The sequence below is a fragment of the Neovison vison genome, chromosome 1, assembly GCF_020171115.1.
Source record: "Neovison vison isolate M4711 chromosome 1, ASM_NN_V1, whole genome shotgun sequence".
Lineage (NCBI taxonomy): Eukaryota > Metazoa > Chordata > Mammalia > Carnivora > Mustelidae > Neogale > Neogale vison.
Window position 1 is genome coordinate 4282153 of NC_058091.1, and position 72089 is coordinate 4354241.

Sequence of the window (72089 nt, forward strand, 5' to 3'; positions counted from 1 at the left end):
TATTTGTCTATAAGAAATTCATTTAAAATAGAAAGACATACATAAATTAAAAGTAATAAAATAGAAACAGATATATCATCCAAATCTTAAGCAAAAGAAAAATTTGAGCGACTCTATTAGTATCAGACAATATAAAAGTCAGAACAAGTAATAGTACCAAGGATGAAGAGAGACATCCCGTAATGGTATAGAGAAAATCCATCAACTAGACATAAAAATCCTAACTCTGAATGCAGCAAATAATAAAGATTCAAGAAAAAGCTGGTGGCATTAAAGAGAGAAATAGGAAAATCTGCAATTATAGATGAAGAATTCAGTTCTTTCTCAGCACCTGAGAGAGGGATGAAGGAATGGGAATACTACATGTGCTATAGAAGTTAAAAGAAAGGTAAAAAACTGTTGTGAACAATTTTTATTTTTTTGCCAATGAATCTGATAATTTTGATTAAATGAATAGAATCCTTGAAAAATACAAATTGTCAAACAATATTCAGAAAGAAATAGAACACTCTCAGGATGCCTGGGTGCCACAGTCAGTTAAGCATCCAGCTCTTGATCTCAGCTTCAGTCTTGATCTCAGGGTCATAAATTCAAGCTCTGGGTTGGCCTTCACACTGGTCATGGAGCCTAGTTTAAAAAAAAAAAAAAAGGAAAAAGAAAAAGAAATAAAACACTTGTCTATTTTGTACAGAAAATTGACTTCTTAGTTATTACCTTTCTGACAAGGATCTTGACAAAAATGACTTCACTGAAATATTTTACTGACTGTTTAAGGAATAATACAAATTCTACACAAAAACTCTTCCAAAAAATGTCTTATGCATTTTATGGGGAGTTCATTACTCATGCGTTACAACAAAACAAGATGAAATGCTTGCCAAAAAAAGAGAAGTATCGATTAATATGCTTCATGAACTTTAAAAAAAAATTTTTTTTTTTTTGAGGAATGTCCATGCTGTTTTCCAGAGTGGTTGCACCAGCTTGCATTCCCACCAACAGTGTAGGTTGGAACTAGAGCGTATCATGCTTAGCCAAATAAGTCAATTGGAGAAAGACAACTATCATATGATCTCCCTGATATGAGGAAGTGGAAATGCAACATGGGGAGTTAAGGGCGTAGGAGAAGAATAAATGAAACAAGATGGGATTGGGAGGGAGACAAATCATAAGTGACTCTTAATCTCACAAAACAAACTGAGGGTTCCTGGGGGGAGGGGGGTTCGGAGAAGTGGGGTGGGGTTATGGACACTGGGAGGGGGGTGTGCTTTGGTGAGTGCTGTGGGGTGTGTGGACCTGGCAATTCACAGACCTGTACCCCTGGGGATAAAAATATATGTTTATAAAAAATTAAAAATTAAAAAAAATAATAATAATAATAAATTTTTTTTAAAAAATTAGTAATGAACATAAATGTAAAAGAAACAAATTGTATTTTCTCAACACAGTAAGTTTAATATTAAATTAAGAAACGACTTTGCATATATAGGGAATTTTTTTCATAAACAATTTCATAAATTACATATATAATTTAATGTTTGTATTTAAAAAGTAAGAACATGAAGTACATAACCTAAACAGCCAATTAAAACATTAAAAAATAGAATTAATTAAATACATTTGAATTAAGAACGAAAAAATAGAAAATAAAAATAGAGGAGAAAATATAAAAAAAAATTTTGTTGCAGGTAAAAATTAGCTTTAATATCCAATATTTATCAAGATTGATTTTTTTAAAAAATAGAAAACAAAAATAATGTAACAATTTTTAAGGAGATGTAATTACAAAAATGAGGTATTTTTCTTTTAAAAGCAAGTGAGTAGCATAAAAAATTGATAATAAATTTAAAATTGGACCAATTCAGTTATATATTCTAAAAAGTAAAACAATAAAACTGATATATGAGACAAATAAAGTCAACTCAAACTATAATCATTAAATAAATTAAATTATTATGCAACAGCTCGCCCATTGAAGATACAAACACTAAACCTTGTTTCATAGGTGAGTTCCAATTAATTTCATGAAAAATAAAATTCTAATATTATCCAAATTCCCTGAGAATAGGGGAAAGAACATATTTCTTAAATAATTTAAAGAAGCTATGATAGTTTTAGTACTATAATTGGTCGAAAGGCTGTTAAAAATACTATTACACACAAATTTCATTTTCATGCATAGTTGAGCTTTGAACAACATGTGTTTGATTTGCATGGGTCCACCTAGATACAGGTTGCTTTTCAATAAATATGATATAGCACCATAAATGTATTTTCTTTCCTGTGATTATCTTAACATTTTCTTTTTTCTAGTTTATTTAATTGTGAGAACATGGTATATAATACATGTAACATACAAAATGGTGAATCAACTGTTCTATGTTAATAGTAAGGCATCTGGAGGCGCCTGGGTGGCTCAGTGGGTTCAAGCCTCTGCCTTCAGCTCAGGTCATGATCCCAGGATCCTGGGATCGGCCCCCGCATCGGGCTCTCTGCATGGCAGGGAGCCTGCTTCCCTTCCTCTCTCTCTGCCTGCCTTTCTGCCTACTTGTGATATCTGTCAAATGAATAAATAAAATCTTTAAAAAAAATAGTTTTTTTTTAGGCATCTGGTTAACAGTAGACTGTAAGTAGTTAAACTTTTGGGAAGTCAAACTTATTTGTGAATTTTTTTTTTGATAAATATACACAGTACTGTAAACATGTTTTATTTCTTATGATTTCTTAACATTTCTTTACTCTAGCTTACTTTATTAATAGAATATACTATATAATACACATGCAAAAGATATGTTTCTTGACTGATTTTTGGTTTTAGTAGGGCTTCTGGTCAACAGTAGGCTATGAATAATTAAGTATATATACATATATTATATGTATAAAGTACTACATATAGTACTATATATTTATTTATATTTATATATTTTATTAAAAATTTAATATATTTTTAATTTTAATATATTGTATAAATATATACTTATATTATATAAAATGTGTTTTATAAAAACATAAAATATATAAAAATAAAAATGTATCTATATATTTACAAATAAATATTTTTTAAAAAATTTTTAATAAAAATATATATTTGATGAGCAAGTTGAATTTATTCTAGGGATGCAAACTGTTCTAACATTTTACAATATTCTAACTAAATTCCCCATTTACAAGATTAGAAAGGGGAAAAATCACATGATAATACAAATGAATTTAAAAAGTAATAAATAAAAAGTCATTCATTTATTATCAAATCTCTTAAGTAACTAATGATACTTTTTAAAGATTTGTTTATTTATTTTAGAGAGAGAGCATGACAGAGGGGAAGGGCAGGGGAGGGGGAAAGAAGAAAGCAGCAGACTCCCCACTGAGCATGGAGATCGAGGATGTGGGGCTTCATCTCAGGACCCTGAGACTATGATCAAGAGGCTGACACTCAGCGGAGTGAGCCACCCAGGCTCCCCACTAAGGAATTTTTTTAAACCACGTAAAGTGTGTGCACAAAAATGTGGTAGCATATTACTTATTTTATTGTTATGTCATAGAAACACCACTTTAAAAAATTATATACAAGGCGCCCTGTCGGCAGGAAGTCTGCTTCTCTTTCTCTCTCTCTGCTCCTCCTCCCTGCTCGTTCTCTTTCTCTCCCTCAAATAATAAATAAATAACTTTAAAGAATAAAAATTGAAAAATAAAATAACAAATTAGAAATAGGATCAGGATTCTTACTATTCCCCTTTAGGATTAACAATATGTCAAAGGTTTAAATAACTGGAGAGAAACTAAAAAATAAAATGAAAATTATAGAAACTGAGGAAAAGAAATGCAATTGCCATTATGTGTAGATAATATGATTGTCTAGTTTTCACACACACACACACAAAACCCAAGTACTTTGAACTTAAATTTTTAGATCTAATAAAGGAATTTAGCAAAGTCACTCAATATGAGATCAATATTAAAATCCAAGTATATCACTATACTCAACAATATATACTTTTAAAAATAATTCTGATTTAAAAACAAATACTGTGTGTAGTGACAATAAAAATAACAGGTACCTAGAAATAAATCTAAAAATGTATACATTTCTTTGAAGAAAAAAAAGTATAAAACTTCTTAAAATATTTTATTTATTTGACAAAAAGATAGAGAGAGAGTGAAAGAGTGAACACAAGCAGGGGGAGAGGGAGAGGAAGAAGCAGTCTTCCCTCTGAGCAATGAGCCCGAAGTAGGGTTCAACCCCAGGACCTTGGGATCAGCAGAACCCTGGGATCATGATCTGAGCCAAAGGCAAACAATTAACAACTGAGCCACCCAGTGCCCCAGTATAAAACTTTTTTTAAAGACAAAGAAGTAGCCATCTATAAATAGACATAACATATCATGTAAACAAAATCTTAATATTGTAAAACTGTCAATTTTCTGCAATGTATAGATGTGATGCAGTTCCAAAGATAACCCCCCCAAAATTTTGAATTAAATTTATTATCATACTGAAAACATAATTTAAGGGAAAAATATAGCCAAAGATTCTGTGGAAAAAGAAGACAATTATATGACTTAAATGTCAAATATCTAGGTTTACTGTAAAAGTATAGGAAGTATCCCAATATGGTATTGGCACAAGTATGGAAGAGCTCAGAAATTGGCTGATGCATGGATGGAAAACATGTATGACTAAAATACTATGACAAATCAGTGGTAAAGGGTTAGACTATTTAACAAATGATACTGGTAATATTATCAATATGGAAGGAAGTAAAAGTGTATTGATGTATTAGGTTGCATAAAAATTAATTCTATGTATATTAATAATATGAGGGTAAAAATTAGCTTTAAAACAAAAATAGAGAATTATGCCCTTATGACATCCAAGTAGGGAAAAAGTACTTTAACAAGGTAAGGAATGCAACAGAACACAACCAGTAACGGTGAAGTTTGAGTATGTCAATATTCTTTTTTAAAGATTTTATTTATTTATTTGACAGACAGAGATCACAAGCAGGCAGAGGCAGGCAGAGACAGAGGAGGAAGCAGGTTCCCTACTGAGCAGAGAGCCCGATGTGGGGCCTGATTCCAGGACCCTGAGATCGTGACCTGAGCAGAAGGCAGAGGCTTTAACCCACTGAGCCACCCAGGCACCCTTGAGTACATCAATATTAACAATATATATATTCATCAAGAGACACCTCAAGAAAATGCAAAACTAAGACACAAACTGGATGAAGATATCTACAGTACATAAAATAGAAAATGGATACTATCCAAAATAGGTAAAGAATTATTTTTAAAAGATACCAATAAGAGATAACCAAATGAATTCAAGGGTATACTGACAAGAATGTTTATAGTAGCATTGATTGCAGTGACAAATGAGTAGAAACTACACAAATACTGAGCGGAAGGCTAACTTTTGTTCTTTTTATAAACTAAATTAGTATACTACACTGAAAATTGACAAACAAATGGTGCTTGGTTGTTTTTTTTTTTTTTTAAATTTTATTTATTTATTTGACAGACAGAAGTGACAAGTAGGCAGAGAGGCAGGCAGAGAGAGAGAGAGAGGGAAACAGGCTCCCCGCCGAGCAGAGAACCGGACATGGGGCTCGATCCCAGGACCCTGGGATCATGACCTGACCTGAAGGCAGAGGCTTTAATCCACTGAGCCACCCAGGTGCCCTGGTGCTTGTTTTTTAACATGGATGAATCTCACACCTCTAGTTTTGATAGAAAATTATGAGTCAAAAGACTATCTATGCTTCATCTTTATATAATTGAAACATTAAAAACAATGCTTCATATTCCTCAAGATTGTATATACATATAGTAAAAATATATATAGTATTATGCATAATAAAATAAAACAAATATGAAAATATATAATATTTTAGGTCACCTGGGTGGCTCAGTCATTAAGCATCTGCCTTCAGCTAGGGTCATGATCCTGGAGTGTCGTGATTGGTCCCACATTGAGCTCCCTGCTCAGCAAGGAGCCTGCTTCTCCCTCTGACCCTCATCCTGCTTGTGCTTTCTCTTTCTCTTTCAAATAAATAAAATCTTAAATATATATATATAATATTTTATATAATAGTAATAAATATAATTTAAAAATAATAAGATCTAGATTTAAAGTACTGGTTCACCCAAATAAAGGAGAAAGATTCAACTCTGGGAAAATACATAGGTGTTTTCAACCGTATTGGTAATGTTCTATTACTTAATTTACACAGTAACTATATCAAGGTCATTTTCTTGTTTTTCTGTACATCATTGTACATTTTAACTATTTGATAATAAATTACAAATACAAAACCCAATTATTTAATTATAGCTTCTTCATATTCAAAAGAAATTTTGCCAAAGGAAAGCGAACTACTCATTTCCAGAAGGCTGAACATTTCTGGTAGCATGGAAATCTCATCCTCTAGCCTCTCAGAAGTTTTATTTAATGTACAAGACATTTAAACATTCATTTGCCATTTTAACTTCATAATTATAAAATCACCATATAGAAGTCAGGCAGTTGTATTTATATTATACAAAGTTGAGTAAAAGTTCTTAAATAAACTGCAGAGCAATTAAAATTCCATTAAAAAAAAAAGAAAGTTCAAAGGTTATTTCTTAGTGGTTCACAGCAGGTGCCTGGACCCCTTGGAATCCTTCCATGTTGATTGTAATTGGTGCCTTAAATATGTTTTCAATCTTCCAAAAAGACAAAAAGAGAATGCAAATATTTCAGCATTAAGATTGCACAGACTAATTAAAATTTCTTTTTTTTTGTTTTGTTTAGTACTATATCAATTCAGTAAGAGTAACTCATGATGTTCATGCTAATTAGCAACTTTAATTGGAAATTATAAATGTCTCTTTGACAATGAACAATTATTTTATAAATGCAGTCTGTTTAGTAATCAGCATATTTTATACCATAAGGTCCAGGAGAGAATATTAATTAAAAGTTTGCTTGATGATATCAGTTTTGAGAGTCACTGAACCATCAATCATCATCTACAACTCTTAATTCAGTAACTATCAAAACAATTAGGAAAATATTAGCAGCTTTCCCTAGGAACAACTTGAGAGGACTTGTTTCAGAATTTTCCTGCCTTTTCTTAGGAACACCATATAAGACAAGGAGAGAAAGCAAGAAGAGCAAACCAGAAAAGGCATGTTCAATCAAATTAGGGAAAAGAGAAAACAGAAGTTACAAATGATGTGAAAGTGCCATCATCGAAAGCAACAAAGATTATCTGACCAATTATCAGACCACAAGGAAAACCCAAGATACTGGAACAGAGAAGAGCAGAGAAGAACTGGAAGAAGAAAGGGGACCTAACATTAGAAGGTGGCAGATGTTTCTAGAAAATGTACACCTTCAAATTAAGGGAGCTCTGCCTTCATGTTCAAGTGCTCTGAGTTGGGCTGAGATGGAACAAAAGCTGAATATTTGGGGAAAGGCATGAGAGTGTTCAGAGCCCCACAGATGATAGCTCAAAAGGTGAACACAAACACAACTTAGGCACATAACCTTGGAAGGCAGGAACTGCTTGGTGACAGTGGCCAGTGAAAGAGGATGCACGCAGGGCAGGTTCTGAAAGATAAGGTAGACAAAGATACACAGGGTTTCCACGTTTTTAGAGATACTAGTTCATCTCTATAACAGTGAGGGGGGACAGCATTTGAACTACAAAATCTATAAGGACAACCAGCCCTTCCCCTGCCTACTAACATATCTACCTATTATTTATCCTAAAATAAACAACAAAAGTTTAAGCCTGACATCCATACAAAGATAAAGGAAAGCATGCTTAAGAGAAGTAAATCTTTCCTATAAATGTGGAGTCAATAAACTTTTCTATAAAGGACCATGAAGTAAAAATTGGAACAGAAAGAATAAAAGAAATTAAAGGAATTAGTGAGAATATCACTAGAGGAGGTACACAATCACAGAGGAAAACCAATGAAACAGAATACCAAAGAAAATAACAGGAAAACCAAAGAAAAACAATGAAACAGAATAGATACATAGCAGGATTAATAAGGCACAGGAAAGTGGCAGAAAAAAAATTACCACAAATTCCATAGTATACTATATTATATATCATTCATGTATTTTATACTGTATGTGTAGACATAGGTAGTATATGTAGTATATGTACATATACATATGTAGTATATTATAATGTATTATACATTATATATTATATAATACTACAAGCATACCTTGTTTCATTGTGCTTTGCTTTATTGCACTTACAGACATTGCATTTTTTTTTTCAGATTAGTTTGTGGCAATCCTGTGTTGAACAAGTCAGTTGGTGCCATTTTTCCAACAACATTTGTTTACTATGTGTGTCTATGCCATATTTTGGTGATTCTCATAATATTTCAAACTTTTTAATTATTATTCTATTTGTTGTAATGATCTGTGATCAGTGATTATGACTCACTAAAATCTCAGATGATGGTTAACAATTTTTTAGCAATAAAATATTTTTTGTTATATGTTTAAGTAAGATGCACATTTTTTAGATAAAGTACTAATTGCACACTTTAATAGGCTACAACATAGCATAAACATAACTCATGTGCTGGGAAACTATAAAATTCATTTTACTCACTTTATTGTAATATTCACTTTATTGTAGTGGTCTAGAATTGACCCTGCAATGTCTTCAATATATGTCCATATAGTAAAGAATATGATATATTATTAAAATATACTAGAATAATAGTATACTAGCATATATTTGTAAAGTCATTTAGACTTTGACAATAAAGAATGAAACTTGCATGCAGTCAAATAATCTAGTCACTTATAAGAGAAAGCCAGTCTGGCATCAAAATACTTCAAAACAACATTCAATGATGGATAAAAATGCACCATTTTCTACAAGATACCCAACCAAAATTTACTTCTAGAATAAAGACTATGAACAGACACTTCTGAATATTATAAATCAAGTAGACTCTGGGGTTTTGCCTAAAATGTAAAAAGGAAGAAAGAATATTGCACCCACACCTACAAAAAGAGAAAGCTGTGTAATCTACAGAACTGTAAGTTTTCTTCAACCTGTCATAAATGTGAGGTCACAAGACACCCACCAAGGTTTAAGGGAGTAGCTGTCTCCAAGCAGATAGCTCCTTTGTGGAAGCAAATGGAATGCAAGAGACCAAACAAGCAGATAGCAATAACTCTGCTAAAATGTCAAACTGCTCAAAGAGTAAGAGTGGGATGAAGTGAAAGTCTAGAACTCTTATGAGCCATAGATCCAAAGGAGGTTGATATTCAACTGTAGGCTTTTCTCTATGGACCCACCATGTGCCCATGAGAAAGAGTGGGAACAGGGTGAAAGAAAGAATAATCCATGTTTTTGTAGTTCTGGAGGATGGTTGTTACAGATTGTACTGTTGCACAAAATTCAAGTGTTGAAATCCTAATCCCCAATGTGATGGTATCAGATGGGACTTCTGGGAAGCAGTTAGGCCATGTGGATAAAGACTTCATGAATGGGAATAATGACCTTATAAAAAGAGAGGTGAGAAAGTTTCTTTCTCTGTCTCTGTCATGTGAAGACACAATGAGAAGATGGCAATCTGTAACCCAGGAGGAGTGTCCTCATGAAACACTGTATCTGCCGATGCCTGATCATGAACTTTCCAGCCTTCAGAGCCATGAGACATACATGTCTCTTGTTTATGCCCCAGTCTATGGTAATTTGTTACGGTAGCCCAAGCTAACTAAGACAAGGATTACAGGGCTACTGCAGGAGAGGCATGAAATTTCTTCCCTAGGAACAAAAGCTTCTGCTTCAGGGATAATGGTGGCAAGACCCATCAACCTGGGGGTGCACATACATGAAAACCCATAGTAAATGGTGGCAGGGTAAAAGCAAATGTCCTCTACCCCTGAGGAGGTGCAAAAATCATCCTAGCAACTAGAGATCTCCCACCATTGGTAGGGGGAAGCAAGCTTACTTACAAAGCTGTATACCTGAAGCCCAAGGACATAGGACCTTAGACAGAAGCTGAACCAGGAAAACATAATCCCCCTGCCCCACTGCCAAGACTATTAAGCACCAAGCTGTCAGGAATTTCTATAGGCGAATGAGGGGAAGGAGGAAGGAACTAGACCCTCTCTGAGGTGTCAGGGCAAAGGTAAAACCTAAAGCTGTGGTTGGAGAGGAAGACTGAGGCAAGACCCTGCAGAAAATTATCCAGAATCTAAGCACAGCCTTCAAGAGAAATTACATAAATTGAAAACTAGTGGGAAAAAAAACAAGAGTATGTATATGTGTGTCTGGTTGGGTCGTTAGGTAAAGCATCCATAAACTGGAATCACATCAAAGGGTGTCATTTATGGTCATTACAATCCCAGACACAGAAAAATATTGAATGGACCAGAAGAAATATTTGTAGAGACAATAGCTGAGAATTTTTCCAAATATAATGAAATTAAAAAACCACAAATACAAGAAATTTAGATAACATCAAGCCAGATAAGCATAAAACAAGAAAGGAAACCATCTGAACATTTCATATTCAAATAGTGTTTGCCAAAGTTAAAAACAGAGAGGACTAAAAATAAGAACTGAACAAATTTTCCATCATACATCGCACAAGTCAGGAAAAATGGTATGGTATCTTTAAAGTCCTAGAAGAAGAAAAAAAAAAAGATTGTCAATCGAGAATTCTATACCCAGCCAGCACATTTCAAAAGTAAAGGACAAGTAACGATTTTTTCAGACAAGCAAAACCAGAAAGAATTCATAAATTGAACTTTCATACAAGACACATTAAACAAATTCTTGAGGCAGAAGGAATATAACATTGGCATAAATTTGATCTATAAGAAAAAAGACATGATTCCCAGGAACAATTAAATGAAAGTACATATAAAAGACTCTCCTTATCTTGAATAGCAATGAAAAATTATTGACTATCCAAAACAAAATTTGGACCAATTGAGTTGCTAGTTAATAACATGAATGATAGTAAAATCAGGAGAAAAAAAGATGAGAGGGAGAAATAGTAACCCTGCCATTATAAGGTGTTTATATGACCTGTGATAATCTGAATATAGAATGTGGTTAACTAAACCTTCATAATTGTAACCATAAGGTAAACAATAAAATATCAACAACAGATTTTCAAACATCTATAAAAATAAGCCAATAGTGGAGAAGAAATTGATTATTTAAAGAAAATCCCTGGGTCTTTTTTGTTTTGTTTTGTTTTCAGTCAGAAAACATCCTACTTGGGGCATCTGGGTGACTCAATGGGTTAAGCCTCAGCCTTGGGCTCAGGTCATGATCTCAGGATCCTGAAATTGAGTCCCGCATCAGGCTCTCTGCTCAGCTTCCCCCTCCCACCGCCCTGCCGCCTGCTGCTCTGCCTGCTTGTGATCTCTCTCTCTGTCAAACACATAAAATCTTGAAAGAAAGAAAGACAGAAAGAAAGAATCCTACTTGATAAAATGACAAAAAAGGGAACACAAGTACACACAAGAGCAGAGTTTATCTCCTGAGATGGCCCTGGAAGCAGCAAATAGCAATCCTCAATAGCTTATAAGACCAGCTTTCACCCCATGTTGAGACTTCTCACAAAGACTGCAAGCTCTTGCTTGACTATTAATGTGTATTCTCAACACCATGAATAGTTTCCGGCTCATAGAATATACCTGATAAATTAATGAGGGGCAACACTCCAAAATTTAAGGTTTACAGGCTTTTCTCCTCCTTCCACTGCATGACATGTTCCTTCCTATCCCTCACATTTTATTATATGCTTTGCATGTTTTCTCCAGATTGGTGAATCATCAGTTATAGCTTGGTTCATTGAGTCATACTGTGTCATTACTCATTATTAAATATTTCCAAGACAGAGGTTACTAATGCAGATAAGATTTGATTTATTTGTCCAAGAAAAAAAGAGGATAATCAACTAAACATCCATTCAGAGGATTCATAGCACTAAAAAACAATAAAAAAGTGAAGTGTTTAACTTTTGCATTAGAAACTATAATAGCAGCATTGAAAATATCCATCCCTGAAGGTGATTTATTGAATAAACATTTACATGCAAATTCTATATCATTATTTACTCCAATAGAGTAGCTAGATTTGTATAAGAATCATTTTGGGAATCTTATTATAGGAAAAAATATATCGGTGTTACTGCATCTCAGAAACATAACTCTTGCCAGGAATGCACATTAATCAGAATTCCCATAAGTTTCTAAGCATTAGAAAAATATTTCCCAGACTTTGCTTGGCTGTATCAAGAATTTTTGAGGGGAGAAGTGAAGCTGTGGAAGATTCTCCTTAAAGAGCATGGGTTAGGCTAATCAAGACCGGTGAACAGATCTGGGGGCAACGTGAAGGACTTTGGGGAGGCTGGAGTCCACTGAATGCTTTTTTAGTTGGGGCATTTTGTACACTGGTTAGTACAGTAGTTAGAACTCCTTTGTTGAAACAAATAGAAAGCCGTTGAAGTTAATTCAAGCCCACACAGGGATTTCGCTGTGACATTACTGCTCTGTCTTTCAGAAACCAAGGAAGAATGCAGCAAGATTCAGAGAAATGTTGGATCCGGGACCACAAGGCATCAGTGTCCCCCCCTCCCCTCTCCTCCATGCTCTCTGCAGTTGTTCCATCTCCTAACACTGTTCTCTTCTGCATGGCCATTCACAGCCTGGAAGGATTTTTATTCCAGCAGAGTCCCAGGAAAAGACTCCCTTAGGGGCAACTGCAGGTAGTCAAATTGGAGCATAACTACCTCTGCTTTGACTGGGTGCCTCCTCTCAGAAGACCTGCCATAGGGAAGGGAGGGGTCGACATGCTGAGTCCCATTTTGCACAGTGGCTTCCAGGCCTACCATGGTAAATGAAAGGGACATTTAGGGGAGGGGGTTCTCCATTAACAATGTCTTTTAACATACAGTGGCCTTCCTCACTGGTGAACCTGGTGCAGTCTGTGTCCTGTGGTGCAGAGAACCAGATTGACGATACCTGTGGAAAGAATGCAGGGGAAGGGGGAGAGCTGGCAGAGAGAAGACAAAGGAACACCCAGAACAACTTCCCTGTTCTCTATTCCCCTAAGGAAAGCATACAAGTAAACATTCCTAGAGAGGATACTATCTGGAGGTCTAAACTGCGTATTCATTTTTAAAACTTTGGTCCATGTGTTTGTAATATGACACCATGATGGGAATCAGACAGACCCAAATACAGATTCTGAATTCCCCAGGAGCAAGTTCTATGAACAAGGACAAGGTTCAACCTCTGTCAGCTTCAGTGTCTGACCTGAAAAATGGGGGCCATCGAAGACAAAAGATACCATCTGGTTAAAGGTCTCTACCCCAAGCGGGCTCTGGAACATGCTGCCAGGCAGAGTACTCTCTTTGGGACTGGATTACCAAGTGAGGAAGACAGTGGCTTTTCTCTGTATATTTTTGTTCCCTACTAATTATGGTTTGGAAAATTGCTCAAAATTACATGACTCCTAATTATATTAGCAACTGAACCTTGACGATTATGCCCATAACTGAATGACCCTTTTCTGATGACCTGTTATGTGGAAAAGTAAATTGTGTGAACAAGCATAAAAGAATCAAGGCATCTACAATTACTATATTCATCTATGCTAACAAATAGCGATGTTTCAACAGCTAGGAAGTGCACTTATGTCCTCAAAGCTCAGTACACTCTATTCTTGCTGGTATGCCTTTTTGGGGGGGAAGGCAGGGGATAATAGTTTTAGAAGCTTACTTATTACATTTTTAATAACTTGTAGGGTAAGGGCATGGGTGCTTGTAAGTAGTATTGTGTTCCCAGGAGCAAGGGGAATAGGAAAAAAGCTGGAGAGTGATTTGCTTTTACTTTATTTGATGCAAATAATGTTTGTTTTTGTTTTTCTAAGATTTGATTAAATAGGGGTTTCTCCAAACACAGAAAGATATTCTAGCTCCTAACACGAAAGCAAAATTTTCTATACTGAGAAAACAATCGAAAAGATATCTGTATCAATAGTTAATGTTACCCATCTCAAAGTGGGAAAAAATTCCATTGCCCTAGAAACCGCATTTCATTGATAGGAAGAAAGTGATTGGAAGGTTTTATGCGAAGAGTTCAAGGACAGTTTGGGCTGACCCAGGGCTGCGAGGCCACCAGCTCAGGAGACATTATCATATCAATGACGTGCAAATGACTCACTGGAGAAAGACAAAGGTCTTAGAATCTGAATTAGAACAGCTTTTCTTCAGTTCGGAGGCCAGAAGGTCATTGGAGATGGGAGGTTTAGTTGGACAGTTTTCGCCCAGATTCCAAAACAGATCTGGAAGGGTTCTAAACTAAGAATATGGTAAATGCTTTCCCCTGCTTTGGCTCGGAGATCCCATCCCCTAACCATACGCATACATTTTTGCCGGTTTGCAGTGACAACTTGGGATCTTCTCACATCAATCCTTTAAAATAAAGACAAAAATAAAATAAAATAAAAACCAGATAGTTTATTTGTATGCATTTCACTAGTTGCTCAAAAAATAATGACCAAAGAGAGCACTGACTTATAATCAGAGGCTTTTGAAAGGTCTGGATTGACACTTGATTTCTATGGGTTTCTAAAATTAGGGAGAAGAATCCAATATTCATTAGCTTCTGTCTCATTTTTTTTCAAAAATTTTGGATGAATGTTTAGTATAGATGAACGCAAGGTAGACCCAAGTATTAATATATTAATATACTACATTAATATAATATATATAATAAATATAATATAATAATTATTGTGTTCCCCAAATAAATCCGATCTTCGATAGCTCTTGTATCTCAAGGACTATATCAGAGATGCTCCCTTACATCTGTCAGTATATTGACTAAACCTGCCTTTTGGAGGGGGGAGGCTCTTGACATGTTTCCTTATAAGAATGCAGTCCATAACAGTCACTACTCTAGGGCCCAAGTCTCAAGGACAGACTGTTGGGTAAACCATGGGATTTCTGCCTGTTTTTGAAGTGAAATTTCAGGGGAACACTGCTCTGTAGGTGTCACTTCTGACTGTGTCCAACCACAATAGCAAAACTGAACCCTTGCAACAAGAACTCTGTGGCCATTCGTGAAAAAGTTTGTCAACCCCTGCACAGCACAGATGAATTATTTTTAGAAGATTTTGTTTATTCATTTGACAGATAGAGACACAGTGAGAGAAGCAACAGAAGCAAGGGGAGTGGGAGAGGGAGGAGCAGGCTTCCTGCTGAGCAGGGAGTGGGATATAGGGCTTGATCCCAGGACCCTGAGATCCTGGGCTAAAGGCAGATGCTTAATGACTGAGCCACCCAGATGCCCCCAGAGATGGATTTTTTAAAAAGCTGTTTTACATTGCCTGTCTTTATAATATTACTAGAATCTTCATTTAGCATTTGAACACTCATTGCATCCCAAATTATGTCCTTGAACTGTACGTCTGATGGCTATCTGTTGAGAAAAATGACATAAAAATATCCTATTAATTGCTTTCCCCTCCCTAAAGCCTCAGCACATTGTATCACAACTGAATGAGTGACCATAGTACTGGCATCTTTTTACTTTTTAATTATACTCAATTAATTGCAATGATGTCTAATCTAGACCTAAAAAAGCTCAAGATGCTATCAAGTGAGTGAAAAATATAGTTTTCCTTACTTCTTTTTTTCCTTGGCACCTTCTGTGAATAAGTGTGTTTAAGTTTAATTGGTTTAATTACGGTGAACAAAATCTATAAGGAATATGGTAAATGCAATTAAAATTTAATCAGCTTATGTAGAACAGATAGAATCCAGTTTCCTTCAGCCAAATAAGCTCAAAATAATACCGTTGACCCACTCAGGACATGAAAGGGTTTCCATATAATGTGGGCGATTATACCCTCAGTTTAATGTGCATAAATGAGAAAATAGGAAATAGCATGCTGATTAAATCATTCAATTCAACTAGCCCGTGCAGCTCAGGGAAATCATTATAAATGGAACTGGCTATTGAATAATGACATATATTTGGCACTCTAAGGGGATTTACATTTTTTCAACTTATTGCAGGCTTTGTTGAAAGTCATTAACTTATCTATGGAGCAAGCAATTTTAAACATGTGACTTTCCAAAGGATTAAATTAAGATTTCACCTGTATATTTACTTACATACTAATAATTATAAAGACTCAAATTATATTTCGATTTTGCCAACAAGTTGTATTTGGTCATTTTTAAAATTTTATATTGTCTAAGTCAATGGAACATTTATCTAAAGTTCAAAATATAAACTTTGAAAGCATAATCATAAATTTCACACCATTTTCCACTACATTGATTGATTTTAAAAGCAGAGGTCCCTTTAAGGCAGGAATCAGAGTCATTGGGATATAATTATGCTTTGGCCTTGACCAAATTGTGGGTGATAATTAAGATGATAATTATTTTACTTATTTTTCTCTTTATTGGGTTTTAAAACTAACTGATAAAAGTAATATAGGAGTTGAAATCATTAAGCCCAGAAAGAGATCAGTAGTTTGATTGCTTTTTACCACTAATGCCATCACCGTGATGTGACCATTGAAAACAGTCTGATTTATTTCTTCCAAAGCATTGTCTAAAACAGTACTTCTCAAAGAGATTCCCAGAGTCCTGGGGTTTCCAGAAGCCTTCTCAATGGTACAGAGTTAAGACCTCTTTAGGACACTATGGAGATGCTAGTTGCTTTTTTATGCTGACTGTATCAGTGATGCAAAAGCAAGAAGCTTCTGATGGCTTCCTGTGAATTGAGGCGGTGGCACCAAATGGAACCAAAGTCACTGTACTTTTCATGGCAGTTATGGTGGGAAAAGAAGCCAGTTTCATTCACAAATATCCTTGCTGGAGCAGTAAAAGTTATTAGTTTTATTAAAATGCAACTCTTAATGACATGTCTTCTTAAGTGCTCTGCTTGATGAAATGAAACAATGCTGGAAGTGCTTTTGGTACATGAGTCCGTAGGAAGGCTGTCTGACCCCTTCACTTCATCTGCAAACTGAGTCATTTGCTTTTTTCATTTAACATCATTTTTATGCGGAAGACTGACAGACAAGCTATGACTATTCAAACATGAGTGTTTGACAGACATTTTGTCAAAAAATGAAACTGTTTACATACAGGAAAACAACTGACAGCCTTGGTTGCTAACAATAAAATTCCAGGTTTTCTGAAAAATTCCAAATTTTGGAAAAATTATACCCAACATAGTGATCTCAACAGCTTACTAATATTTACGACTTTTCTGATGAGACTGTTGGTGATAGGAATGCGTCTGAACTCTTCTACGCTGTATAATAAAATTGGCAACTTATATGAGAGCTCTCTGACTTAGCAAACCACTAATTTCCGAATTCCATTGCATGATGCTGCAAAATTACACACAGGTAAGGCATCCTTCAAAAATATAAGTGAGACCAACAGATCTTAATGTAACAGAGGATGATAAAAACCATTAATGTGAGAAGGTGACTTAGGGAAAGGCCAAAGAAAAACATATGTCATAAAAACTTTTTTGTGTGAGAAGGATTTTAACTAGAAATTTCTTTAATAGATATACAGCTATTTAAATAATCTACTTCTTCTTAAGTGAGGCTGGGTAATGCATGTACTCTAAGGAATTTGCCCAATTCACCCAAATTTTCAAATTTATTGGCATAAAGTATTTACAGTATTTTCTTATTATTTCTTTGATATTTTTAGAATCTGTTTATATGACCTCTCCCCTTCCTGATATTTGGCAACTTGTATTTTCTCTCTTTATATCTCCTGATCTCTCCAGCTAGAAGTTTATCAATTTTATTGATTTTCTCAAAGAACCACCTTTGGGTTTCATTGATTTTCTCTATCTTTTCTCTGTTTTATGTTTTACTTATTGTAGTTCTTATCTTTATTATTTCCTTTCCTCTCTGTGTTAAGTTTAATCTCCTCTCGTTTTGTAACTTATAAAAGTAAAAGCTGAAGTTATCGATTTGAAACTTTCATTTTTTCTAATACAGGAATTAAGTGCTATGAATTTTAACATAAGGCCTGCTTTAACTGGAATGTTACACATATTATATACTGTTTTATTTTATTTTAAATTCAAAATATTTTTTAATTTCATAAATATTTGTCTTTGATCATGGATCAGTTAGTATTTTTTTTAGTTTCTAAATATTTGATGATTTTTTGAGAGATCATTGTTTTTGATTTTTAATTTTTCTATTATGTTCAGAAAAAATATTCTGTATCACTTAAAACCTTTTACATGTATTAAGACACGCTTTATGGCTCAAAATATCATCTCTCTTGGCAAATAGGTGTTGAAAAATATGCTATTCTCCCCTCTTTGAGTGGAGTTCTATAAGTGTTAATTAGGTTGATAGCATTATTCAGTTCTGCATTTTTTATTTTCTGTCTACTTGTTCTATCAAGGTATAGTGGACTTCTGAATATAATTGTTGATTTGAGGATTTATCATATTGTTTTCCATGCATTTTGGAGCTCTGTTATTGCATGCAGAAATGTTTGGAATTAGTATTTCCTTTAAATGAATTGAATCCTTTCTCACTATCAAATGACTTTTTTTTTTATCATTGATAGTATTCTGTTCTTAAATCTACTTTTTCTGATGCTAATGTCACCTCTCAAACTTTTATTACATAAATGATAGTATCAACATGATGTATATTTTTCCTTATTTCACATTTGAATTGCTTGTGGCCTCATTTTTAAAGTATTATAAGCAGAATATAATTGGGGATTACTTTTTTGTTGAATCTGATAATCTCTGCCTTTAATATGGGACCTAGATCATTTGAACTTAATGTGATTATTGATACACTGGGCTATAATCATGCTATTTGTTTTTATCTGTTACATTTTATTTTATTTCATTTTGGTTTCTTTTCTGTCTTATTTTTTACTAAGTGGCTATTTTTATGATTCTATGGTATTCCTGTTGTTGGCTTATTAGTTATAGCTTTTTATTTCTTAATGTAATGGTTGCTTCAAAGTTTAACATATAATATTAAGATACTGAATTCTGCTTTCAGTGGAATATACTGTATTCCATATACTATAAGAACTTACAACAGTATATTTTTATTTTTCTTTCCCCAACATGTATACTATTTCCTTCATATATCTTACTTACATGTATGTTATAAACCTGTCCATATACTGTTACTATTTCTAATTAAACTCTCCATTATATTTTTAAATGATTTCAATGATAAAAAGAAATGTATATAGTTGTTCCTTTAGTTGATATTTTAGGTATTGCTGATTACTTTTTCTAGATGTATATTTCCACACAGTGCGTCATTTAAATTCTGCCTGAAGGACTTTTTTGTTTTTAACATTTCTCTTTTCTTTTCTTCTTTCTTTCTTTCTTTCTTTCTTTTTCTTCTTCAGTAGGGAAGGGTAGAGAGAAAGAATCTGAGGCAGTTCCATGCCAGTGTGGAACCCGAGATGGGACTTGATCTCACAACCCTGAAATCATGATCTGAGCCAATTTCAAGAGTCAGATGCTTAACTGACTGAACCATCCAGGTACCGCTAATGCTTCTTACAGTGTGGTTCTATCAGCAGGGAAATTTTTCACCTTTCGTATGTCTAAAAATATATATTTTTTTCACACTGACTTTTGAAGGTATTTACAGGGTCCATGAATTTTAGGTTGACAGTTTTTCAGTTATTCTTTCAGTTTAAAAAAAAAAAAAAAATGTTGCTCCACTCTCTTCTTAATTGCATTGTTTCTAGAAGGAAATCTGCTGTCATCCTTATCTTTGTTCCTCTGTGTTCCTCTGTGTGTAATGTTTCATTTCTCTTGGGCTGCTTTTCTTTCTCCCTGTGGCTGCTTTTAAGATTTTTTTTTTTTTTTTTTTTTTTTTTTTTTTTAGCATTTTGACTATGTGCCTTAGTTGAATGTTAATATTTTTTTCACATGGGCTTTGTTTAGCTTCTTGGATCTGTGGTTTTATATTTTTATCAAATTTGGAAATTTTTTTCACTGTTCATTCTTCAGATACTTTCTCTGTTCCATTTTCTTTTTTTGGAGAGTCAAATTACACCTACAGTGTTCTGTTCAAAGCTGCTGCATAGCTCACTAATGCTGTATACATTTAAAAAAAAAAACTTGTTTTTTTGTGTGTGTGTTTTACTTGGATTAACTTTTATTCTTATCACTCAAATGTAGTAATTCTTTTTTTTACAATTCCTAACCTGTTAATCCTATCCAGTGGATTTTTCATCTCATGCACAGTTTTATTTCTAGACCTGCAATTTTGATTTATTAATATTGGTCATACCTCTACCTAACTTTTTAAACATATGAAATATAATTCTGAGAACTGTTGGCTCCTTTCAGATTTTGCTTTTAAGACATTTTTGGTGGGATCAAAGCAAAGTTTAGTGTAGCTAATCATTTCCTTCTACTAACACAAGACCTTAGTTCTCTACTCAATCCCTATACATAGTGAGTTTCCATGGCTGGTGTATCAACATTATTCCTACTCTTGTATGAGTACTAAATACCATTCCGTCTTTCTTTTAGAATTATTTTTTCTCAGACTTTGAGCACTTTTCATAAACATGTGTGGATTTCTTGAATATTCAAGGGAGAGTCCTCTGAAGATCTTTGGAGTTTTCTCTCTGCACAGCACTTTTCACTCTGCTACTCTGACTTGAGAACTCTTGCCTTCTTCATCTTCTTGGACACTCAGCTGTGTCTCCTTTAGTGGGGAATTCACTTGGTTCTCCCTGAGTTCTCTCCTGGTGTCATGCCCTTGAAAGTGTCTCAAGGCAGTAATCTGGGGACAATTACAGAGTTTTCTGGAGTAAAATTTTAATTTTGTTGACTACATAGTATGCCTGGTCCCAGTCTGAATGGATGATAGGATTTCAGGGATAGTTTCAAATCAATTCCCTCCACTATTTTCACTTTTTTTTTTCTTAATTCCAAACCCATAACCACCCATATGATGAACTTGATGTGAGTAGTGAGGGTGGGCAAGTAGATCAGTTGAAGTCCTTTTACTAGGGAGAAATTTGAACCTTATCTCTTTGACTGGGCTTTTTATCACACCATTTTAATTCCAAGTGGCCCATAAGAAACTCTGGATTCTCCACATAAATTTTTAAAACCCTAAATTTATTCAGCAGATGGAAAAGAAGGAATTCTTCATCAATTCCGCTGGTTTTTTGTTTGCTGAGGAAGTCTATTAATGACTAAGAAAGTATTTTTTTTTTAAGGATTTGACAGAAGTATCTAAGAAAATTCCCAGAAAATGAAAGGAAAATAACAACAGCACCAAGCAATTAGTTGTGTGGCTGTTCAAAGCCATTCTCTTTTAATTGTTGGAAGGAAGAGAGAAGTGTTGTCCTGTTTTTACATTTCCTTATAGTGACTATAAAGTATAATCATTCCTTAAGTAATACATAAGAGAAAAGCACAGAAATAATCAACATTTATTTCACATTTGATATTTAACTGAATAAAGAATTTCTATAAAAACCATGATGTCATCCAATTTTCTAGACGCAATTTCGATACAGTAAGAAATGAAAAACTCTTGCCCTTTGCTAAATGGATAGAGAAAGCTAAACTTTCCCTGGTTGTTAGGATTGTAAAATCACTGGAGAGATTATCCAGGCTGGTGGTGCAATTGCTTTTCCTAGAGAGAACTTTCAGAATAGACCAGTCACCCAAGTACTCAGAACAATGAAGGTTCAGGTGCAGCCACACCTGCAGAGAAGCCTGCTTACAAGAAGTCTAAAGAGCGCATCCTTAAAGGGGCAGCAGTTGGTCTTTGATATTGGTTTGAGCTTTCCTACCACTGGGGAGTGTGACAACAAAAAAGGAAAATCCATTTGAATAATTCCGGACAAGCTTGTAAGTCTACAGCTGATCAACAGAGGAGGAGTTGAACTTTTGATTGCAAACTAGAGCAAACATAGAGCACAGCCAGTCTCTGGGAAAGGGTAATTTAGTGTAGACAGACCCACTTGCAGAACCAAAAGACCTTGGTAACAGCCCTTGCAGGGATATTTTCAACAGGGCCCCCTAAACAAAGCAAAGGAACAACTCACCAATGACAGTGTATGAGCGGAGGACTCAATTCTGTCCTTTCAAGTACAGCAGCTGTTTACCGCATTGAAAAACTGCACAGGGAGCTTGGGATGGGGTATAGCTTGAGTGGCTCAATGGAACAGCATGATTTTCACTTAGGAGATAAAGCACATAGAGTGCAAAGGAAACAGCTCGGTGACCCAGAGGAGCTGCCAATGTTTCCTTAAGGAGGCAGCAAACAGAAAAAACAAAAAGCCACAGATCTTAATTACTTTAGAAAATAAAATACGAATGTTAGCCTCCTAGAATTAGGGTGCAGACTGTGCATGTGGACAAGTTCACTGGCATTACTTACCCTCTGCAGTAGGAATCGTTACTGAGAGATGCAAAACACGTGCAGAGCAGGCTTGCGGGGACCTGGTCTAAGCTGACTTGAATCTCAAGGTGAGGGATTTTCCCCGAGACTGATGTTTCATGTCGGACTGTGCCGGGTGCTTTCGGATAGAAAAGGCATTTTATTTATTTATTTATTTATTATTTTTAAAGATTTTATTTATTTATTTGACAGACAGAGATCACAAGCAGGCAGAGAGGGAGGCAGGGAGAGACAGGGAAGCAGGTTCCCTGCTGAGCAGAGAGCCCGATGCAGGGCTCTATCCCAGGACCCTGAGATCATTACCTGAGCCAAAGGCAGAAGACTTCAACCCACTGAGCCACTCAGGTGCCCCAGAAAAGGCATTTAGAGATAAAACAACATTGTACCGGTATGAGATGTTTAGCTGAGCAAAACATTCTTTGTCAAATGTTTGCAACTTGAATTCAATGACTGGTTTGAAACTTTAGAGTTTGAAGGTTGGTATTCATTGTATGATAAGTACAACCATAAACTTGGTATTTGGGGGCAAGAAGAAAGCCAAAAACACTATTTGTTTCAAAGATTTCATTTTATGGGTGAAGAAATCAAAACACTGCATGTTTCACAATGTAACACAACAGTAAGACACACACTAGGTGCCCAGTGAATGTTTTTGTTATTCAAAATATACTACCCCCCCATGAGGTTAAGGGGAGAGAAACAAGTATAAGTAAGTACATCTTAACTGAGATACGTCTATTAGGGAACTTTGGAATTGTTATTTTTTGTGCGGGCTCGTTATTTCATCCATTTTGATCCCAGCTGGTCCATGGAGAAGTCTCAGTTCCTCATACCAAACCTCCACCGTCCTAGGGGAGTTGCCAGAAATAACATGCTCTGAAATCCTCATTCTGTGTTCTAATAATGTTCTAGGACGAGGTTTGGAAAACTTTCTGAACGGAACCTGGAAGGAGTAATTTTAGGTACTGGTGGGCCAGAGCCACGTACTTGACTCTGCCATTACAACACAAAAGGAGACACGAAAGATACATCAACAATGGAGCGTAGCTGTGCTTCAATACAACTTTATTTACAGACAATGAATCTTGAACTTTGTATCATTTCCACGTGTAATGAATTATTCTTCTTTTGGGTTTATTTTTTTCAACCATTTACAAATGTAAAAACCATTCTTAGCTTTTCGGCTTTACAAAATCGATGACGTCAGGATTGGTCCAAGGGTGTAGTTTCTGGACTCCTATTCTAGCAGTTAGTGATTGTCATGTTTGTAAGAAAACAAGGAAGGTCATGATTCAGAAACAGGTTAGCATGGGCTTCCAGAAAACACCTGAGGGAACTGGAAATGGGTGTGAATCCCTGGCAGGTTGCTAGAACTCAAAGAGATCATCTGAGATTAAAGGAGTCCTGGACTCCTTTGAAAGAATTTTCATGTCCAGCAAATGAGGTGGCCAATATTGCCATAACACCACAGAGGCCAACTCCCAGAGGGCTTTCCCTAAGGTGCTCAACAACTGTTTCCAAAATGCATCTGACATTAATGAGTGGAGGGGCAAGAACAGAGGAAAGAGCTAGCTAATTAAATTTTCCTTGTCTCCTCCATGTCAAGGTGGGGAGGAGCACAATGTGCGATTGAGAACAGAGGGTGAATGGGAGAGGAAAGCCTGTTTGTAAAAAGGTCAGGTGTGGGGGGCAGAGAGATGTCCACATCGATTCTCAGGTCAGGAGTGTGGAGGCAGGTTGGGAGAACGTCACAGGGGAACCGAAACGAACTGCAGTAATGCCTCGAGAGATAAGATGCATTTACATGCAATTAAAGGGAGAGATTAATTAGTACAAGCTCTTAATATTTAAGAGCCGCAGCTCTGTTCTAGTTAGAAATTTCATGACTCACCATATTAGAGATGGGGGTGTGGGGGAGACAGGTGGTATAAAGTGCTGAATTCTATTTCCTCAACTCAATTTTCTTCCTAACTTAAAAATTTCTCAAATGCTGCACTACCTAATAGGACTTTTAACCATCTTTGGTTTTGTCAGAAAACGTTCTCCTTTTCTCCTTTTTAACTAGATGACAGGGACCAATTAAATTAATGAGCCTCACAAAAGTATTTCCCTCGGCAAATGGAAGGCTGTATTAATGTTTGCACAGTGCAGATTTTGAGCTGTAAGCTTCTATGTTAAATGTGTATGTTGCATAAGATACCTCCATGTGTAATAGACTTCTACCAGATTATAAGTATGTACATATGTATGCATGAGTGTGTATATTCAGAATCAGATTGAGTTTTTTGTTGCTACCTGTAATGTCAACGTATATGAGACCATGGATTATGAAAATATGAGAAACATGAATCATGTCTGCAGATGAATCACATCATTTAGTCAAATGTCTCCTTTTCATTTAATAGTCTCTGGATGATTATTTTCTCTACAATTAGTTATTTAACAGTGACAAGTAAAATTTCCCAAATGATTGTAGAAATCTAAAAGATGCTAAAAACATGTCTGTTCATATTGCTTGAATACTTTAATACTTTGATAGTGTCTAATTAAATGGTTATTATAATTTCTCTAATATTGTATTTAGACATACTGCTGATTGGAGAATAAAGTCAGAGTAAAATAGCAAAGGCTCAAAAATCTTCATCTTTACTTTGGGTAAAAAAGAAAATAAATCTATGCCCCATTTTGCATGATGACTTACCACCTGTGAGCAGCACACGTGATATGTCTTTAGGGGACAGCTGAATGTCAGCAATTCTTTAACTAAGCTCTTTAATGGTATTTTTGAAACGTGTGGATTTTTCTTTTTTAAAACATCTTATTTATTTATGAGTAGGGAGATGGGCAGAGGGAGAAGAAGAGAGAGACACAGAGTCTCCACGGAGCTGGGACCCAGAGATCAGGACCTGACACAAAGGGAGACACTCAACCAACTGAACCACCTACGTTCCCTGAAAAGTGTGGATTTTTCTTAAATTAGGTAAGGTGGTTAAATGCTCCTACCACTTGGAAGAAAACATTAACATAAACATTCTTCAGTTTCTTTCAACATATGCTGATCTTACCGTATGCCTATACCTGAAAACAATACCTTTCATATTGTTTAGTTTTATTTAGTATTTTTTAACACCATTAGTATTCACGTATGAAATTAACTAAACCTTATATATTTAAAAGGATCTTTTCTTCCTTCAGAGATAGAATTATTCAGTTATAGATGTCTTTATAATAATGATATTCATTGATAAAAGTAGCAGCAACTAAATTCAAAAAAGATTTTTTCTTTAATATTGAATCTTTGAATTTAAGGATCTATAAAAGGCTAATAATCTAATGGAGTGACAATAAACCAATATTTCAAAGATTACCTTACTTTTTAATTTGTCATGAATGCAAAAATTGACCAAGGACAGACAAAGAAAACATGAGGCCACTTTCAATATTCTAATGAAATCCAATTTAGATGAACTGATTATTGAAATGGAATATATAAATTGTAGAGTTGTGTTATATTTCTATTAGACCTGGTGGTTTTATTTCTAAGAATACTTTCTAGGTTTCATAGCAACAACTTAATCTACCTGATTTGCCAGATATGAGTTTATTTGGAAACTATTTTTAGAATAAGGAAAACTGTCTTTTACTTACAAAGCAACTAAGAATTGATACATAAGTTGTTGTCACTAAAAGTGACTTTATTCATATTGGTGCTTGGAATATGCCAACATTGAACTTCTGCCATTTACATATTCAACCCACTATGCTCTGGAACAAAGTTACTAAAGTTACAAAAGCGAGTGATTTCTCTGTTGGCTATTACTGCACTTCCAAGAACATGACATAGTTCCAAGATAAGTCAGCTTAGACAACATTTACTGAATGTATATAGGCTATGCGTGCTCAAAATAAATACATTTAGAATCCTACTTTTAGTGCAGAGACAATAAGGTGATTTAGAATTGACCTTCCATCATTAATACCCAGAAACTGCAAAATTAGAAACAACTATAATCAGACATTAAAAAAAAAAAAAAAAAAAAAGACAGGTAACTCTGACTGTGATTCCTGAGGGAAAAGAAGGAAATAAGGTAAGTCCTCCCATAATTCAGGCTTTCTGCCACAAAAACAATTTCTAAAATGCAGCAGAGGTAAAAGGGCCCCAAACAGGGCCAAACAGTCTTATAAATTTGAGGACACAGAAACTGGAGTTGGAAGAGACTGAGGAGTCTAGAATTTATGAGGCAAATGTCAGAAAAGAAGGGATTATGCAGAGGAAGGTATCTAGTAATCTGTAGAATGGCTCAGTTGAATCTTTGAATAATAATCTGTGCAAGCCCAGGATGCAGCCTCAGAGAGGCAGACAAGAACAACTTTGAAGCAAAGAGTGTTAGAGTCAGAGAGCTGTCAGAGCAGGGCTGAGGTGAGGTGATGTGATGTTAGTCATCATGAGACTTCCCTTTCCTGATTCAAAAATGTATATGAAATGCAAAATATCAGTAATATATCAGATGAAGAAGGAAATAAAAAATGGAAACTTGAAATAAAACAAGTAATCTGGTTTCATGAGACAGAATTTTCTTGATGCATGGAAGAAAAGTAGATGTATATAAGAGGACATCCAGAAACAACCCATATTCTTGAATTTTGATGGAGGTTAAACTTGAGTGCAATCTAGAAGGCATGGCTTTTCAACAAGCTTTTCTGGAACGCTTATACAGCCATATGGAGCACATGAATCTTAATGTCTACCTCACATCAAACCCCAAAATTAACTCCAGAATGGTTGTACATTTAAATGTGAAAAGGAAAGTGTTAAAGCTCTCAAATGTTCTCCTAGAATGGGAATATATTTATATGAGTGTGAGGAATAGGCAAATTTTTAAAAATAGGACAGAAATATTCCTAGCACGAAAGGGAAAAAGTGGATAACAGACTGTATTAAAATTAAGAATGACTGTTCATCGAAGATTTCCATAGGAGAGTAAAATAGTAAGACACAAAGTGTGAGAAGACATCGGCAGGGCATATACCCAACAAAGAATTGGGACCCAGACTATATAAAGACTCTTATCCTTCAATAAGAAAAAGTGAGCCAACCCAACAGCAAAAAAAATATGCAAAATACTTAAACACATTTCATAAAAGGGAGTAGCATATAATAGGAATTAGCCTTATTAGTCACTGGGATAATAAAAATAAAAACACATGAGATAACAATTTAACAACAACAGAATTGTTAAATAGAAAAAGGCAATTATCTAGGGTGTGGAACAGCTAAAACCATCAGAGTATGATGGCAGGGACAGAAATACTGTCACTGATTCAGATCACTGTTCAGCAATATTTACCAAAGTGGCAATCACTTACCATGTTACCATCAATTCTACTTTGATGGTGTATGTCCCCCCACCGCCACCCCCACAAATGGGTCTGTGTTCATTGTGCTCATAAAACACAGTTGTTATCACAAAACATCAGAAATATTCAAGTGTCCATCAACTATAGAGTTTATAAATAAGTATGATACAATCATACAATAAAATGTTTAGTCTGGGTCTTGATTCTGATATTTAACAATGCTTTGAACATGGGAAATTTATTTACATCTTTAAACATTAATTCCTTATTTGTAGAATAGGCACAATATACATCTGGCTGGATTGTTGAGATTTATGAAGAAATTTATATGTGTAAGATACCTGGAAAATAGCACACCTGGAGAATAACACTATCATCATCCTCCCTCCCCCACACTGCCTGTAACATTTCTAATTTTGTTGACTGGAGCCAACTTATTGTCTCCTTTCTTTTGCTTACTTTCTGTTTAATCTAGCGCAAGATCATAGTTTTCATTTTAAATTCAACACGTAGAATCTCTTCTACTAATGTGCACATGATTTGTTGTGTTCAAGTTCTTTCTGTTTCAGCCTCGCTAGATCATCCACACTTCAAATATCCTTCTCATTTTTCCCCCTGCAGAGCTCTTCTGTTATTTGCTACCCTTTCTTCTGTTCAGAAATAAAGCAAATCTCCATTGCAGCACCTATTTCCTTATTCTTCAACATTTTATTAATAACTCTGATGCCAGTGAGTAGGAGGGGAAGATGCTAAATTAACATTTCAGAAGACTGAAATCCTGTCTTCAAAATATGCATCAGAAAAGACACAGGAGAGATTTCCTCACATTAACCCTCCCACTCCTCCTCCTTCAGTGTTGCTCATGCTAACTTGTTAATAATAGCCGTGTCTGAAAAACAATCTGAGGGGTTTGAAGGGGCGGGGGGGGGGGGTGGGAGGTTGGGGTACCAGGTGGTGGGTATTATAGAGGGCACAGCTTGCATGGAGCACTGGGTGTGGTGAAAAAATAATGAATACTGTTTTTCTGAAAATAAATAAATTGGAAAAAAAAGTACATATAAATAAAAAAAATGCTAAGTCATTAAAAAAAAAAAAATATATATATATATATATATAAAATAGCCGTGTCTGGAGAAACCTATTAGCAGTTTAACAGTTTGGTGGGGAGTCTCTCTTACGCCTGGAGAAACGGGATGGTAAAGAAGGAACTGACATCTTGCCACAACATTTTACAGTTGAGGGAATTTCTTTTATTTATTTGGGAGGGAGTAATTTCTTTTTTAAATGAGAAGAATGGTTTTCAAAAAATATACACATATGCATAAATTTTACTGATTGATTTTCTTAGAATTTGACCTTGTATATAAGGAAAAGTAATAACTTACACGAATTTGGCAAAATTGCTGTTATTGTTCTCACCCTTCACTGAGCCTCCAAAGAGCCCGCCACCCGGAGCAGCCCCCACACGGAGAGCATCATACAGCTAGGGTAGGTAGGAGAGGTCATGCTTATTGGCCGTGACTTTCTTTTTTATGACCTTCCCTGCCACCTTTTATAGATTTGTGTAATAAATATACAATAAATGGCACAAATTTGAGTGAACAATTTGATGAGTTTTCATGTGTCTACACTTGTGAAACCATCACAGATAAAATACCAAACACTATCATCACCACCAACAGTTTCCTCTCACCCACTTGTGATCCTTCCCACCCATCCCCCATTCTCCACACCCACAGGATCGCTGATCCACTAGCTGTCCTACAGAGCGGCTTGCATTTTTCAGAGGGTTATATAAAAATGAGTCGTACAGAATGCACTATTCTTATTAACCTTTGTTCTTTCACTCAGCGTAATTATTTGTTACCTCTATGCTCATGTGTAAACCAATAGTTGATTTTTTTTACGTTGCTGAGTACTTATTCTATTATGTAGACTTACCAAAATTTCTTATCCATTTACCCATGTGGGGACATTTGTGCTGTTTCTATGTTTGGCTACTATGAATAAAGGTAGGAGGAGCCTTCCTGTCCACATCTTTATGGACATATGCTCTCATACCCAATCTTGGGTAAAAATTTAAGGTAACGTTGTTGAATTGCATGATTAGTATATGGTTAGCTGTTTTAGAAATTACCAAATTGTCACAAAAGGGCTGTATCCATTTTTATTCTACCAGCAATATATGAGGGGGCTAATTGTTCCACATCTTTTTTAACACTTGTTATGGTCTTGTAGTCTTAGCCATTTTAGTGGTTATATAATTATATCTAATTATTTTAACTTGTATTTACACAAAGCAGTGATACTGAGAAACTTCAGATGCTGACATGTCAACCACATATATTCTTTTATACAGTGTCTATTCAAAATTTTACCAATTTTTCTTTCTTATTGGCTAACTATATGGATTTTTTTCTAAAAAATGAATATAATGGCATTGAAAACAGTATGATAAATATAAATACGGCTTCAAGTGACACGATAGTACCTTATAATCAGAAATCACAGACTATAAGTATGACCTCATTTAAAAGTCAAAGGACTACAGAAAATTTCATTGAATAATCTTTGATATGGTCAAATTTTCAATGAAGAAAAAAGGATGTCAAGTGAATTAGCAAAGCAATTAGCTTACTTTTTCATATTTATTCTTTCAGAATAAATAGTGAGTTGTTCTCACTAACTCAGCTTTCTGGTCCAATTCTGATCCCTGCCCTCTACTTCCTTAGGGTTCCTGCCACATGTAGGCTTTTCCATTTCATAAATTTTATTGTATTGTTAGTGCCTCTTTTAATTATCTTATCAACTTACATTACTTCTCAAAACTGAAAACAAAACAAAAAAGCCAGCATTGATACATTACTAATACCTAAACTTGAAATTTCCATTGAATTTTTAAAAAATATTTTATTTAATTTATTTGACAGAGATTATAAGTAAGCAGAGAGGCAGGCAGAGAGAGAGAGGGAGGAGGAAACAAGCTCTCCGCTGAGCAGAGAGCCCAACGTGGGGCTCGATCCCAGGACCCTGGGATCATGACCTGAGCCGAAGGCAGAGGCTTTAACCCACTGAGCCACCCAGGTGCCCCAAGAGATTTCCATTGAATTTTAACAGCTTTCCCACTATTGTCCTTCTTCTCTATGTCAGTATTGAGTCAGGACATCACATGGAATTAAACATCATTTTTCCTTAGTTTCTTCCGGTCATAGTAGTTTCTCACTGTTTCCTTTTCTTTCATGACCTGGACAATCTGGAGGAGTTTTCCCCAGGTATTCTGTAAATTGCCCATCAGTCATTAGTTTGCCTAGTGTTCCCCTTGACTGGAGTTATAAGTTTTAGGGAAACCACCATTGAAGTACTCTTCTAATTCTATCCTATCAGGGGTTCATGATACCAACTGGTAGTGAGAACACTGTCATTTAAGGGAATAGGCAATCCAGATTTCTCCTTTACAAAAGGATACTCCTTTACAAAAAATACTCTGTTATTTTAAAATGAATTGTTAAGTACAGCTCACATTCAAAATATGGCACCTACATGGACCAGTTGATGAAGTGTCTGATGTTTGGTTTCAGCTCAGGCCATGATCTCAGGACCCTGAAATCAAGACCCTCATCAGGCTCTATGTTCAGCATGGAGTCTGCTTCAGATTCTCTCTCCCTCTCAAATAAATAAATATCTCTTGAAAAAAGAAAAGAGGATTTTGCCCTTTTTTAAAAGTTGTTGTTTTTTTTTTTTTTTTTGGTCAGGGAGAGAGTGAGAACAAGTACAAGCAGGGGGAGCAGCAGGCAGAGGGAGAAGCAGGCTTGCCGCTGAGCAAAGAGCCTACTGCCAGACTCAATCCCAGGACCTTGGGGTCATGACCTGAGCTCAAGGAAGATCTTTAAAACACTGAACCACCCAGACATCCCAGATCTTGCTTATTTTTAGAAAAACATTATTCATTATTTTTTCACCACACCCAGTGCTCCATGCAAGCTGTGCCCTCTATAATACCCACCACCTGGTACCCCCAACCTCCCACCCCCCTGCCACTTCAAACCCCTCAGACTGTTTTTCAGAGTCCATAGTCTCTCATGGTTCACCTCCCCTTCCAATTTACCCAAATTCCCTACTCCTCTCTAACGCCCCTTGTCCTCTATGCTATTTGTTATGCTCCACAAATGAGTGAAACCATATGATAATTGACTCTCTCTGCTTGACTTATTTCACTCAGCATCATCTCTTCCAGTTCCGTCCATGGTGCTACAAAAGTTGGGTATTCGTCCTTTCTGATGGAGGCATAATACTCCATAGTGTATATGGACCACATCTTCCTTATCCATTCATCCATTGAAGGGCATCTTGGTTCTTTCCATAGTTTGGCGACTGTGGCCATTGCTGCTATAAACATTGGGGTACAGATGGCAGATCTTGATTATTTTTAAATTAGGTTGTATAATAGTGTTTTTTGATGTATAACAAATGGCCACACATTTAGTGGATTTAAACAATGTAATTTATTACCTTAGGGCTTTGTGATGTATAACGAATGGCCACTGCTGGAGCAGGAGGTTCCTGACAGTCTGGAGCAAAGCAGACAGTCATGTTGTAAATGGTCATGGAGGGACCACAGAGTTAGGGTGTAAAGGAAGCCTCGAGGTGCTCAGAGAATCCTTGAACAGCAGCCAGCAAGAACATGGGGACGTCTGTCTTACAACCACAGTTCTGAATTCTGCCAACAGCCTGAATGGTCTTGAAAGAAGCACTGCGCCCCAGGTAAGACCACAGCACTGAAGACACCTTGCATAGGACTGAAGCAAGGTGTCTGCTTTGCTCCAGACTGTCAGGAACCTCCTGCTCCAGCATAAGAGAACACTCATGATAATCTTGCTTTTGGATTTGGAGTTGACTCTAAGTCAACTCTTGGTGAGGAAAAATAAGCAAGGGCCTTGTTCATATGCTGTTTACAGTTTAGGGAAGACACAAATATTAAGCAAGGTATCAGATAGATATGATAACTAAATACAAACCCATCAAAATTACCTATGCATTTGCCTTTTGATACAATGATTTCAGGAATGTATCCCAAAGATATACTGGCAACAGCCTGAACTTTCACCTTCCATTTTTTCCAGTTGAACCAATATTCTAGCAGGTATTAATTATAAAACCTGGAGCTCCCAAAAATTGTTCATTGGATGGACTAGAGGGTAATTAGAGTAGCCAGATACTGGACATCATATCAGGATTTTACTTACTACCTTTAGTATATGCTAAGCATGCCACTGTGTCTACTTTTGTTTATTTCAACAGTATCCTTTATGTAAATAATTATTTTATTTTTTCCTTCTGGCTTTTGCTATCATGACAACAAAAATGCTGTAGTAAATATCTTTGTGCATATGTCATTTGATATTTTTGCCAGAGACTCTCTAAGGGAAATTATTTAATGATTTGCCATTAAGTACGATGTTAACAGTAAGTTTTTCATATATGATGTTTATCGAATAGAAGGAGTTCTAGTTTTTTTGTAATTTGTTGACAGTTTTTACCAAGAATTAATGCTAAATTTTATCGAGTGTTTTATGCATCTATTATGAAACATAGCTCTAAATGATTATTATAAAAATTTTAATGTGATCTCAAAACTTGATAAAGACCTAGTTAAAATTTTTTATAATAAAATTATAGTCATATAAAAATATTCCTGTCTTTAATAAAATACACACTGACATATTTAGGAGTAAAGAAATGCAATGTATGTAAATCTTTAATTTCATTCAGTAGTCTTAATTTTAAAGTAATATTAGTACTGTTATTTTAAAATCATAACTTTATGATAAAACAAATACTCAATTTGCTAACATTAGTAAAAACAAAGATTATCCAGGTAATATTAAAATTAGAGCAGTAAGCAAGATTCTTATAGATGCAAACACTAATATGAAATCATCATGAATTGGTTGTTGTTAAAATGTATACTGAAAGGCCTAAGAATAATGACAACCTAATAAACGCTTTTTAACACTTAGAGATCATGGTCTCCAAGTGACATTTTCCATTAGAACAAATGAGGTGTGTTCAGAGGAATGTCTGATTTCTTGTCAGAGGCAAATACAAGATGAGCTTGGACATCATATTCTTTCAAAAACAAAAAGGCGATGAATTATTAATGGGCTTATGTCAAGAAACAAAGGGAGAAAACATAGAAACTCTGACTCCAAGTGTCCAGAGCTGACACAATATGGACATTAAAAATACCCCCATTGCAGGTTGTGAAGGCAATAGATTATTTAAAAAAAAAAAAAGGAAAGAATTAAGCATTTAACTTGTTCTTTTCAGTATCAAGTATAAATAGTATAAACTGTTTATGGATAACCACATTGTATGTAAGGGCAAAGTTTTCCTTTTATGGAAAAATTGTAAGTAATAAACACAGAAAGATAAATAGTTTTAGAAGTTACAATTTTGCCATTTCTATTGGCAAAATATCCCCAGGCAGATACTTCACTGAATAGGAAAACAATTAGCTAGATTTAGCATTAGGAACTGTGAAATGAAGAAGTCAAATGGACATCACCACCTCTGAGTGAATCAACCAGATATCTACACCAGATATAGATTTGTTGAGACTCAGTAGGAAGTACCCCTGAAGTAGGTTTGCCTAAGTATTTGAAATACATTTTGAAAAATACCACAAGAAACAATTGGTCAAGTCAGCAGGACACATGATTTGTTTTTTGTGACAACACAAAATACATTTTTTTTTAAAGACGGAAGCATGGAAGCATTAAAAAACAAAACAAACAAGGAACTTTAAGGGATTTTAACAACTAGGTACAATATGTAAACCCGGTTTAGATTCTGATTCAAACTATGAAAATATCATGTGAAGTGGGCACATAACATGTGGACCAGACATTCAGTGTTTCTGTTGACTTTGTCCAACAATAATACACTGGTAGAAACTATGAGTTACTTATCACTTAGAAATGCATAATGTATACTGGAGTCATAGGAGAAAGGAGAAGTGGTAGAGAAGAAAGGACATGATTCCATGTAATTCATTTAAAATACTCAAACAAAAAACGAAGTAGGGGGACAGAAAGAACAAATTAAAAAAAAAATAGTTAAGCATCACTTTTGTCAGAAATTGGGTAGGTAGGAGTTTAACATATCATTTTCTCTACTTCTTATGTTTGACATTTTCTGTAACAAAAGTAAGGAAATAATTACAGTTTAAGAGGAACACCATTAAGGATGGAAACAAGACCTAGGCTGGGAAGGTTGGGGGGTAAGGAGACCTGGAGCTGAGCTCTGAGTGGGGAGGGTTTAGGTTGGAACAGAATGGTAGGACTGTCCAGAAAAAAAAAAAAAAAACAGCCAACAAACGTGAAGTTCTTGTAGTAGGTGGGAACATGGAAGAATAAAGAAGTCTGAACAATTGGCTAGTACTTATGAGCTTATGAGCTATTATCTCAGCCTACCAGTGGACCACATGGATACAATATTTCCAACTATAAGCCATTGAAGCTACTGCATAATTATTTTTGAATGAAGAGCTACAGGTGAGATGTTAAACCTCTGTGTATTGTAGGAAGTTTATAGCTGTGTCATGAATAATCCCAACACCCCTGGCATTCTCCAGATTCTCTGGAGAATCTCAGCTGTGATCACAGCTTTGCATGTCATTCTGTACTGAATAATCTTGTCTCTCTCCAGCACAAACATCTGTCTCCAAGACTAAGCCCACATTCCTAAAATGGTGAATAGGTCTAGAAGTCCTTGGCAATGTGTACTCAATTGGTTTGAAATAAAAGCATCACTTTCTTGTCAAATGTGGTCTCTGCATACAGTTTCATAAGGTTCTCATTTCTTGGAATGCTATATCACTCCAGCTGCTTAAGCCAAGAAGGCAGGAGAGTCTTAGTTTCCCTTTTCCTCAAATTCCACATCTGTTCAGTCTATCTGCTTTTCCTTTAGTTTATTCTGCTCACTAAATTTATCTTGAGATGTGTCCCGCCTCTCCATGCCCCAAACATCTCAACCTTATGTGTGTATCTAGGGTGTATGTGTGTGTCTGTAGACTGTTGATATAACTCTTACTGGTGTCCTACCTTTAGCTCTTACAACAACTACAGTGATGTTTCTCCAAAATGCAGCTCTTGTCACCAATTCTCTGAACCCACACTCTCAGTGGCTACATGGGTAAATCTCAGGGAACAGTGAAAACTCCTGAGGATGTCTGGAAACACCCTTCATGATGAAGACCTTGTCCCCTGTCTTTACCCTCTCTGTTTTACACATGCACCCTACAACTTAACAGTACTTGCTTATTACTTGCAATTCTCTGTTTCATCATTTTTTTCTCTTTGCAATCTAGTAAATGCCCACTATTTATTTACTTATTTGTTCGTTTATTATTTTTAAAGATTTTACTTATTTATTTGAGAGAGAGAGTGTGAGTGGAAAGGAGAGGGAGAGAGACTCTGAAGCAGATTCCGTGCTGAATGCAGAGTCCAACGCAAGGCTCCAACTCACCTCCACTAGATCCACTAGATCATGACCTGAGCTCAACCAACTGAGCCACCCAGGTGTCCCACTACCCTTTTTTTCAGAACAAGGACTATCCACTTGGATAGCCAAGCATCTGACATGCACTGGGCCAAAAGTAATATTCAGAATATTAACACACAATGCTGTCTAGCTTCTTTGTGTTTCTCTGGCTTTCATAGTTTATGTGCTGAAGGGGCTGCTATTTCCATAAATGGCTAAGGGAGGCAGCCACTGGTGGCCCCTTGTGGCCCCTGGTGGGGAGTCAGGGCCTCGTTAGCTGTAAGAGTTCCAGGCATTTGCCTGCTACCAGGAAGCACAGCCTTCCCCATGAGATCTGTGCCTCTCTGCCCAGCCGAAGATGGAGACCCAGGGCCAGGGCTGGCCTGCTCCCTGTAGCCCAGAGAAGGTGGTAAGGAAACAAGCAGGTGAGAGAGAAGGGCTCTGTGAGGGGCCTTCTCTATGAGGTTGACTGAAACTGGCGAAGAGATTCCCGCCTGCCCATGAGGCAAACTTCTGCAGGTCCAATCCAGGGAAGCATCTCTATGCTCCTCTGAGAGGCCGAGGGAGTGCCTTGCTGACAGAGCTTTTGCCAGAGGCATGACCCAAGGACAGTTCTGGGGTAGAAGGAGGAGGTCTGGCTAGATCTCAAGTCTAGCTAACTTCTCTTACAATTCACCAGGAGTCCTAAACTGTTGAAACAGCTCCTATGGCCTTGTTCATCTATCATCTATGAATGTGTTGGGACCCAGGAGAAGGGGGAAGCCTCATCCTCAAACTGCAACAATCACATTCACATGTTTCCTGAATCTATAAATGGCAGCTTCAGAAGTCATGTCAGGCTATGTGCATCTGTGTAGACAAAGTCCTATTTCCAAAATTTGGATGAGTCTATTTTGTGGGGAGAGTGTTTAGTCATAATTAGAAGTAGTAGGCAATATGTGTCTGACATCTCTGTTCTTACTTTGTTCATTGCATTTGCCAAATGTTCTTGCTAAAAGATTAGGAATTGATTGACCTAAATTCCAGATCACTGACCATCCTGCTACTGATGTTCCGTGCTGCCTTGAGCAACACGCCAACCCTCACTGGGCCTCGTTCGCCTCTATGTTAGATGGAAGGATTGAACTAGGACCTTCCCTAGGGTGGACTGTGGTTTCCCTGACAGTCCTCATGGCCTCCTAGGCTCTTGGCAGAAAATGCCAAAGGCAAACATCACTTCCTGCTTTGATATTTGCCCAAAGTCAAAGAGGCTTCTCTAAGGACAATGGGGTGAATATTAGTCTAGGTAGAAATCTACCAAGCAGAAAGGCAAGTGGAAGCCTGGCTTGTTAGAATTTCCATGAGAAAAGGAGGAGGCTCTGTGACACTCACCCAAACCCTGAGGAGGAAACTTTCTAGGCCGATTTCACAGGGCAGGGCAGTAAGTGGCCAGGGAGTAGCTGCTCAAAGTGACCAGAGCAACTCAGGAAAGCAGCGGGGGGTGGGGAGAACAATCACAATTTGAGTCTCACTAGGAAAAGTGGTCCCTAACATTATTGGATGATCCTGAATTACAAGACAGTAGCAAAAACCATGGCAATAAAAATAAGTCTTTTGATTATGTAAGTAGGGGCTTAGGAAAAGGACCATGAGAAGGGAATATTCCTGTGTCTCTCAAGTGGAGATCAGCAGAATGCGATTGTCCTAGAAGTGTTAATAAGTATTAATCAGAAATGTAGGGTTTATGATCACATAAGTTTAGGAAGTTCTGGCTAAACAAAATAATATTTTTTATGAAAGGATTTCACACATTTTTAATATGTTAATAGGCATGATAATTCTCCAAGAGTATGTGGTGTTTTCCAAATTAATTTAACTTCAAAAAATTTTTTTCTTTCTTTTCAGAACATTTACTAACACCTCACTGGATACTTGTGGTTTGTGCACTCGATTTGGGAAACATCCATGTAGGATCATCTACATTTCAATGGCTGCCGAGAACTAAGCCCCATGAGAATGGTCCCACTTGGAGCTTGGCTGTGAAAGCTGGTGTAGACATGGGTAGTGCCTGAGCCGGACAGCTCCAAACTGACATAGACTGTTGTCCATTTTCTGTGACTGACAGAGACTTTTAGGGACATTTTCATTGGGTTTCCAGACATTTCCTGATCTGCAAGGAGAGGAGGAGGCCCTTGGGAAAGCACCTGCACTGTAGACATAGACTGCGTTGGCAGTGGGGAATAAAGAAGGCAGGAAGAAGAAGGAGCCACCAGGAGGCATGAGAAAACAGCAGAAGAGTGGTGTATGTGTATAATGGAGTATTACTCAGCCATCGAGAATTGGAATCTTGCCACTTACAATGACATGGATGGAACTAGAGCACATTATACAGAGTGAAATAAGTCAGAGAAAGACAACTGTCATATGATCTCACTCATATGTGGAATTTAAGAAATAAAACAGAAGGTCATAGGGGCGGTGAAGATGAGATCAGAGAGGGAGACAAACCATAAGAGACTCTTAACTCTAGGAAACAAACAGGGAACTAGAGGGGAGGAGAGTGGGGGTTGGGGTAACTAGGTGATGGGCATTAAGGAGGGCTCGTGATGTAATGAGCACTGGGTGTTGTTTGCAACTGAGGAATCCCTGAACTCTAAATCTGAAACTAATAATACACTACATGTTAATTGATTGAATTTAAGTAAAATTTTAAAAATTAAAAAAAATCAGATATAATAATTGAAAGAAGAAAGAAAGAGAGAGAAAAAGGAAAAAGGAAGGAATGAAGGAAGGAAAAGAAAAGACAACAAGGACCGAAAGAGTGGGCAGCACTGCCAGAGGATGTTCTCAGCCCCAATGGTGCAAGGCTCTGGACTGACCCCATCCTCTGCCTTCTAGAGTTCCCATCAGCAATAGGAGGAAACAACTGTGGGATGAGTAGGGAGAGGGGGAGACACAAATGAGATTTCACAGTTTAAGGGACCCAAGAGGTTTGTCAGAGCCATTATGTAAAGACTATTTGTTTGTTTGTTTGTTTGTTTGTTTTAATTGTCCAAAGAGGGAGGAAACATCAGCAACAAGTAGGCTGGAACCATGGCAAGAGAGTAGCCTCTCATGAAGAGCGTGGATGTCAGTTTGCTGCCCAGAAGCTCACAGAAAGCTGTTCAAGGAGCACATTAGCATATGGCCAGTGGCCCCAGTCTCTACTCAGGTCTGAGTGAAGTTGGGGGCAGGGGAACAGCAGGAATTGAGATGCCAACTGTCACAGGGAGGGGCTTCTGCTAGATATGAAGGACTCACCTCCATCACTGTCATGACATTGATACCCATGTGAAGAGCTAGGTCCTTAATTTAGGACCCCCAAAACACTGAAGCTAGGGAGACACGTGGAAGCCCCCTGAGGGCATTTGGAAAGGTCTGGCTTTCTGGCATGAGCAAATAGAGACTCAGACGTCTACAGACTGGAGAACTGTCACCAGGCAACTGCCTGTGGCCATATTTGTAAATCCTGCAGAGGGGACATTCAGATGGCAGTCTCCTGAAGTAGGATAGAACAACTAATGGTTAGCAGTGTACCTTTCACAAGAGCTATAAAAATTTTAAGGTAACCTGAAATAGTTTTTTAATGCAAGTCTTTTGTTTTAAAAGAAATTTTAATACTCAATTGAAATTCATTTAAAAACACCTAATTAAAAAGAGAGACGTACCATTTCATTGCATATAAGGCTATCATAAAAAATTCAGTTCTCCGTCACTTGATCCATTGCTCCAATAAAAATTTCAATGGAGGATTTTGTAAAATTTAATAAGCTGAAAAAATAGTCAAGTTAGGAAGACATTACTGAAAAAGAGAAGGGAAAATGAGAGGCGGGAGGAGACGGCCCGTATGATGACTGTGAAAAGCCATCATCTTGTGGTTTTAGTTTGCATTTCTGCAATTACAAAAAATCTTGAAAAAATATATTTTTACTCTTTGTTTTTCTCCTGTTGGATACCCACAAGTTATCTGCCTTTTTCTCAACTGGGTGATTTGCTTCCCACCCCCCCTCAGATTTATAGAAATCCCCTTTAATATTCTGGATATTATTTTTTTCCATTATGGTAAATATTTTCTGCTAGCTTGTGGCTTGTTTTCTCTCTTCACAGTATCTTTCAGTGCACATGTACCCGCCCATATAGTGGAATTACCTTTACATGTTGATACACATGGAGTTGATTTTTGCTTATGACATAAGGTAAGAACGTAACTTCATTTTTCCCATATACATAACTATTTCCAGCATTATTAATTGATAACTATTATCATCTCCCCTTTCCATACTGAAATACAGTAGTACATCTAATATGCAACAAGTTTCCACCTGGTTGGAATCTGCTTCTGAACTGCTCCTGATCTATTTCTTCTCCGCATATCTATCTGTGTGTAACTATCACACTGTATTAATTCACATGTCTTTTCAAACGTGTGGCTACTAAAAAATAGAAAATTACATATGTGTCCTCCATTATATTTCTATTTTACGGTGCTAATGCAGCTAGCCATAGTAACTGCCTCTTTCTTTCCAAACCTTATATCATTGATTTCTGGGTCCCCAATGACTGCTGAATAGATGAGTAACAGCAGAAAACCAGTGATGTTCCTGCTTATAAGGGAACGTGTTAAACATTTCACCATTAAATACGACGTTGCTGCACTATAGTTTTATGTACCCTTTATCACAGGGATAAAATTTATCTTTTACTACTAAATTATGAAGTTTTTGCTTGTTCTGTTTTAATTATTAATGACTGTTGAAATCTATCTAGTGCTTCTTCTTCATCAACGTGATATATCTTATTAATTCGTTTTATAATTTTATACTAACCTGTTCTTCCTGAGATACTCTCAAGTTGGTCAAAATATAGTATCTTTTAAACTTATTATTGGATCTTCTTTACTAAAATATTTGAAAGATTTTGGCATTCGAGCTCATATGTGACTTTAGCCTGAAATTTTAAATGATGTTTCATGGGTCAGACACAAATACACACAGATGGCATTCCTTTTTTTTTTTTTTTCTTAGATTTTATTTATTTCTAAGAGAGAGAGCACTGGCAGGCAGAGGCAAAGAGAGAAGCAGGTTTCCTGCTGAACAAGGAGCCCGATGTGGGACTCGATCCCAGGATCCTGGGATCATGACCTGAGCCACCCAGGCGTCCCAACATTCTTATTCTTATACCAAATAGCTATTTATTTATAGTTATTCACAGGTTTATTATTTTCATTGTTCAAAATTATTTTTCATACCCCTGGTCTTCCTTCTGAGATTGCCTTTTAAATTTTTTTAAAAAACTATTTTATTTATTTATTTGACACAGAGAGAGAAATCACAAGTAGACAGAGAGGCAGGGCAGAGAGCCCAATGCGGGGCTGAGCAGAGAGCCCAATGCGGGGCTCGATCCCATGACCCTGAGACCATGACCTGAGCCAAAGGCAGAGGCTTAACCCACTGAGCCACCAGGCACCCCTAATTTTTTTTTCTTAAATCATATCTTTAGAATTCTATCAGTGAAGGACTAATATAAATTTATTTTAGATTTTGTATGAAAGTGTCTTTATTTTTTTTTCACTCTTGAAAGATGGAATCACTAAATCTAGAATCTAAGTTGAGATCTATTTACAGTCATTACACTGAAAATGCACAAACCTTTTCTTTCCAGCTTCTATTGCTATGTCACCTGTCTGTCTTATGGCCAGTTTTTGGCATATAATTTATCTTTCTCCCTTACTAATTTCAAGATCCTTTATTTGTCTTTGGTTTTCAGTTGCTTGTGATATATTTAGGTGCATGTAGTGTTGACTTTTTGTCTTTTATCATGTTAAAAAATAATCATCTGGTTTCTCATTCTTTTTGCTCAGCTCCTCTCCTCTTGTTTCTCTATATTTTTCTTTCTAGATCTTCAATAAGACATACACTTGATAATATTTTTCTATCACCAATGTCACTAAAATCTTTTTTGTGTTTCCTTGTGTTTCCTTTTTCTTTCTCACACCAGTCTTATTCTGATTTTTTTCTTCAGTCTAGTACATCAAATCTTTCTTCTGCTTTGTCTAATACAGTATTTAATCCATCCATTGAATTTCTAATTCAATCAGCATGAATATATATGTAACTTGTTTTGAGAAGTTATATTTGGTTCCTTATCAAACACACCTGCTCATTTGTGATAGCCTTTTATTGTTTATCCTGTTTTTAAAAATTCTCTTCTTGTGCTCCTGGTTGGCTCGGTCAGTTAAGCATCTGCCATTGGCTTGGTTCGTGATTCCAGGCCAGGGTCCAGGGAGGGAGTCCTGTGGGTGTATTTGATAACAAACTGTCTTTACCATATTGCTAGAAACAAATACTTCGCAATTACTTTTAAAGAATTTTTATTTCAATAAAACACTGATTTCATGACAGAAACTTTACAAAATATTTGAGTATAATCTAACCCACAGGAGAGATATTTTACAACCTGCATCAATGAGTTTTCTTAAAATATTTAAATATTTGATCTCACACAAAATAAGTACTGTTTGGGACATAAAGAGATGTTAATGACACAGTGATAAGTGAAAATAACACCTTTGCTTCTCAATGCTCCTGAAGCTACAAGTACCAAATGCCCCATATCAATTTTAGAAAATAATCTTTTAGTTTTCGCAATCCTATTTATTTCAGCTTTATTATTATTATTATTATTATTATTATTATTTTATTCAGCCATGATTCCAGTGAGCCTGGGTCTATTACTAGAGGTATTAATTGAAAAAATCTGGGATACATTTGAGAATCTGTCTTTCAAAGAATATTTTCAGGGTTCCAGTGTGAAGCAAAATTTGGAAAATCCTAGAAACTGATTTCTTATTCAGGGATTCCACAGCTACACATAGAGATGAAAATAGTTTAATAAAATTTGACATATGTCTGAGCAAGAAGAAAAGCAGTTCTTAACTCACATTTAGTAACATTTAAAGGACTAGGAGATTTTGATTTTAGTTCAAGTTATGCATTAATTAGTCAAATCTTGTATCCTGCTTTGGTCAAACTGTCAAGAAAAATGTGGGTATTTTTGCATTTCAGAAAATAAAAGCAGATAAATAGCAGCAGACACATGGCAGAGGTGCTGTCAGGGGAAGGATGATGTCTTCTATCAATAACCAGATCAGAAGCCACCCTGGTCAATACTGACGAGCCACAAATCCTTCATTAAAAAAGGTTAGGCCTAAGACATAAAAGTTTCCCAGAAGGTGGAGTATTTCTTTTCCTCTTTAAATTATTATTTCTTGGCCTGAGCCCTGAATATTCCTGGAACATTCATTACAAAATTGAAATGTGGCACCAATAATTTTTAAACACTGTGGGTTCTGTTAATAATTTTTTCACATAATCATACAGAAAAAAATGTGTATATACATTTTAGATAAAATACACCCAGTTTTATGGTCTTGTTGAGCCAACGAAATAGAATGTTAACCAAATACAAACTACGTATGACTTGCATTATGAGTTTTAATCACATAGATCTTTCTGTGAATAAGAAAATTTTCCAATTATAGCTTGTCCAGTTAAAAACTTGCATTCTGGGGGCGCCTGGGTGGCTCAGTGGTTAAAGCCTCTGCCTTCAGCTCAGGTCATGATCCCAGGGTCCTGGGATCGAGCCTCACATCGGCATCTCTGCTCAGCAGGGAGCCTGCCTCCTCCTCCTCTCTTTCTCTGCCTGCCTCTCTGCCTACTTGTGGTCTGTCTGTCAAATAAGTAAAAATCTTAAAAAAGACAAACAAACAACAAAAAAAAAAAACTTGCCTTCTGTATCAGCTTAGCCCTCTCTGGCATGAGCAATCTTTCCTAGTAGCTGATGGGTAGTCGTGTTCTTAACCACAAAGGACTTCGAGTGAGTTACAGGAACTGGAGACAGTGAGAACGTAGGACCCACTGGCTTTCTGAGACAGCAGCTGTTGAACTTTCTACAGACCCCGTAAGTCCAACAACAAAACAGAGAGAACTGTTCCATTTTGCTCCAGAATCCATTTAATTAAACCCAAACCCTTTAGAAATCTGTTTCTTAAAATGGCATCAGCCATGGAGATACATGTCATGAATCCGAGGAAAAATACATTTTTCCTATTTGTATAACTACTGGATGCAGGCAGAGAAGAAGGCGTTGAGGACAAGGGTAGAGCAGTTTTATTTTCCACAGATTACCACTGACTAATATTGGGAAACATTAATGAAAGTTCTTTTGATAGTGGACAATAGTCTTAGCAAAAGGAGAGAAAATATTTGCACAGTTTATTTTTTGCTTCTTCTGTAATTTTCTTTATAAAATTAAATACTAAAAAGTACCTCCTTGACAAAATACATAAATCACATATCTGTATGTCAAAATCAATAAACTTAGTGGTTATATAACAAACCTGCAAGTGAGCATGGGATGTCTTTTTTTTTTTCCCCCAATTTATTTATTTTCAGAAAAACAGTATTCATTATTTTTTCACCACACCCAGTGCTCCATGCAAGCTGTGCCCTCTATAATATGGGATGTCTTTTTAAAAAGTCCCCATTAAGGCAGAACCACAGCAGCTGCCATTGAGAGATCACTGACAACATCACACAGGAAACAAGAACACGTGTCTTCTGAGTTAGGGCGGGGGACCGTTTTCCAAGGCAGGAAGTAACCTATCACTCTTTCAGTTTAGGAAGGTAGAGGTCCCCCACCCTGCCAACGGCAAAAAGCATTTATGGACATTTGAGAACAGAATGATTTGGGGGGGGGGCGAGGGCAACACATTTTTAAAAGGCATTGCCCAAATCTGAACACATTAAGAAAGTGGCAGCTTGACTCTTTAACATCATATACACACAATTAGACAAAAGAATAGCAAAATGCCTAAAACAATTGTAATGAGGTTTGACTTGTGTAACTTTATAACTTTTTAAAATAGTACATTCTAATGGAAGAAAAATGAGAATTTTGTGAAATTAATAAGTGAAATGGGTAAAAATCAAAAAATCATTTGCTATACTACCACTTCATCTACCAAAAACTTAAATATCTAGATTTATTTCTATCATTTATCTATCACAAAACAAGGATGTATTAGTTATCTTGTTTGGTGGCCTTTTTTGGGGGGGGACTTAAATTACATAACATACAGCTACTGTTTTCTTGGGTTACATAATTTCTTTATTATTTTATTTTATTTTTTATTTTTATTTATTTATTTTTTTAAATTTATTTGTCAGAGAGAGAGGGAGAGAGCGAGCACAGGCAGACAGAATGGCAGGCAGAGGCAGAGGGAGAAGCAGGCTCCCTGCTGAGCAAGGAGCCCGATGTGGGACTCGATCCCAGGACGCTGGGATCATGACCTGAGCCGAAGGCAGCTGCCCAAGCAACTGAGCCACCCAGGCATCCCACTTCTTTATTATTTTAAATCACTATATATTGTTCCATCTTACATTAACTATATATCAAAAGAGAGATTATATAAATAGACATATTGCAGGTATATAGATAGTTCTTCCATATTTAATAGTAATTTGTATTTTATACAGAGGCAGGTTTAGGGTTGGTAGGAGTGTTCAGATGTACATATACTTAAGGTCAGGCAGTAGACCAGGGAAGAAATATTATGTTAAGGAAAAAAATTTCATTATTTTTTGTTAAATAAAGTTAGACAATCATTAAAAGGTCTCTCACGACAAATATTTCTATTTATGCAGCAAGGCTTTTACATTAAAATTAAAATAGTAAAGAGCCAGAAGAGAAAAGCATTTGGTTTTTAAACCAATTTTTTCCTTTGCAGAAATTGAAGTTTTATACCAGGGGATATCTCTATAACGTATCCTTATTTCTATGTCTGTTGTCAAAATCCATAAATAGCAAAGTTAAAACCACCACACAGTAAAATAGTGATTAGTGAGAGTTCTTTGTGTACAAGAGTAGCTCATGATCTGGGAGTTTTCAAACCCAAACTGATATGAACTCAGGGACATGGCCTTATAGGATGACTTTTAAAGTGACAATGAAGAGGTTGTCCAACCTGTGCAATGGCTGGTTCTTACAATATGGGTTTCCAGATGGCAGGGGATTGGCTAAAAACAATGATCTCATACCATTCTAGAAAGAGGACTTCAGTTTCTTTTATGATTATCAGAAACTTTTGTAAGAAATAACCTAAATTAAGTTCTGCTTATGTTCATGAAATATGCTAATATTAGTTTTGCTTACCTGCCTTAAATGGTTTTTGTCTGCTTGGGGGGATTTCCAAGCCTGGTTTCCATTTTACGTTATTTTAACCCACCTATCAAGTGATCAATCAATTGATCAATTGATCGATCAATCAGTCGATTGTATATATGCTCTAAATACTGACTTGGGGGCCTTTAATTTTTTTTCTATATTCACTTGACTCTCATCATGGGTTCCTTGGGCATCCTCGTAGCATGGTTTCTGCATTCCCAGAGCTAACATCTTAAGGGAGTCAGCTGCATGGCACTTTTACCACCTCTCCCCAAAAGTCTCACTGTGTCATTTCCTAAGTTCTCTACTGTTCCAAGCAGTCACAAAGTCTAATCTAGTTTCCAGAGAAGGTAATAGATTTCACCTCCCTCTAAGGAAGTACCAGGTCCCAGAAGTGCATGCAACATACTTTTGCAAATGACCCTCTGGCATATACTTCTCACTGAGTGGAGATTTCATGAAGGGTTGTCTTTTCAGCACTGAAAAGTTGAGAATACATTCATAGTTTTTCATAGTTTCTCTACTGCATGCATGAGGCCAGAAATGAGATGTTAATTATTTCTTAAGTGTATTTTTTTAAAGATTTTATTTATTTATTTGACAGACAGAGATCACAAGTAGGCAGAGAGGCAGGCAGAGAGAGAGGAGGAAGCAGGCTCCCCGCAGAGCAGAGAGCCGGATGTGGGGCTCGATCCCAGGACCCTGGGATCATGACCTGAGCTGAAGGCAGAGGCTTTAACCCACTGAGCCACCCAGGCGCCCCTCTTAAGTGTATTTTTAATTTTTTCTTTTTGTGTAGAAAAAAAAATTTCATTATGAAAGAATTCAATCATTGCTTGAAATTTAGAAACAAAGGGGAAACCAAATTTTTAATTTTTATAGCTATTAGCTTTGTATAGATTTTAAAAGAGCATGGAGCATTGGTTTTCAATCTTTTGCTCAATGTTTTATTGAATGGCACATGCTGATAGATACCAAATGCACACCTTTAAGTATCTGAATCAGCTCTGTTATTGATCACATGTTCTGTTATAGTGTATATGCAACAAGCTGTAAATGTATCCTTCTAGGTTAATTGCCTACACAGAAACTACCACTGAATTCTTTATCACTGAGAGATTTATTGGTGAGCTCTTTATAATTTTGACACTTGGGACAAAGAGTTGAGATGTAAGCGCAAAAATTTCTAGACAATAATAAGACATTTCTTTATACTAAGGAAGAGCTTAAGTGCTTGTGTGATGTCCCAGCTTCAATACGCACCAAGCCTCTGCAATGGTTTCTTACTTCTGACCCCTTCAAACAAGCCATTGTTGGTTGAAGCACCTGCCACTCTACTGACAGATATTGAATAGCGTGGTTTTTCAAAACCATCTATAGAGATACCTTGGCTGTATCTATTAGCTTTCTAAACATACTGTCTTTAAATAAAGACATGGTATTTTTCAATAGCTCTTGCCTTATGCCCCTCCCAATTGAGTTGCAAAAGAAATACCACTTGTCTGAAGTGAATTTCTTTCCTCACAATGAAAAAATTATACTCCCTCTCTGACATGGCTAACATCCTGACCCTCCACTGTTCCTCCACACTCTTTATACTCTACTCAGGATCTTTGTCAAGAGAGAGAAGGGAGTCCATTTCCAAGCTGTTGCTAACACTGACAATGGACTGCGCAGTCATTTATCTCTGTGAAAAAGTGAGAGAAAATTATTGAGTGTTGCTTTACTTCTTATAGTATTCTTACCTTGTCATAATTATTATACGTCTAATGAGAACTGCTGTTCTACGAATATTCTATATTTTCTATGGGAATCTGCTAACTGCCAGTTTCCCTCGTCTTCTCATTTCATTTCTCTTTCTTGTAAGGGCACTGGTCATGCAATGTGCTAAACTGAATCAAAGAAGCTGATTCCCTAATGAATTGCCTTATGGTCTAGAAGGCTTTTCGACATTTGGTTGTTTCACTTTTTTCTTTATTTGTTCTGATATTTTTCCTCCTCTGAGTATGACCAAATGACACCCATCCTATAGACTAAAGTGTTTTCTAAGTACACACCTGAAACATTCCAGTACTTCATGGGCTCTTTTGTTTTCCTGAACATGACTCCATTCTAATTTGGGAAACACTATCCATGCAGTCACGGCGTTAGAAGTCAACATAATGAGATATACTGAAAACGCGGACAATTCTTTTATAATGGAGATGCAACTCAGGAATATTGGAAAAGAAGCAGTCCATAAAAATGTGGTAATAAATGTAATGAATATGAAAGTGCCTTATAAACTATCGAGCACTATACAAATATCAGCTTGCATGTTGACAATAAAAATTAATAGATTCAGTTATGAAGCTCACTCACAAGGGACACATTTACCACAAGGGGATAGATACATACAAAATGAAAGGAATTCTAAAGAAACACATCCGATTTTCTCATCATTTTTCCATGAGAGTGAAGCAACTATTTGCCCATAATTAGTGATTTGAACAAGTGGGTCATGATAAGGAATGATCACAAAACAATTTTTGAATTACTCTCACTGGTCTTTTTCAACCATCTTGAAGGCGCAATCTCCGGTAGGTCCATTTTCATTTCTTTTCACTCCTAGATAACAAGTACTTCTCCAAATTGAAGTCACAAAAGGTGTATCATTTCTCTAATTAAACTATAATAACAAAAAACTCCAAATTTCATCACTCGCCAAAGGTTCTTTCTTGCCCGTCAGGCTGGCTGCCTGCTGGAGCCCTACAGGAGCAAGAATGGGAATGCCAGCTTCCTCTCTTTTCCACACCTTGGCTGTTCCTGCCTTGTGCCCACTAGGCAGCAGTTGGCTCTTCCAGGATCAGAATGGGAAGGAGAAGTAAGGCAGGCACACACACGCGCACACACACACACACACACACACACACACACATTTTACCTGACTCTAATGATATGAATTATAAGTGAAAATTTAAAGCTGGCTCCTTCTCAGAAATTTTCCACTGGAAATATACCACAGTACTTCCTGTGGTGTGAATGGTGCATTTCCTCTGAATGACTCTCCCTGAGTGCCATGATCCTTGCAATTCTCTTCCTTAGGGTCTACAATTAGTACTAGACACGTTGGACCCTTGGACCCACCACAGATAGAAGTGCACATGACTCTCAGTTGTACCATTTTCACTTGAGAGTCATAAGTCAGTCTCTTGCTTAAGAATTTTCCCAAGCATAATTCAGATAGCATTGCACTGTGTCCACAAACTCCAGGAAATACATATGGATCACTAATGGCCCTGTCCAAGCTCCCTTCAACAGATTTGAGGTGAGAGAGGAAAGGGGAAAGCACTGCCTTCTCCTCCATCGTAGGAAGGGAGGGATCCTGTCACAACACTACCCAAAAAATTCTCTTTACCAGATTACACAGAAGGCCTAGTTTTTTCCATAAGTCAGTAACGTATACGAAGGTGGAGTTACTGACACAGATTTAACACCTAAATGGAATGTGGGCTCTGGTTGAACAGTGTTTGAATAAAGCAGAAATAAAGGACATTTTTGAGGTAATTTAACATTGGAACGTGGTGTGGGTTTTCAGTGAGATAGAACTTATCGAACTAAGAAGTTAGAGCATGACTGGAGAGAGGTAAATTGCAATATGTAGTATGGGATCACAAATTCAACAATACAAAGAAATAAAGAAGAAATAATAGATATGCATCTAATATATATTAATGTATTAACAATGGGCATCTCTGTAGAATGAAAATATATATTTCATTGTGTCATTTTTACTCATCCTTATTTTCTCATTCTCAACAAGGTATATGAGTAGCTTCTCTAGTGCAACAATTTATGTAAGAAGGAAAGAAGGAAATACATTCTGTGTAAGAAGAGTTTTCTTTCCTGGTATCTCCAACTCTGTATATACCCACTTATGGTAAGTTAGAGTCAAAAGTTTGCAATAAAACAAACAAAAAAACAAAGACTGGTCAGTCTTCTCTTTGCCAAAGTCTCCATAAATGACCCACCTCCTCATGTTGGATCATGTGGGAGTGGAGTCCCACCTGGTAGCCCGTTTCTTTGTTTCCTTTGTTTGTCAAAACTGAGGCAAACATGTTTCCATTTTAACACCATGTTACACATACCAGCATTCCGTGGGCAACAGCGATCACTAGCTCTTTAAGCGCAGCCAACTCAGAGCATGCGTCTGGATCGCACAGACCCAGATAGGTGCAATCATTGATCTATCCTGGCTAATGCTAAAGCATGATTGCTTCAATACAGCTGGGGAACATAGCCATGCAGGGATTGGCACTGACGACAATGACAGTGTCAGCTGACAATGCAAAACAGATGAGTACCCTAACTTTCACTTAAAAAAACCCCAAAAAGACAAAGTATATTCTTTTCCTATTACAAGAATAAAATTCATATGTTTACTATGGCTTGCAAATTTCTGCCCTCCCTCTGCCTGGCATGCTCTTGTCCCGTATTTCACTGGCTGAATCTTTTCCATGATTCATGATTCATCTGAAATGTCATATCCTCAAAGAGGATTTTATGACATTCTTTCTCAGTCACACTATTCTCTGTTCTCTTCATACTATAACCAGTACCTACAATTGCTTTATCAATAATTTGTTAATGTTGGCATTGTTACTGATTTTCTTCCTGTGCCTCTTTCATGTTCCTGGGGCACATGGACTTGGGTTCTCTCCTACTTTACAATGATTCCTTCATATGCATACTGTATTTGTCCCATACCATGGTCTTGAGAAATATCTGTCAAACGAATTAATCAGTCCTAAAGATGCTTGGGTTCAAATAAATATGCTTATTGGTAATGACCATAAGTGGGTATTGAGCCTAGATAACAACTGAACTAGAAGTAGTTTGTTAAGAAACAACAACTGCTGGGGCGTCTGGGTGGCTCAGTGGGTTACAGCCTCTGCCTTTGGCTCGGGTTATGATCCCAGGGTCCTGGGATCGAGCCCTGTATCGGGCTTTCTGCTCAGCAGTGAGCCTGCTTCCTCCTCTCTCTGTCTGCCTCTCTGCCTACTTGTGATCTCTGTCTTTCAAATAAATAAATAAAATCTTAAAAAAAAAAGAAAGAAACAAAACTGCTAGCAAGTATTTGAAAATCCATCCGAACTTAAAAATGAAGAAAAAAAATTAAAAGAGCAATAAAATTACACATTTCTTTCCTTTAGTATGTTGAAAAAGATGAAAAAATTGGCAAACTAGTATTGTCAAGACTTTAATGGAAATGAGTATGCTCATGTTATAGCAAAGAGGGTGTAAATTGGTATAATCTTTCTGGTGAGAAAACTCAAAAAAATGTAAAATGTGAAATGTTCAGCAGTTACAATTCTGGGTCATCTTATGGAGAAAATATCACAAGTGGGAATTAACATAAATGGAATGATATCCATGACTATTTTCATAACAGTGAAGGGTTTGCGTATAGTTATTTCTTCAATTAGCTTAAGGGGAGCACAGCACAGGTATAAAATGGAATAGTATGCAGCCATTGAAACTTACGCCACAGAATTAATGATGGTTTTCTCCTGGTGGTGGGATTAGAAGGGATTTTTCATTATCTTCTCTTTACATTCTCAAATGATTCAGTATTTTATATTTAACATTCCTATTTTCAAAACTAATAAAAGCTTTAACAAAAATCACCCTTCAGTACCTTTCAAAAGCTATAGTGTATTATACTGTAGTATCCTAACAGTTCAATAGAGTGCTCAGTAATGTACAAAATAATGAAGAACCTCACTTCACAACTTGCCCAAATGTGGATGTAGCTTTAACCTTGGATTAATTGAATTTTAGAATTTAATCTGTGTATATTCCATAAGGCTAGTATGAATTTTATGTCTGCTATTCAGAGTGGTAGTTTCTTTTATTGTGCTTTTGGCAGTCTGAGCAATAATTATAGCTATCTCTTGTAAAAACCTCTGAACTTCTGCCTGAATTTATAATACTATTCACGTTGATCTGCACAGTTCTTTTGAATAACTTAGTATCATGCTTAACTGGAATAAAAGATGAGTCATTGTATAACACAAACTAGAGTATAACACAAAAATGAGGCTATATCTTTTCAGGAACAAGTGGTCTTTATTGTATTATGATTTGTGGGTAGCTACTTAGACTCTAGTCACATATTTGGTTTCAAAACAAGAATATTTAACATGTCAAAAAGGTAGGGATTCTGAATTTAGCACTGACCTAGCCAAATGACATCAGTATAAGAACTATTGACTCTGAGATTCCAAAAATTCCACATTCAACAATATATTTACAACCAGAATGACTTAGAATTTTTAAATTATAAATTAAAAAATATTCAGTGTGCATCACTGAGAAAATTTATTCTTTAGTTTCCTCTCCTAAAGGAAATATTTATGGCATTTCTGTCTACTTATTTAAAGAGAATTCTTTAGAGAAAATCTATATTGTCTTGCAATATACCATGGTAGTCCATCCATATGAAGTTTGCAGTTTTAATATAGTCCTCTCTATAAGTATTAGGTGGTTTTGCTGATTTAGCTAGGACCTTGTTTTTTTCTTCTAGTATTAGTGGGTCAGTCACCATATAGCTTAACGTTTTGTTTTTGTTTTTGTTTTTTTAACACTCTTCGTTATAACCTACACTCATAAGGAATCATGTAGTCCTTATATCCTTCTACCATGTCAAGTGGGAAGAAGGCATAGTGAGACCCATAGTGAGTCCCAGCCAGAAAAGTGTAATAGCTAATGTCTATATTTACCTACTTGGCCAAAATGGAGTAATTTTAATGAACTTGTTACTCAGAAGTTCCATTGATTTTTTTTCTCATTTTCCCCCTGTTTTAAAATTGAATCACTATTTCCTTTTAGCTGTTTTGTAGGATGAGGTAACATTTCTTCAGAAAAAACATTTATTTGGTCTCCATGCTTCTTCAACTACACCATCGAATGTCATTCATCCCCTGGAAATCCCAAAGACAATAATAAATGCTTCTATTGTCTCACTGCTCTCTGTTTGATAATTAATATACTCTTAAAGATGAAGCACAATGGCAGTTTCTTACTTTACTCTACTGGGCTGCTTTCCAATATGGATATGAGTCTGTAACAAGTTTCTGGTAACTTTCTTCTACTTGAGGTTCTTTCACACACACAGCATGGATTACTCAAGCTTTCTCCTCTTTATCCTCCTTTGCCTCTCAGACTTGCCTTCTTCCTGCTCACCAACCAAAAGCATCCACCTATCAGGGGCACCTGTGTGGCTCCGTTGGTTGAGCATCTACCTTCAGCTCAGGTCATGATCCCAGGGTCCTGGGATCAAATCCCACATCTGGCTCTATGCTCAGTGGGGAGCCTGCTTCTCCTTCTGCCTGCCACTCCCCCTGTTCATGCTCTCTCTTTCTCACTTGTACTCTTTCTGATAAATAAATATATTTTTTAAATCATCCATCTCTCAAGCCTGAATCCCAGTAATTTGTCATCCAGTTCTGTTTTAATCACCCCTTCCCCAGTCTCCAACCTGAGTTGTCATCGGCTCTCTCTCACACAATTCTCTTATCGATCATGGACTCTTGCCAGTTATTTCTCCATTACATCTTTCATGTATTTTACCTCTTTCCCATTTTTGTAGTTGCTGGCTGCATTTGTGTAGAATTATGGTCATAGGAAGTTGAATATGACATGGTTGCTTCCATCAACACTCTGGCAGTATGTTGCAAAAATCTCCAAACTGCTACCAGTCTCTGCGCAATCTCAGGTGTTTCACAACTATCCACGGAGATAGTTCTAGCCATGAGAAAAATTCTCAGTGACTTCTTATAGTTTACTTGAAAATAAAACTGAGCCATCTAGTCTCTATTGTTTTTCATTAACAGATGCCCAACTTCTATTACATTCTTAACAGAAATTAGGTACTTTAACCAAGACATTCTCTAGCAAACTGCTTTGAAATGCCTCACCTCCAGTCTAGAGATAAATATATTTGAAGCTACCTCTCTAGAAAAAAAGACAGTTTTACATCTCTTTCATCTAACATGTTTAACTGTTGTTGAAAATAAATATATGGCTTACTTTTGTCTATAAATAGAATTTTTTTCCTCCATTAAAAATATCATTGGGAACTTATTATACACAAGATACTGATGAAACCATTTCCATATAGAATATACTGTTTTTCTGAAAATAAATAAATTGGGGAAAAATCATAAAAAAAGAATATAGTTGAGGTACTAATAATATTTCTATTAAAAATATAACTACACATGGCGACTTACAGACCAGTACCCCTGGGGCTAATAACACATTACATGTTAATAAAAAAATAAATATATATATATATATAACTACACAATTATATCATGCCTTATTAGTAAGACCTGATATGTAAGAAATCTCTTCCAACATTCTGACATTATAATACACACAGAAAATAATATTTATAAGGCACTTTGGTATAAACAGAAAGGTCTGCAAGTGGTCAGAGGTGACTAGTCTGGGAGTTCCAGCAATGTACTCTGCTTCTGGCCATCTAAAATGTAGAGGCGATCAGTATCTCATACATTCCTATAATTACTCCTAGCACACTTCTGTACCTCTCAGTACTGGTTGGAAAGCTGTGGTGCAGGAGACTTCACGAGAATCACTCTCTTTCACCTTGGATAGTCATTGAAGTAGGATCTGAATGTCTTCTTATTTAGCTTTTTAAACCATAGCAGGAGGGGAAACACTTTGGTCCATAAATGTTCAGGGTAAATAAAAGGAAAAAAGTTTGTTTGCAAAGAAGAGAGACACTTTCTGGACTGGAGAAGATTTGGTTGCTATGCATTCAGACCTGATTATATTGAGTGTTTTATTTTATGCCTTCTTTGAACGTTTATATTTAACTTTTGGCCTTTAATTTGCATTTTTAAATATTGTGTAAGGTTAACACTTAATATTATTTTTTTTCATTCCCTTTACCCTAGTTACTCCTTTCTCAGCACCTCATTATTAATGCATTACTGAGTATTTTCTACATGTACTGACTGAGAAGGAGGACAGATAAAATGTTGAACAAAGAAGCCAACTGAAGTGCTAAACAGGCTTTCAATAAATCTATCACAAATAATTAGATACATGAATGAATGAATGAAAATGACAAATACATAATGTTAAAAGTAAGGTTTTTATTTGGAAAAACGGAACTTTGTGGAGAGAGCAACAAAATTTGGGTTTCAAGAAAATCCTTGCAAAACCACACAGAACATTTATGTTAGAAGCCATAGAGTAAGAAAAGAAAGTAATAATCATCTCCTTACCAAAAGAGAAATAAGAGTTTCATCAACAACGTAAAGAGAAAGATAGGAGAGGATATGCATAAGATCTGGACACTGTCTGGTTTTCAGAACAAGGATCTGGTTCTTTACATGTTAGGTCCTAACTACAAAGCAAAGTTGGAAAGAGAGTGTTATAAATACACCAATAGATATCTGGATAGCTTGATGGATTCTCCACACTTGTGACCATCTGTGTGAGGAGACTACAAGTCTTGTAGAGAACCTCTAAGTTATACATTAACTTAGAGGCTAAGTTATGTGAACCATGATAGGAGGCTAGACTGACAGTGATGGTAAATTGATACAAATCTTGGATTTGTCCTTGGATCAGGCCAGGACCATGGACAGCGGCAGAAGCTTCCTGGTCTTTCTAAGGAAGGGTGAGGAATATTTCAGTGGCCACCAGCTCATGATACCCATAAAGACAGTTAGAATGAACTTCAGTGTCAGAAAGTCAGCAAAGGAAGAAGATGACCCATGGATAGCTGTACCTTCCTATATGTGAGAATGATAAATATACCCATTGGAAACATATCAAACCAAGGAGAGGTGGAAGACAGTAGAAAAAGAGTACTGAGTTTGCTTATTTATCCAAAATAGCCCAATTTGAAGAGTGGAAATGGTTGAGTAGAGTAACCCTGACTTATTGCCTTTTTCAACAACTTACGGAATAGCAGCTCATGAACTGCAATGAGTTCATTTATAAATAAATAAAATTAGATTTACTCATTCATTATAGCTGTAAATTTTAAACCAGATATATGATGTTTTAGATTCTGGAAACCTGGTTGGTTCAGTTGGTTAAGCCTCTGCTTTCTGCTCAGGTCATGATCTCAGGGTCCTGGGATCAAGCTCCGTATTAGACTCTCTGCTCAGTGGGGAGTCTAGTCTGCTTCTCCCTCTCCCCTGACCAATGCACCCATGCCCTCTCTCTCTCAAGTAAATAAATAAAATCTTCAAAAAATAAGATAAAAATGTGTTTTAGATTCTATTTTCTTATGGAAGAACTCATCTCTGCAAAAGATAGGCCAATGGCTTTAAATCATTGGAGAAAAATACAGGAATTAGGTCATTTAGGTTCAAATTTTAATTTCTCTACTCACTAGCTTTGTGATTTTTGTTGAAAATAAATTCTGTATGGGTCTCTCATATTTCAGCACTTATTGTAAGAAGAGACACTCCCTTCTGTGTTCTGGACATTCCTTTCAAGGATGTTTGTAGAGTGAACATCCTTGACAGAGATAATGCCTTCCTCTGGGACAAATGACAGGCATGCTTTTTCCTCATTATAAAATATTTGGGTTCTCTGAACTCAGCATCTCCCTCCCATAATGATATCCACTGCATGTGAGATGGTCATCTGTCTCTCTTAATTTCACTCTGGTAGAGTTGGGGCTTGGGAGACTAGCACGCAAACAAAAAATTCTGATATTCTAGCTACAGTATTGCAGAATGAGAGTCTCATGTTTTCTGTCAAAGTCTATGGAACATAAGCAGGGTAATTTGTTAGTGTGCATGACCCTGAGTCTCCTTTTTGTCATCTGTTGAATGAATATTTTACTTCTTTCTTTACAGGGTTGTTGTAGTAATAAAAGAAGATAGGGTAAAAAATGCAGAGGATACTGCTTAAGAGCTTGGACCCTGGACTCTGATTGTCTGGGTTTGAATTACAACTCTACCATTGACCAACTAAATGACTTTGGAGAAGTTGCTTTATGTCTCTGTGCCTCCAATCAATGAGTAGAATGTGGATTGGTAAGAATCTTACTAACTTTAGAGTGTTCTGGGTACAGACACACCTTGTTTTATTGTACTTCATGGATATTTCATTGTTTACACATTGAAGGTTTGTGGCAACTGTACATAAAACAAGTGTGTCGGGACATTTTTCCAACAACATTTGTTCATGTCACGTCTCTGTGTCACATTTTGGTAATTCTCACCGTATTTCAATGTTTTTGATTATTAATATATTTATTATGGTGATCTGTGTTCAGTGACTATGATGTACTGAAAGCTCAAATGATGGTTAACATTATTTGGCTAAAAGTGTTTTTCAATTAAGGTATGTACATTGTTGTTTTTTTTTTAAGACATAATCTATTCCATTTAGTAGACTATAGTATAAATAAAGCTTTCATATATATTAGGAAACCATAAAATTCATTTGACTCTCTTTATTGTGATACTCACTTTACTACAGTGGTATAGAAATGAACCCACAATATGTCCCAGATATGCTGCTACTAAATGTTATGAGACTATTTCCTGGCACAGACTATGAACTGTATTAGTGTTTGCTATAAAGCATTGACAAAGAAATTTGCATCTAGCTGGTTTGCAATGAATGGAAGATAAAGACATATGCATAGATGCATAGAAGATGTTAGATGATAGATAGATGATAGATAATACATACATACATACATACATACAAAGAAAGTTAATATTGGTTCGGAGAATAAAGAGATCATTTCTGACCACAAATGCTTTTCTAGAGGACCAGATGATTGAATTGCCCAATGAATGACTGATAGAATTCAGATATGCATAAGTAAGGGAAAGTATTTGCAGTCCAGAAAATACTCTGGCACAGACACAGAAATTCAAAGCAAGCAGACATGATCGTAACTTACAGTTACTGTGCCTTTTTTGCCCTTCTTTCATGTCAAGCTCAAAGTAAAGCAAACAGTAAGTGCTCAATAATGCTGTTGACTAACTAGAAAATGAAGACATTTACATGATTATCATGCCCATTGAATCTTTAAGTTAGAATTTAATAGAAATGACTTTGATGTGCATTGATTTTTCAAAGATCTTTCAACTCCGCTGGCTCATAAGATAGTACTCAGTGCCATTTAAGACCAAAAAACAGAGCTTCAAAGGGTACTTCTTTAAATGTAAATGCGTAATTACCCTCTCTTCTGCCCACTGGATTCAGAATTTACTCTGTTGCATTGATCTGGCCCTAATGATGTGCTTCAGTCTTAGAGCTAGATTATTTTTCTTTTTCTAAGAGAACAGTGATAATTTTAGTTTTTCTGTAATCCCTTTCATTTTTTTTTTATTCTCTGCCTTTCTATTTTTTGTTCCAGTTTTATGTTATGAACATCAGGTGGTAGCCACAATAGAGAAATACATTTTCTGCAGCTGTGAACGTTCTCTTGGGTACATATACTTCCCCAAAGAAATTAAACCATTTGGGTATTTTTCCAAATGCATTGAATTTATTGCAAAAAAAAAGATGCCTCTTATTGGAGAGAAGAGCAAAGGAAGAAGTATTTATAATAAATTGTAAATTGATGGTAAGTTTAACAATCTTGAGTAATTTCCCACACTGAAAGAAAAGACTTCTGATTTTTCACGTGTGCCTTTCAATTTGTTTTCTTTGTTCATCTGTTTGAAGATGGGAACAATCTGTATAATTCTAAAGGAAATGTTTACAAGTAGGGAATGTCATAATCGTCGACGTCTATGCTACGCTGGTAGCATTAGACAGTTTTGTAAGATTCTGCTGCCTTATCTGGCCAGTCCCTGCTTTATAGATAAAGGTGTATGTGTGTGTGCCAGCTTTGTCGATTGAAATAGCAGTAGCAGAAGAATAAATAAACTTTGTTTGAGAAGAAACATGAAACAGCTGACTGCATAAAAATTAGTGCGCTAGGCAAAACTAACATTTATAAAGCATATGGTCCAGTATCGCATTGCTGCCATAGGTCTTGGGTTACTGGAAGATATTTTTTGGTGCTCTGTGCACATAGCACATAGCGTGGAATAACATCAAAAGCCTTTTCTCCTCTCTTTTGACTTACATGAGCTTTGGAAACAGTGAAGACCCTGTTGGTAACGAAGAAAAATGTGATATTCTCTCCCAGCTCACCTTACAGTCCTGCGCTCTTCTTTGTGCTGTCAATATTGTCTCAGTCCACTTCTCACACTACATTGAGTAAAACAGGTCTGTGTCATGTGTCTTCTGGATGAGGCTCTCCCCACATGGGCTGCGGAGGGGCAGAGCGAGAAGAGAGAGTGCTGCGTCAGAAACACAAAACTGTAGCTTCACCGAGGGCATTATTCGCATTTTGGGCAAGATAAATTTGCATTACTGAGTCCTGCCCTGAGCACTCCAGGAGAGCTCCCCTTCCGGCCCTCATCATCGCATGCCGGCCATCCCTCTCAGGGCGTGACAAGCAGAGGGTGCACGGTCGCACCCCTAAAACTTTCTCTCTTGCAAGGTGGTGGTGGTACCTGGGGACGAGCATCTGGCCCTTGGCGGTTTCCATCTCCCGGCACCAAGAAACATCCCTCACAACATTTGCTGCTGGAGCTGAGAGCACAGATGGCCTTTCCTCCAAAAACCAGATTGGATCACGTCTACGAGGATCAAGTCTGCTGAGACATTTATAGCGTTTTTATTTCTTAAAAAATATGATTTTTTTAAGTTAAAAGGGGGTGCCCGACCATTTTAAGGCCAGGTTCTAAATTGTGTATTTCATGCCCAGTACCAGCTATAAAATTTTCAGGGCTTTGGGCAAAATAAATTCCGGAGCCCCTTGTTCAAAGAGCAAAGTATAAATGCAATTGAAGGTGTTAAAGACTTTTCTTTCAAAAATTTTATATTCTTTACAAAACACATAGAGCAATAGTGATTCAGGAGTACAAATTGTAAAAAAAAAATATGTTACAATTTTATAGAATACAAAAGTACTTTATGAATGTGGTACTTTAATTGATCATAAGATTTTTCTGGCTGGCTTTCCTGCAAATGCATTTATTAGGTCATCAAGATTTATACTTCAGCAACGTCATGAAAATGCCAGCCAATTGCTACTTTTATCACTATCATTTTATAAGACCTTTACAGAAATTGGGTATCTGACAGGTAATTGGTATTGATGAAATACAGTGTATGCAGGAGAGAGCTGATTTTCATAGAGAGCCTTGGCTCTCATTTTGCTTTCTTTTTAAACTATGTTATTCAAGTCCAAATTTGGAAACCACCTTCTTAATGCTGCACTTACAGGTAAGTCTGTTATGGATGGAGGCACACATGTGCTGAAAAATCCATAGGAGGCTGTCTTTCACACTTAATTGAGAGCCACAAAGTAGCTTTTGGCAAATGCAGAATTACAAATAATCATCAAAAATTTTTAATTTTGATAATAGATCTTTCTGCTGATGTAGGTATTTCTGGGGAGAGGTTGTTAAGAAGATTTCATAAGCTATGACTGCATTGGGATATGTTTCTGATAAATTATTTCAGAATATAAATTTTAGTTCAGCTAGAGCTCATGATTCTCACAGAGCAATTTTTCTAAAATCTTAATTCATCTTACAAATCAGCTTCATGTAAGTCAGTTTAATGTTCAACAGAATTCATTTGCTGGAATTTCGATATTTCCTCAAATATTTCCTATAACGTGTTTTATAATGTAACTTCATGAGTTCTGTATAATTTAAAATGTCTTCTATACCTTCGATTGCTGTATCTTCAATTACAAAAGAAGTTAATTTTAGAATCATTTTCCTTGTTAATAAATGTTTCATCCAAAGCTTTATCTGAAACTATTATTTTCCATGTAGCACAACAACCTTTGTTCTAAGCTGGTGAATATGTGCATTCCAAGGTTGCACCAGTTGTTGAAATCAAGACTCTAAATCTTTGAATTCTAATACATTCTTGATGTATTTTATTGGAATGTCCATGTATACAGTTTTTCCTTTTTTTACTGAGATAAAATTCATAGACTGTAAGATTCATCCTTTTTAAAGTGTACAACTTTTTTTTTTTTTTTTTTTTTTTTTTTTTTACTTTTAAGTTTCTGCCACCCTCAGTGCTGTGGAATTCCAGAACACGTCACCATCCCACTGCATTCATTCTTATCAGGTTCTCTTCACCTTCTGTTCACCCCGTTGTTCCTGGAGACTACAAACCCGCACTCTGTCTCTGCGGATTTGCCTCTTCTGGACATTTATTCAAATGGGATCGTATAATACAAGGACTTTGGTGTCTGGCTTCATTCACTTAGCATAATGTTTTCAGTGTCCATCCACGTTGTGGCATGTATTGATATTCCATTGTCTTTATGACTGATGATATCCAATTGTTTAGATATATCACACTTTGTCAATCCACTCATGAACTAATGGACACTAGGAATGCTTCCACTTTTTGACTACTAAGAATAATACTGCTGTAAGTATTCATGTGCAAGTTTTGGTGTGACTATGTTTGCTGTCCTTTTGCATATATACCTAGCAGTGGAGTGATATAGATAGTGTATTATCTCTCATATATGTGTGTGTACGACTACAATGTGTGTGTAGATGGAGTACACACACACACACACACATAAATATAAATTCGAGTATAGTTGACACATGATGCTATATTACTGCAGGGGTACAGCATGGTGATTGATTCAACAACTCTATATGTTACATTTTGCTCACCCCAAGTGTGGCTACCATCTGTTACCATGCGTGCTATGACCATACCATTGACTATATTCCGTATGGTGTATCTTTTATTCCCGTGACTTACCCGTAACTAGAAGCCCCTTCACTCATTTTGCCCTTCCTCTCAGCCCTCCTTCCCAGCAACCATCAATTTGTTCTCTGTAGCTATAGGTCTGATTCTGCTTTTTTAGTAACTCTATACTTAATTTTTTAAAAAAATATTCTTTTTTTCAAAGATTTTATTTAATTTATTTGACAGAGAGAAAGAGCACAAGTAACAGAGAGGCAGGCAGCGAGGAAGGAAGCAGTCTCCCTGCTGAGCACAGAGCCCGATGTGGGGCTCGATTCCAGGACCCTGGGATCATGACCAGAGCCAAAGGTAGACGCTTAACCAACTGAGCCACCCAGGTGCCCCTCTATATTTAACTTTGGAGGAACTTCCAAACTGTTTTCCAAAGAGGCTGTACTATTTTACATTCCTACCAGCAACTTAGCAGTGTTTCATTTATCCATATCTTTGTTAACATTTACTGTTTTCTATATTTATATAACCATCCTGATGATGCTTTCTTAGATCCTAAAGCATATTTACTAGACAGCATAGCTTGATCATGCTTAGTTTTTTGTGTGTTTTGTACATTCCCTCAATATATATCTTTCGTTGAAGTATTTAATTCATTAATTGATTGGCATTTAATTCAGTTACTAATAAAGAAGAGTTTATATCAGCCATTTTGCTATATGTTGTCTATATGTCTTATTTCTTTTTTTCTATTTTCTTTCATTGTTGCATCATTGTTAATCATGTATTTTATATTATACAATTATAATTCCTTGTTATTTCTTTACTATTTGCTTTTGAGGTTATTTTGTTAGTCATTTTCCTGGGGATTAAAATTACCTTCTTACCTTAAGACAACTGAGTTGAGATTAATGTCAGCTTTAATTCCAATACTATATAAAATGTACGCTCCTGTGTACCACTATTCCTCCCATGTTCCTTTGTGTAGTTATTGTCGTATAAATTACATCTTTTTAGATCAAACTACCATCAACACAGATTTGGTATTATTGCTCTATGTAGTTTTAAAAAATCAGAGAAAAGTAAGCATGTTACAAGCATACAATATATTTTTCCTTTATTTATACTCATTTATGTAGTAAACTTTGCTGGTGCTCTTTGTTTCTTCATGTAGATTTGTGTTACTTTCTGGTGTCCTTTTATTTCTGACTGAAGCATTCCTTGTGTCTCCTCAGACATGTCTCCTAGCTATTCATTCCATTTTTGTTTATCAGAAAGTGTCAATCACTTCTCCATTTTTCAATTATAATTGTGGTGAATATCGAACTCAGTTGTTCCTTAGTGGTCATCACTAGTAGGTGATGAGTCACTTTTTACTGCTTTCAAAATTCACTCTTTCTGCTTTTCAAAGTTAAATTGTGAAATGTTTAGATGTAGGACTTTCTGAGTTGATTCTATTTAGAGATTTTTGAACTTCCTGGACATGTAGATTAGTATTTTTTTAATCAAATTTGGGACACTTTTGCCATTATATCTCAAATTTTTTTGACCCCTTTTCTCTTTCATTTCTTTCTGGAACTCTCATTGTGCAATATGCTGGTGTACTTGATTGTGCCCCACAGCTGCCTGGGCTTTGTTCATTTTTTTCATTCCTTTTTTTCTGTTCCTCAGACTGAATAATCTCAATTGAGTTATCGTGAAGCTTGTTGATTTTTTCTGCCTGATACAATCTACTGTGATGCTTCTGTAGGGGGTCTTTCATCTCAATTATTATAACTTTCACCTCTAGAATCTCCATTCAGATCTCTTTAAAATATTTCCTATCTCTTTATTTATACCCATTATTTGGTGCAACATCATTCTCATACTTTCCTTTAGTTGTTTAGACTTGGTTTCCTTTAGTGTCTTGAGCATATTTAAAGTAATGATAGGGCACCTGGGTGACTCATCTGGTTAAGCATCTGCCTTCAGCTCGGGTCATGTCCTCAGGGTCCCAGGATTGAGTTCTGAATCAGGCTCCCTGCTCAGTGGGGAGTTTGCTTCTCCCTTTACGTCTACCTCTTCCCGCTGCTTGATCTCTCTCATACTCTCTCACTCTTACATATACTATAAATAAAATTTTAATAATAAATAATAATAGTAATAATAATAGAATTTTAAAATAATTTTTATGATTTATAATTTTATGATAATTATTAAAATATAGTTTTTATAAATTCTTATAAATAAAATATTAAAAAATAAAGTAGCTGACAAAAATTGTCCAATATATAGGCTTCTTCAAAGACAGTTTCTACTGATTGTTTCCTCTCTTACATGTGATGGCTCCTGTTTCTTTGCCTGCCTCATAATTTTTTATTGAAAACTGAATATTTAAATGACCAAATGTGACAAGTCTGGAAATCAAATTCCACATCTCCCCAGATATTTTTGGTTTGACTGTTTTATTCTAATTTGTATTGTCTTCTTATTTTATGACTTTATCAATGAAGTCTCTAAGTCTGTATTCTTTGTCATGTGTGATCACTGAAGTCTCTCCTCAGCTTGTTTAATGGTCAATTAATGAATGGTTGGACAGAGATTTCCTTCAATGCTTGTAACCAATAAGTTTCCTGTGATTTATCAAGTGGGACTGTGTGGGTGTGGGGCATGTCTTCAACACTTAGACTAGAATTTTATACCTCTGCCTTAGCTTTTGGATCCTACTTACACAAACTCAAGATCAACTAGATGTGGGAGCTTGGAACCATCTCAGGACTTTCCTTAACATGTACACTGCTCTTTACCTGAGCACAACACTGGGCATGCGCATGGCCTTCTGGATTCCCAGGATTATTGCAAAGCATATCAAAGTCCCTATGGGCATCTTACTTAGTAACTTTTCCTGTAAAGCCTTTTTAGTTCATTTGTTTGCCACAACTATTCTCTACCTCAGGCACCCATGAAGGTAAATAACCACTTGTTGCTGTGTTTCATTTTCTGACATTTGTCTCCAGAGACAAGTGACAGAGATTCCATCACTGGAAGAGCTATGAGTCAAGTCAAAGAGTATTTTACAAGTAGTCTTCAGGGATAGATCACATAATGACAGCTTCCTGGGAATAAAGCTTTTAATGAGACTCAATTCCACTCCTTCTGGTGGCTGTCAGTTCATTATTTTCACCACAAATGTGGATTCTTGTTTTCCAAAATCACAATGGAAGTAGAGAGTGGGAAATGGGACTAAGGCACCTGAAAAATGTCAGAAAATCAATTGTTCTTACCAAAATTCAGCTTTTTTTCTTGAACTAAGGCTCCCCATATTTCTATAAGCCTTTGGTTAATTTCCAGACTTCTGAAAAGATGATTCTGATGACTCTTCTTCAAGTTTTCATTTTGCTTTAATGGAGGAAAGAATATTAGGAGATCTTTATTCCACAATTCTTACTGACATAGCTCCATGAATACACTTTTATTTTTAAGAGTTTACTAACAAAGTACACTGCCTGGGTATTGGTGGTTCCTTTCCTGGCACCAGAGAATTAATGTATGCGCCCCAGGGATGGACTCCAGTGTTGAATGGCAAGACTGTGAGCCACCGAAGGTCCCATGTTGTCCCTGGGTGGAGCCCCTCCTCTCTCTCCTGCGACTGTGAGTATTCTTGTTGTCCCTGCCACATCTGCTGCCACTGTCACCTCTGCCAGTCTGGGCCCAGATCCTTCCCATTGCCTGTTACTCACATACTTGTCATGCACCAGGTTGTGCCATGCTTGTGTTTATATGCTGGCTAGATGACAAGACCAACCACTCAGCCCACACATATGCCACTTGGCATATCTCCTCTGCTTACCTGCATGTCCATTGTCCCAAAGACCTTCATGTGTAAAACAAGTTCAAAGATAAAGTTAGTAAAAATTTCATTACAGTGACAGAAGTGCTTTCATACTTTTCTAGACTTTTTACCTCTTCTTTCCTTCCCTAGCATTCCTAAATACAGACACATATGTGTGTTATTTCTCTCTCTCATTCATTCAGGAATGCTAGGGAAGGAAAGAAGAGGTAAAAAGTCTAGAAAAGTATGAAAGCACTTCTGTCACTGTAATGAAATTGTTTATGTAATGAGATTGTTTATATATATATATATATATATATATATATATATATATATAGAGAGAGAGAGAGATTCTTCTGCCTCCTTCCTAAGGAGAGTATATAGCTCATGAACTAATTATGAAGAAAGAATACAAATAAAATGATTTTTACAGTATCTGGCACCAAACATGCATTCTACAAATGATAATTCCTTACTCACCTCACCTTTCCTTTACATTATTAACATTGGCTAATGTTTCTATTTCTGAAGTATTCATATGTTTTTACATTTGAAGTTTCTGTTCTTGTCACTTTTTTTTCCTTCAGAAGTTCTGAATGTTATTTGTTCTTTGAACTTTTTAGTGCTCTTTTTCAGAGGCTCCAAGGATTTTTACCTCAATATATTTTTAAAGATTTTATTTATTTATTTGACATACAGAGATCATAAGTAGGCAGAGAGGCAGGCAGAGAGAGAGGACGGGAAGCAGGCTCTCTGCTGAGCAGAGAACCTGATGCAGGGCTCAATCTCAGGACCCTGAGACCATGACCTGAGCTGAAGGCAGAGGCTTTAACCCACTGAGCCACCCAGGTGCCCGTCTTTACCTCAATATTAACTGAGAATCTCATTAAGTTGTTTCCTCAAGCTTAAAACAACTTCCATAGATATACTCTATTGTACATTGTAATTTTGATAACTCCTTATTTCAGTTATAGTAATTTATCACAAGTTTCTTTGACCCATTAGCAAGCAATCACTTATTGATCAAGCTTGAGTTGATATTTTATTTTTAATTTAAAAGGATGGTCATATTGTCACATGAAATAATATTTGTTGTTAAAATACTAAGAATTCTTCTTCTCCTATTGTTTCTTATGAATAACTTTCTGAAAATCATGTCTTCTAAATTGGTTAAAGTTTTTAAATTCATAAATACCAAGTGCCTTCCCATTACTGTTTGAATTAATTTTGTGAGATAACAATCGGAATATTAGCTTAGCTGACTCTCTAATTGAACTCAGAAAATTTTTGGCCTTCAAAATATCTTTAGAATGTCTGCTAACTTAAACTGAGTTCAAATATGGAAGGTCTCGCATGGCAATATATTGTATTCAGTGCTTAGTGTTAGACTAAGGTGATAAGTAAAGCATGGTCTTTGAATTATAAAGTATGACAGTCTAGGTATAAAATAAATTTTATATATTTATATATTCAAATATATATATATATATATATATATATATATATATATATAATTGCAACCAGAATGGGCTTTAGCAGTGGAAGATTAGGTGAGATAACATTTATTTGTGTATGCAAATTTTAGTGGCTTTGAGCTGGACTTGCAAAGTTAGCATATCTTTTTTTTTTAAGATTTTATTTATTTATTTGACACAGAGATAGAGAGAGAGATCACAAGTAGGCAGAGAGGCAGGCAGAGAGAGAGAGAGAGAGAAGCAGGCTCCCTGCTGAGCAGAAAGCCTGATGAGGGGCTCAATCCCAGGACCCTGGGATCATAACCTGATCTGAAGGCAGAGGCTTTAACTCACTGAGCCACCCAGGTGCCCCAAGGTTAGCATATCTTTTAGCCTCCTCTGTTATCTATCATCTTCTTTCTCACCAATGTTTCCCCATTTGCTCATGCTGCAGCCCCTGTGACTCTCTGGCCTTCAATAATACATCCTTGCTCCCCCAGGCATTATTTGTGCATCTAACAACATGCTGGGACCATGGTTCTCTCTGTTAAGAGGGAGATAGGAAGTGGCGGGGGGGTGGGAGGTTGGGGTACCAAGTGGTGGGTATTATAGAGGGCACGGCTTGCATGGAGCACTGGGTGTGGTAAAAGAATAATGAATACTGTTTTTCTGAAAATAAATAAATTGGAAAAAAGAAAGAGGGAGATAGGAAGGCAAAAAGGTTCTTCTTCTTTATCGCTCCATCCTTAGCATGTAAATGACCTTCTCTTAATTTGCCCTAGTTCATCCAAGACCAGCATTGAACTTTTAATTAGATTTTATTTAAATGTCATGGGTTATTTAAGAGAATGACAGTAAAAGAAAAAAAAGACTTTACAATGGTTCATGGATGAGATCACTTTTAGAGCTGTATATCCAGAACTATTCTCTTGGTTTCCTTTAGAAGGTATGTCTCTGCATATCCACAGGGCTGCCTCTTACCCAGCTCTAGAGAGAGATCAGCTCATCCACATGCTGGACCTTGAGGCAAGGTAGTATTGCAATGAGTACATCTTTCATATTCTATATATTTATCCAGGTACTATTTGAGCATATACTATGTGCCAGGTACTATTTCGGGCATTTAAAACACAGCAGTGAACAAAATAATCAAGATTTTTGTCTTTATGATGCTCATATTCTACTGGAGAAAGATATACAAAAATTAATACAGGTAATAGGGACAACATTAAATAATACGTTCTCTCATTGAGAAGGAAGTGAAAGTAGCTTAGATTAAGGGAATAAGCCTAAGTGCCTGGGCTTAGAGAAAGAAGAACCTTGGAATTTTAAGTAAATATGGTGTGGATAGGCCTTATTGAGAAAATGACATTTGAGTAAAGTCTTGGGAGAGGAAGGAGTGAGACATGAAGATATATGGAAGGCAGCAGAGCATTCCAGAAAGAAGCAGCAGCCAATGTAAGGCATCAGAGAGATGAATAAAGATGATTCCGACCATATCTTGATGAAATGGATTGAATGAAGCACACTTAGATTTAATGAACTGAACATGGACATCAGACAACTTTATCAGTTCACTTTGATTCCAGTATCTCTGCTCAGGATATTGGTCTTAGAATATACTCGTGCTAAGTCCTAGAAACCACTCTAAGCAAATCCATCATAATGTGATAATATAATTGTTACTCACTCACAATAGATAAGATGGCTCATATTATAGAGCATGGGAAACAAGTTAATTCTCAATATGAGAGAGGAGTATAAGGAATATTTCCTAAGGGGAATGAGGATTGGACTAATCTTAAAATAATACAAAGTGTCAGAAGTTACTTCTATTTTCCCCTTAGAAATTAAGGGAGAAAAACAAGTCATATACACATGACAAAGACACAGAATGTAGCCTACATCTCCTTGTATGCTAACTCATTTCCTGGCTTTCTCAGCCAGTGTAGACTCTGCTTCTTCTTGCCCTTATGTAATTGGCCAATACCTCAAAGCCATCATCTGCTCACCCTTTACTTCCTTCAATAGGATTTGCCCATGAACTCCTGGTATGGCCCCTGCTCTTCCTATTTCTATAGTTTTTACAGTTAGTAGCACCTTCCTCATTAGGACTACCCCTCAGCCAGCTTTTATCTCTCCCTTTGTTCAGATCCCCTCCCAGACAGTCTTCAGTGAAAGTTGGCCTGAAGCTCCTTCTCAAACAAGAGTTGCCAGATTTGACAGATGGGTACAGAAGGGAGAGAAATTCCACAAGAGGAAACTGAAGAGTGGACATGCTTTAGTCCTATGTCTGATACACAGATAATGTGAGAGTAAGTGTCTCAAGAGCAAATAGAGCTATCTTAACTCGAGTTAGTATAAGTTAGGATGATTTACTGAGGAGTCTATTTGCAGGAAGTGAGTGGGATGCAGACAAATCACAATGGTTAGTGTAGTAGTATGGAATAGCAGACCCCTAAACCTGGGGGTAGGCCTGTTACTGGAAAACAAGACACACGTACTGAGAAGACTGCTTTGAAAAGAATTTGAGCACTGAGAAAATTAGGGCTGTCATGTTCTGGCATCATCATATGTAATGAGTGAACTTCTCTCCTGTGGATCTAGAATAATGCCAGCTATGGACCATCTTTGGAGAATTGAAAAATCACTTTCTGCAGTTGTGGTTCTGAGTCAAGAGACAAGGCAAGACCAAACATCATCACAGGGAGGGAGCTTGGTCAACAAACACTCTGACCTCAATCTTCTCCCTCTCTAATCTCCTGCCTGAGTTTGCTACCAGCCAAACCCATCTGGAAGTCAGAGGGCATCTAAGTGTTCTGACTGATATAGTTTGTGTCAGTGTGCTGCAGTAGAGCACCGAGTGGAAATGAAAGTCAATGGAAAGACAGGACTGAACAGAACAGCATTGCTATGCCCAGTGACCTGTATTAGTTTCCTAGGACTTGAGAACAAAGCACCACAAATAAGGTGGCTTTAAACAATAAACATTTATTTTCCTGAAGTTCTGTAGACCAGAAGTCTGAAATCAGGGTGTTGGTAGAGCCAGGCTCCCTCTGACAACTGAAAGGGAAGCTATCTCTACCTCTTCCAGTTTCTGGTAGTTTGCTGGTGATCTTTGACATTCCTTGGCCCACAATACATTGCTCCAATCTTCTGTCTTCACATGGCCTTTCCCTGTGACTCTATCTCTTCACATAGCCTTGTTTTAGTAAGGATACCAATCATATTGAAATAAAGGCCACATTACTCTAGTATGACCTCAGCTCAACTAATCACATCTGTAACAAACTTATTTCTAAATAAGGGCACATTAACCAATTAAATGTCAGGATTTCAACATATTTTTAAAAGGCAGGGTGACATAATTCCACTCATAATAAGGTGAATATAGGAAAAAAAAAGTCGTCCTACACAGAGATTCAGTTAAATTAGGATATAATTATGAAAAAAAAATAAACCCAGTATTATTACCATACCATAAGAAATTTAGGTTAGGAAAGAAACATGAAAGAAACATAAGATCAGCAAAAACAGTTGGTGTTCATTACAATTGCAGGTGTAATATTCATGCTGCAAGTGAGGCCCTAAACTGGATAGAGGTCCAAATAACCTGCTAGGTAATAATTAAATAATATATCTTTTTTCCTGTCATATTGCAATAAAACCTATTAAATTTTAGAGGCTAGAAGTCAAAATTCTATGAGAACATGAGTGGCTTCTCTTTCATATGTACATAGTATATCTATGTACAGAAGGTTCCTAGCTTAGAAAACGTTTCAAACATGTTATTGCTGCACATTAAATTAACCCATGTCACTGTGTTCCCCGTCTAGAAGATACCAATTTGGAAACTCTACTAAACATACCATTCAGCTTCTCAATTGTGTTACTTGTTTGATTCATTTTCATGGAACTCTCTCTCTCTGCAGCCAGAATTATCAGATGATAGCTCTTGGTTTGGTTGTTACAGCTGGTTTAAGAGGCAGTTTGGAGCACTGAAGAGCCAGTGGAATTGCTTGTGAGAAACTTACAAGCCTTCCAGAAAGCACCAAGAAAGCCTGCTGCAGCGCATCTGAAGGTTGCCACGGCCTGTGGGCACTGTGGGAACTCGGATGTGTATCTGTTGCAACCAGGTGTCTGTTCTTTCACCACCCCACCTGATGGGAAGCTGCTGAGAGAGATGGCACAGCTAGATGGGGTGAGGGGAGAGTCCTCAGCATTAACAGAGCCAACTCATACTTGCATTACTCACAGGGCCTTTGTGAATCAAATGTTATTTGAAAGCCATTTGTAAAGCTGAGTTAATAGCCTGAAAATTTCCTGTATTTTTCTGGGAAGGGAAAAACATCTTTGGGGTTTGCTTTGCCTTCTATAAATCCTACAAATTGTATTTCCAGGGAAGCATTTCTGAGTTTTCAGAGTCAA